Genomic DNA, 69,968 nt, shown 5'->3' on the forward strand with positions numbered 1-69,968 from the left:
AATATGGAGCCGTTCACACAGAGCATTTTTCCATTCCAATGCGCTATTTTCCATTGTTTTTCTATGTAAATACATGCTAGACGGATGTGTTTTTTTGCAGCATCTCGCGCATGACACTGCATTCTAAAAACGTGACGTAATAATTTGAGCAGCTGTTTTGAGCGTTTGATTTATAATGTGATCAATTTGAGCATTCGATTTTTCATTTTAATTTTGGTAGGAAAAAAACTTCCATACTAAAGTTCAAATCAGTTCAACTTTTTAAAAAAACGCATCTCGAGACCTTACATTTTCTCCCTATTCCACTGCCAGAGTTTGGCGTTTTTGAAAGCAAAAATGCATTCTATGAACGAGCTGAGACTGAATAATGGTTGCCTTGTGCACAGCTATGGCATATGACAGCGCTGCCCACAAGCCTATTGTCCTACATACGTTTATTTTTATCAGATCGTTTGTCTTTGGGTTGTTATTTTTCCTCAACAGATTTCTGCTTGTTTTAAATCAGGTACAGGTAAAGGTGGACTTCAAAGATTTTTTTTTATCCTGTTGTGCCTCCGTTGGCCATGATCAGCGATTAGTCGACGTCATGCTTAAAGCATCATGGAAGAGCGTTAGTCGACTAGTCGATTAGTCTGTGCAACCCCTACTTCAGAATAGTTACTCTATTTACTTTCATCTGAACACGTGTTCTCCTAGCCAAATTGTTGGACTTTTCCTCATAAATATAGAGTGGTTAAAGATACTGATTTTCATGGTTAAGCAAGCCTGCGAATGACAATTAACATTTCTACTATTGAAAGTAGCCTATACTATTAAGTTGGGGAAATTAATTATTTCCTAAGATTTCTAAATTCTTGAGGATGAATACAACTAGAGCAATTCGAACAGCAGTTACTGTTTAAACCATAAGTGTCTGTATTGTAACCATGATTAGTTGTATTAAGAAATATAGAACAAGTGTTATAAGCATAAAATTACATAAATCATTTTAAATGGACATGTGACTGAGTAAATCACAAGGAACTCTAAGATTTTAATAGTGAATAGAAAGCGTTTTTATATTTCATGTGAGTAATGTGGGTAAGGCTAAGGGAAAATAGCATTCAAGCATGTCAAGACAAAAAGCCTTGAGTGCCACATGCAATTTCCAACCTCAAAAAGCTCAATTAACCCATTTGTACTATTTTATGAAATCCTTGGAGAAATCCAACTGCAATTTTTTTTTACACTAAAAGAGATAAACGTCTAATAGAATAGTCTTTGACATGAAAATAAGTGTGTGTTGATGGGCCATAGAGTTTTAGTGGGATTGATAGATTACTTTCATTTTACACAGCAGTGAAGAGAATATCAGTAATGATTTGTTAAATATTTTTCCATTTCCCCCTTGATAATTATTAAAATATATAACAAAAATAAGCCCGTGCAATCAATGTCCACACTTACAATGTATCAGTGTCTTACTTCCCCCTAGTGGTCATTCAAAGCAAAAACAAACAGTGTGTATTGAGGATGAGATAAAAAAAAAAGAGTTTTTAACTCTACATTTAACATATTCATTTCGCCTGTTGATATACATATCAATATGATACACTCATATTACAAACCTTTTCAGGGAGACTTCCAAAAAAAGTAAACTAATATTTCATAAGGACAATATTTAGTCCTGTTGTATGTTTACAAGAAGAACGTTTTCTCCTCGTATAAATAGCTGATTGACATGGCGTGTGTGCACTCTTCCATACTTCACTTGAGGCTTGCTTTCAGATTTCTGTGTCACTTTTGATGCACTCTTGTCTTTCTCAGAGAGTTCGGATCTTTCCTGGGTATGTTTGGGGTCGGTTCTCCTACCGGTTCGGTCTCTGAGTTGAGATGAACTACTGTATGGGTCTGACTTTAAGAGGTTATCTCCTCCTTTCCTCTCAACCGCACTGAGGGCCACAGTCTCTTGAACTTTCAGTTTTTCAAATAGCTGTAATAGAAAATTAAATTAGATTTATTAACAATATAATTATATTGAAGAATATATATATATATAAAAAATACCAGCAAAAATATTAAATTCTTCAGTATAAACCAGTTTCTTTTTCTATTAACTAATATTTTTATCAAGATTTGATGTGGTTATTTGTACTATTTAGGTGTATATTAAAACATTCAAATGAATTACCCTTGTGACAGTAAGTGCTTTCTCATGATAAAGAGCTTGTCCCCAAAGAGGCTCCCTGTACGTTTCATCCACATCCACCATTGCCTGCCACCAAAAGAATCAGGAGGATAAAAAATAAATAAAAAAAAGGGACAAACATTTATTAGTAATGATAATAATAAGTAAAGATGCCTTAATACTTACCAGGTTCCAGAACTTATCGAATGCCACCACAAAGCCAGAACACACTCCCCGAAGCCCTTTAAAGGTCCGAATGTGAACTTTGACTCTGATTTTCTCCTGGACGCACCTATTGAGCTCTCCCAATGGACTGCCTTTATGCACTGCAAAGACAGACACAACCTAGTGAGCTAACCAGGGTTCCCACTCTTTCATGAACACCAGATTCAAGGACTTTTTAAAGCACCGTTTATTTTATATCAAGCACCTATCAAATTAACATCACATATGGAGCATCATAAAAGACCTCTTACAATACTTAACATTTTATCCTCCTATTGCATTTGCATCCATTTTAACCCGGAAGAGGCACAGAATCATTTGTACATTAATTTTGAAAATAAATTAAAACCGTTTGCAGCTTTCTTATCCCTAATGTTAACAATTATTCCATACTAGTTTTGGTTTTCATTTTTTATGAATCATTACTTGAGTAAAAACATTATAATAAAGAGAGAATATTATAAAAATACATTTTGCAATTGAGTGAAAAAAAAAAGTATTATCTTGATCGTAATTGTGGCTTAAAGTCAGAATATATACAATATATTATAGATATAAGCTTGCAATTCTGAGAAAAGAAAGTCAGAGAGATATAAATGAGCACTTCTGAGGAAAAAAAAATCAGAATTGCAATTTATATATCACAATTCTGACTTTATAAGACAATTGTGGCTTTATAATCACGCAATTTTTACTTTTTAAAGGGTTAGTTCACTCAAAAATGAAAATCCTGTCATCATCGTTTGTTCCAAACCTGTTTGAATTTCATTGTTCTGCAGAACACAAAGAAAGATCTGGACGAATGTCAGTAACCAAACAGATTTGACTAACAGTTACCATAGTAATTATTTTTCCTACTATGGTAGTCAATGGAGGGGCGATATCTGTTTGGTTCCAAAACAAATATACTAGGACTAAGAGGGGCGTGTTATAATTTTCACAAAATGTATTTGAAATTTAATTCAAGCACTTTCAAGGACCAATATTTGTTTTCAAGTACTTTCCAGGCCTTGAATTCATGTGTTTGAAATCCAAGTACTTTCAAGGCTCGTGGGAACCCTGGCTAACGTCACCTCACCTACACAGAACCGCCCTACAGTACTTTTTGTTGTGAACCCACAGTTCAGTGTTTGCTATCTTGTGACATATACAGTAAAGAGAGAAACATACGTGGCATTCTGGTAAGCACATTTTTGGCCGCTTTTCGCTGTCGAGGCGGTCGTTTGACTCCGCTTCCCTCTCCCTCCTCCTCCTCAACCGGGTTGTTCACCATGAGTTTCTTCAGCCTCTCTATCCTCTCCGGGTCTGCTTTACCTTTTTGTGCTTTTCGGAGTCTTTTCTCCACATTTTCGGGTTTCGCTCGGCCTCGACCGCCTTTCATAAAGCTCTCATATTCTGCGATGTTATTAAAACACTTGATATTGGGGTAAGGCAGTGGCACTTGTGGGGAATATAGAGCGAGTAAGGGGTCAAACTTATCCGAACTGATGTCCAACTTAGTTTTGATATCATCTTCGTCAGTCTCTGGTTTTTGGTCGGAAGTCTCGGTAGGGATTTGCTGGTCAGATGTTTGGGAAGGTGCTGAACATCGCCCACTTTCCGACTCTCTCTCACTCTCCTCCATTTTTGAATGAGCCGCAGACTGTGCGGAGAATCATGGGTAACTTTTCAGTGTGTGAAGCCACTGATGAAAACCAGCGATGACGTCAAATTTACCAGAGCCGCTGAAAAATTAGGCTACGTTTACTACTACTACTACTACTACTACTACTACTACTAAAGTAGGCTACGTTTACTAAAATAAATAATTAAATAATAATAAAAAAATAATAAAAAAGTAGGCTACGTTTACTAATAGGAAACATTACGTTGTTAGTAAAATGTTTTTACTATTGGTAAAAGGGTTATTATAGTTAAAACTAAAACCATTAAATACTTTAAATAGTTACTTTAAATAAAATAAACGTTACCATAAAATAAAACAATACAAAATATTAAACTAGTTTTATTTCAGCAAGTTGCCAAGTCAAAATTTGTCATTTTCATTTAGTTTACCTTTGTACTAAATAACTAAAACTGAAATAAAAATGAATAAAATATATAGACATTTTAAAAAAATGGTTACGTTTACTAAAATAATAATAATAATAATAAATAAATAAATAAATAAATAAGGTAGGCTACGTTTACTAATAGGAAACATTACGTTGTTAGTAAAATGTTTTTACTATTGGTAAAAGGGTTATTATAGTTAAAACTAAAACCATTAAATAATTTTGTTACTTTAAATAAAATAAAACAATAAAAATATTAAACTAGTTTTATTTCAGCAAGTTGCCAAGTCAAAATTTGTCATTTTCATTTAGTTTACCTATGTACTAAATAACTAAAACTGAAATAAAAATGAATAAAATATATAGACATGTAAAAAAACAAACATATAAAATAACTAATAAAATGACTAAAACTGTAACTGTAAATATAAAATTAAAAATTAATTCAAAATATGAATAGAAACTATAATAGAAATTTAATGAATCTAAAATAACTTTTATAAATAATAGAAAATAAAATTTCTGTTTAACAAATGACTAAATAGCTAAATTGAAGTTAATAGGCCTAATACTTATAATGATTTATTAATTGTTTTCATTATTTGTATTCTTAGTCCTATAATTTATTTAAATTTTATTTCTATTTCCTTGTCTATGTATGTACTCTGAGCTCCCACAACGAATGGCGAATAAAGCTCATCTGATTAATAGTAATAATAACAATAAAAAAAGATAATGTTAAACATCATGTTAATTTAACCTATGTTTTATTTTACATTACAAGTTTCTTTGCTGCTGCTTCCGCTTTCCTCTTCCTCCCCGTCAGTAGGTGGCAGAGCACACTTGTACATACAAACTGAACATACTACACGTAGAAGTGTGTGTTCGTGATGTATTGTCCTAAAGGAAAACATTTCCGTATCGCGTATACGTTTTAAAAATCCACACATTAGTCCTCACTTACAGAGAATCAATAAACCACTGGTTGCCCTCTTGGCTAGAAGATATTTTAAGGATATGTGGCACGCTTCCGATATTATGTTACGGTGCTTCGGAGAAGGTTTGCTTTACTAACCCATAATAGAAAGATGTGTGAAGAATACTCGAAGATAATGAATTAGTTTGTATTCAATCAGGATTGAAGTATATACATTTACTGGAATGGATTAGTGAGCAACTGGTGATGTCAAGAGAATGTCAGTGGATCAATAAAGCAAACATGATGGTGCTTCAAATGAGCAGATCTTAAAGTGGACGTGGGGATTTTGTCAGCACTCTGGACATCTCTGTAAGAAACACTTAATCTTAGCAAGAAGTAGATGCTAATATTGTGAATTATCATATTATTATAAATATAATTTATTGAAATATAGCCTGCACAAACTGTTTATTAACAATACAACACATCTTCTGGAGAATAACATTAATGAACACTATTTTTACTAGGTTGTCAGTAGAAATGGAGTTTCCAGGACATAGTCAGCAGCTCTTGGCCAGCCTGCGCTCTCAGCGTCTGCAAGGTTTCTTATGTGACTGCACTGTGCAGGTCGGCCAGACTCGTTTCGGAGCCCATCGTGCAGTTTTGGCCTCTTTCTCCCCTTTCTTCCATATGTTTTACTCAGATCAGTCAATGGGAAATACCAGCACAGTCAACGGAGGGCCACAGAGAGACACAGTCACTATTAATGGAGATATCGTGACCCCTCAAGCCTTCGGACTCCTTCTTGATTTCATGTATGAAGGAGTACTGCAATTAGCAACCCACCCCCCTCCTGAGGACGTGCTCGCTGCAGCCAGCTTCTTACATATGAATGATGTGGTGCGAGTTTGTAAGAGAAGACTTCAGGGTCGAGGATTGGCTGAGGCGGATAGCACAAGAGTAGAAGTCGGAGGAAATGAGTCTGCTAAACCTGGAGGGCCTGACGGCTCGCCTGGAGAAGACGTACCTGGTGCAGAAACAGGAAGAGATGGAGGACTAGCACATTGTCATCAGTCGAGTCAACAAATGTCACTTTATAGCGATACCAAGGCTGAAACACTAGCAGGGATGGCTAACCTCCTCACACAAAGCGTGGAGAGTTCAGAGATGGCGGACACTACCCAACCAGGAATGGACTCGCAACCAGCTGTTTCGAATTCTTGTGCAGGACCATCCACATATCATTCTTCACCTAGACCTGACAAAACAAGAATATCGGCACGGTCTGCTAGCCTTGAATCTGCTCTTTCAAGTCCGTGTAGTACGACAGAACTAATTCAGACAGAGACTCAACCTGTTGTAGCCACTGCCGTGGCTCTGAGCAGCGTGGACAACACCAGCCCTGCCCAAGAGCATGTTTTCATGCAGACTCAAACACTAAAACCCCAAGTTCAGAATAAAAGTACTGGAAATCCAGGGTCATCACAGGACATTCAGAGCCAAAATGAAAGGAGACATGAGAACACTTCGTCCAACACAAGTAGCATGCGAAATAAGCGTAAACCTTCGCGAAATTTTAGGGGAGGAAGTCTTTCGCGAAATTCAGGGGAGGAAAACGAAGAAAGCGTCGAAGTGAAAGTAGAGGCCATTGTGATTTCTGATGAAGAGTCTGAGGATCTAGATGAGACGGTGGACATGGATAATGGCCCAAGGATAAATGAAGATTTAGATGATGGGGATGATTATGATGACAGCAACCATGATGTCGAGGAGCTCACCGATACTCAATTTATACCGGCACACCCATTAATTCATCTTCCCCATCAAGAACCCCTTTCTTTCCCTCCTTCACCGCAAGGTCGAAATCCCTCTGCAAGCGAAAATGCCGGCTTGCAGTCGTCCCTTTTTCCTGCCAATTCCCAGCCAGAGCAACAGACCATGTACCTCGAGGATTTTCAGGACTCGCTTGGGAGTTACATGGAGGATGTGCCTACTTGTAACACTTGCGGAAAGACCTTTTCCTGTGCTTACACCCTGAGGAGACACGCCATTGTGCATACCAGGGAACGGCCGTATGAGTGCAGCTACTGTTACCGCAGTTACACACAGTCTGGAGACTTGTACAGGCACATCAGAAAGGCACATGATCACGGCCTGCCAGTCAAACGCAGCAGAGTTGAGTCAGATCCACCACCATCACCGCCCCCTCCTCATCCACCCCAAACGTAGCCATCGACAGTGGCACAATCTTCTTAACAGGTCATATAGAAAATTACTCAAAATCCTGCTTAAGGCTTTTGTAAATGTCACAAAATCATAAACTCTATACTCAAACGTCTATACATTTGTGGCTCATCCCTCAAAACAGCAAAAGCTTTGGAAGGGAATCCACTTGACTGCTTCCATGCCATATACAAACAGAACCAATATTACAAAAACAAGATTTTTGTTGTGAATTCACTAGTTATACATGTTCTTGATATTTTTAATGTTGCACAACCTGGTTTTAATATTCATTTGTAAAGTAAATTGTTTTTATAAAAAGATAAGTAAATTTGACTTGACTGAGAGTGGTTCCAGCACACAGGCCTAGTATATTGAAACCTTTTAATAGTTAATTGCCATTTAAAATGTTGTTTTTGGTACTGTTGATGTTATACAAAGAAATAAGCATTAAAGTGCCCCTATTATGCTTTTTCGAATATTACCTTTCAATTCCACTCTAACTTCCTGGTACATACTTATGTAACAATGTAAAATATTTTACATAATGCCAGCCTATGGTCTTAATTGGCTGCCCATGAACGACATCTATTCTGACTCGCCCTCAAACACTGTAGTAGCTGAGGTCTGGAAGAGTTTGGTTTGTGTTGGTGACACGTCGAAAAGACGCTGTTTAAACTTAAAATGGATGATGACTCGCACTGGAATTGATACAGAAAATCCGTCACCATTGTTCGTATCGCTGTATCAAGCGCTGAGGAAACCTCCAGAGCTAAAATTCAGATATGGTAATAAGCATTTCTGATACACACTGTAAGCGGTAAACCAATCACAACAGACTGGGCCGTCTGACCAATCAGAGTAAGCTTGCGGAAAGGAGGGGTTTAAAGAGACTGAATCTTCGAGCAAACCGTTTTCAGACCCTTTGAGAAATAAGTTGATGTACAATGTATATTATGAGAAAATTTAAGTGTTTTTTGAACTTGGATACATGTAAACCTGTTGTATGAGACCTTCGAAACAAAATTACAAACTGTTAAAATAGCATAATAGGGGCACTTTATGATCCATTAGAGCAGATAAATGACTATATCACTACAACAAAGAGTTTTGCCGTGTATGTGTTTTGTGCATTTTTGTGTGAGAATCAAAGATGGTGAAACATTTTTACAGGTACTATGAATTAAAACCAGCTTTCAGTGCTTTTGGGATCGGCCCATTTATTTGTTGTAAAATATGTTGAGAACTACATTACAATTCAAAGTTTGGGATCAGAAAAAAAATCTTTTCATTAAATTATTTTATTCATGATGGACACATTAAAATGCTCAAAAGTGACAGTAAAGACATTAATAATGTAACAAATTATTTCTATTTTAAATAAATTCTTTCCTTTTGAACTTTGTTCATTAAATAATCCTGAAAAAATGTATAATGTTTTCCACAAAAAACACAACTGTTTTCAACATTGATAGTAATACATTTTTCAATAATAAGCAGCAAATCAGCATATTAGAATAAATTCTGAAGGATCATGTGACACTGAAGACTGGAGTAATGGCTGCTGAATATTCAGCTTTGCTGTCACAGGAGTAAATTACATTTTAAAATAGAAATAGATTACTGTTTTTACTGTATTTTTGATCAATTAAATGCAGTCTTGGTGAGCAGAAACGTTAAAAAAAAATCTTACCGACCCCAAAATTTCGAACGGTATTGTATATCAAATCAAAACGTATCAGTTACTGATAAATAATGGACAAATATATGGCAAAAGTACAAGTTTGGACAAGGGAAAACAATAAAATAAGACTTTAATAGTTAGTCATATTAAATTGTGACATTCAAACTTCAATATCAGTTTGGTAAAAATGGTGCTCAATACCACAGCCCAGTGGGTTAGTTGTTCTGACTTCCAGAAAAAAACAATTTTCACATTTGTTTAACTGCAACAATATACTTAAGAAGCAGGTATCCACAATAAAACAATGTCCATTATTAGTTGTCTACTGGTCCGTGAATCTGCAGAAAGAGATATTGATTCTGAAGTTAATACTTAATTCAGTTGGGAGAAAATGTTTTTTAGTACATCAGATTCTAAATATGTAAATAAGTGGTTATCAAGAGCTACTCACCGCCTCTGCTAGCTGAGGCCATGCCATAGCCATTACAACTCCATCATCTGATGTGGGAGGCGTCTCCAAATTCCAGTATGTGAAATTATGGAACACTGAAGAAACTTTAACTATTCTGTCCTAAAAGAGAGAAAAAAAAAAAGAGAGAGTTAATATTGTTATTTAGAAATTCATATCTGTGAATTCCAAATAAATCTGCAGGTCAGGTCACCTCTTGATCAGACGCAGGCTTTTGGACCTCTTTCAGCACTAGTCCGGTGTATCCTTGTGGACAATTCAATTCCTGACCCTTCAGCCCCCGACCTCTGAATGACACAGTTGTTTCTGCAAAACACAATGTTATCATTATTGGGTGGAGAGCTTTAACGTGTTTTATTATTGAGTCATTCACTGGTATTTGACTAACCGTGTTTGCGCTCCTTCACAGTGGGATTAAAGTACTTGAAGACTTTAGCAGGTCCATCATGCTCTATTTCACAAGGTAACAGGTGGATCTGTGGTTTGTCAGCTTGTTTGAGGGAATCAAGCCGGATAGCTGTCACACAACTGTTTGCTGACATCTAGTAAAACAAGTTATGTTAGGCACAGGTGACTAGGATTGAACTTCCTTATATAAGAGAGACCAATCTATTGGCATCCAAGCCAATAGATTGGTGGCAATTGTTTTACAATGTACAACTTAGCTCACAATGAGTTTGAGAAACGCAGCTGGTTACAGTAAAACATTCATAAGTGGCTTTGTACATTTAAGAACAATAAAAACACACTTGCATACATTCGTCAGAAGAGACTTCAATTTATATAACGTTAATGTGTTAAATAAAACATTTATTTTATTATTGTAAGTTACCTAATATTTTACATTAGTTTAATTAACTGTTTTGTGTTTCATGCTTTGCTGAAATCCCTATTAAAAGCTGTTCAATGACAAGACGAGTGGCACCTTCCGTTATGCCTTTAACATTCCTATTTTGACTCATTTTTTTTCTTGAAATGGCAATACATTAAATGCCAGTGGAAGAACGATTACCTATTTATACATTTGTATTATTAAAAGAAGATTTGTAATATTTAGAGAATAGAGAATTAACGTTACAAAGTTGAATTTCAAAAAAAGATATTAGGTATCATACAATAAAATATCCTCAGATACAACGTTTGAAGAAAAAGCAGTGTATATCAATGTTATCTCTGTAAACTTATAAAATGGATATATAATTTCCTACATCTAGAACTTCTGAAGTAAATAACTTAACGTTACCTCGCTCGTTTTCTACACTGTTTATAAAGTGTCACATGGGAAAGCTGGGTTTACTGTGATTGGACGCGCTGTATTTCTTCGTCAACATGAGGATGTTTTTCGCGGTAAAATCCAAAGTATTCTGCCATCTACCGTTTCGCTGGTGTAAGATGATGAGCTTGGAAAAACAGTATTAATTAATAACTTTTACAAAAAGACAGTATTATTTCATAACTTTTAGAATTGCAATGCCCATGAAACACCCCGAGAGTAACATATATACACAACATAACTTTTTTACTAACCTCTGTTAAGTCACATCATATGCACTACAAGTGCAACACTCATAATGTTCCTACTAGGAACTCGCAACCAACTAGGAACGACATTTTTTGAAGGCGAATGTGTCTCCTTGATGTCTAGTATTTATCTTAGGTTAAATGCGGTTTTGATGGACCCTCTTTTTAGTTTAGTTGATAGTTACTTAGATAATAAATGTTGATGATTTTCTAATGCCTCATGTGGAAAATGGATGTAATTCCGTGTTTAAAAGTGCCGCAGCGTCATGCACAACTGTACAGGTAGGCTGCAAATAAATAGTTGGTTTTTATGGCATATTTTCCTTAACTAGCATTCTTGGTTTTCAAACATTAATGGTTTATACTGTAATTATCAAAATAAAGTGTTTCTTTATGCTTATATTGAAAAGTTCCATGAAACTACTATGTGAGTAAAATATAAGTGCCTGTCATTTTAAAACTAGTTATCTTGAATGGTTTTATACGTTTCTGTATCTATTTTGATATCTTGCTGATGTGTTAACATAAATTTTTCAGAAAATACCTACTGTCACAAGGTGTACTGGACCGCAAGTACTGTGCACAGAAACACTCAGATGAGACTGTAATCCTTCCAGTCGTAGCATCTGTTCTGGCACAGCTTGACCTGGTGGCACTAAAGGAACATGTTGCACAGGACAGCTTTTGTGAAATTGTTGATATCCAGGTAGGTAAGCACTTAAAAGAGATGTTTGCACCAAAGTCACTGAACATCTGAATGTCAGTATACCTGCTTTTTTTTTAGGCTCCTCCATTATCAAAGGAGAAAGTCAAATCTTTCCATAAGAGGCTTGCAGAGACCGCACAGTCCTTGCTGGTTTCTAAAGGGGAAACGTGGAGTGAGGATCTGGAGAGAGACATTCCTAGCCGATGGCAATGCCACGGAGATCTTGTACTGTTTAGTGAAGGCTGCTTCACTAATGCAATATGGAAAGAAATTGGTAGGTGATAATGAATCTCAGACCCTCTGTAGGTCCAGTTTTGTATGTAAAATAATTAGATTGTACATCCTTATAGTATATTTCATAGTAATTGACTAAAATGTCTGCTTACATGCAAAATATTTTCAAGTATGTTCTCACTTTTTATTTGTTTTAGGATCTGAATTCTGGACTGCAGTCGCCCTGACGCTGGGAGTCAAACGTTTAGCACAAATTAAAAAAATTTCCCATGATGGTTACCGCACACCTATAGTGACAATGCTTTTAGGAGACAGCAGCTATGTAACACACATCGATAACCACATTAGGTAACCCATAAGTTGCCATATTATAAGAAGAAATAAATCTCAGTTTATTAAACGAATATGAAAATAAATTAATCTGTCTGAAATTTCAGGTACGAGTTTGATGTCACCAAATGCATGTTCTCTTCTGGGAATATCACAGAGAAGCTCAGAATAGCCTCCTTTGACTGCATTGGAGAGACTGTGGTTGACTTATATGCAGGTAAAAGCAATGCAATGTGTTTACCATTTCAGAGTTGGAATGATTTTTATCACCCGACCATATTTTACTCCAATGTCCAGGGATTGGCTACTTCACTCTTCCATATCTGGTACATGCTAAGGCTGCGTATGTGCATGCCTGTGAATGGAACCCAGATGCAATAAAGGCTCTTCAAAGAAACCTACAGATCAACGGTGTGTCAGACCGCTGCACTATCCATCAAGGAGACAACAGACAGGTGAGGATAACAGCTTTTAGATACAAATGTGCTGATTGTCATTATCTTAAGTTCACCTACTAATATTTCAGATTTTATTATTTTTGTTGTGGGTTCATGGGTAACAGACAGCATATATTTTTCTGTTTATTTTCTGTCCATATCTGGAACTACAATAAATGCTGTTCCATGTATCTGGTCAGTTGAATAAATAAACATTTGCACATCCTTTTTAGCTTCCTTTGAGTGATCTTGCTGATCGTGTGAATTTGGGCCTCATACCAAGTTCAGAGGAGGGTTGGCCAGTGGCATGTCGTCTGCTAAAGAGAGGGACTGGAGGAATACTGCATATTCACCACAATGTCACAACACCTTTGCACCATAAACCACCTGAACATTCATCTGCTATAGATGTTAATAAAGGCTCTTCGAACCAGAGAGATATGCCAGTATGGACTGCCTGGGCTTCAGACACAGCCGGACGCATCTGTACACTCTTGTTAGACATCACTGGAAACGAATGGAAGACAAATATCAAGCATATTGAGCATGTCAAAACATACGCACCACATATCAGTCATGTAGTTCTGGACTTAGAATGTAAACCTCTCTGACAAACACATCTACTAATGTGTAAAGTTGTTTTTGTTTAGACCCTCTGTCTATAATTAGCTGGAGTCAATCTAACCCTCTGATTGATTTTTCCACATCTATTTGTTTTTTGATTGAAATGCAAAATGTTTTAAGTGTTTTGTAATCATTTTAAATAAATAATAATAAAAAAATATTAAAATCTGGTGACAGAGATTCATAATGTATCATCTAAGAACAACAACAATTATTTTACAAGACACCTTCAATGTTTATTTTATTTACTGATATATTAAATTTCCCCAATACCAACAAATTATTGTGTAATATACGCTACCTAGCAGTTTTGGGTCGGTAATATTTTTTTAAATGTTAAATTAAGTCTAAAAGGCTGCATTGGTTTTTACTGAATACAGTAAAAAATTGTGTGAAATGTTTTCTATTTTAATATATTGTTAAAATGTAATTTTTTTTTGGTGTGACGGCAAAGCTGAATTTACAGCAGCCATTACTCCAGTCTTCAGTGTCACTCCATACTTTGGAAATCATTTCTTAAAGGTGCTAAAGAGGATGTTTTGTTTTATACATTTTTGCAATAATACTTGAAACTGTCTTTACTAACTGATAAAAGACTATTTATTAGGTGCACTGAAAGGAATAATATTAATATACATCATCTCTGCACGAGGTAGGGTCTTAAAAACATCAGCCAATCGTTTACGCGATCATCACGTAAACAATTGGCCCTCTGGCTTGTCAATCACTGCCGTGACGTTCCTTGTGAGAGACGTGCGCGGATTGGCCCTCTGGCTTGTCAATCACTGCCACGACGTTCCTTGTGAGAGACGAGCGCGGCTGTGCGCTCCAGTAACTTTCCACACTCCACAGGCGCTGCATGCAATGTTTTTGTCAGGAGACAGGAGTAACAACTGCAGATTATGAGTTACCTGCAGTGAGTCCGACATAATGAATCCACTAACACAACACAGCGAATGCCGGTGGTAAACACTCGTGTTCCAAATACTCGTGCACGAGTTTTGGGAGGTGTTCCTTTGAAATGAGCTGTGAAGGAGGGGGGTTGTTCTTACGCATGCGCTCATTTCAAAAACTCAGTAACAGTCTTTGGTTTCTCAGTCGACGAAAAAATCCTCTCTATCACCTTTAAGTAACATTTCTTACTATTATCAGTGTATATAACGGTTGTGCTGATTTTTTTCCCCCCTGGAAACCGTGATACATTTTCTTCAGGATTCTTTGATTAATATAAAGTTCAAAGGAACAGGATTTAAATGTTTTGTAACATTATAAGTGTTATTTTATTAAGTGAGTAATGTCTGGTCCCTGATCAACCAATCACAATGAAGAGACAACCCCAAACTTAAAGGGTTAGTTCACTCAAAAATGAAATTTCTGCCATTAAAGGTGCTAAATAGGATGTTTTGTTTTATACATTTTTGCAATATTACTTGAAACTGTCTTTACTAACTGATAAAAGACTATTTATTAGGTGCACTGAAAGTAATAATATTAATATACATCATCTGTGCACGAGGTAGGGCCTTAAAAACATCAGCCAATCGTTTACGCGATCATCGCATAAACGATTGGCCCTCTGGCTTGTCAATCACTGCCGTGACGTTCCTTGTGAGAGACGAGCGCGGCTGCGCTCTCCATACTTTCCACACTCTACAGGCGCCGCATGCAACTGCAGATTATGAGTTACCTGCGGTGAGTCCGACATAATGAATCCACTAACACGACACAGCGAATGCCGGTGGTAAACACTCGTGTTCCAATACTCGTGCACGAATTTTGGGAGGCGTTCCTTTGAAATGAGCTGTGAAGGAGGGGGGCTGTTCTTACGCATGCGCTCATTTCAAAAACTCAGTAACAGTCTTTGGATTCTCAGTCGACGAAAAAATCCTCTCAATCACCTTTAAGTTCTCACCCTCTTGGACACAAATTAAAGGTCCCGTTCTTCGTGATCCCATGTTTCAAACTTTAGTTAGTGTGTAATGTTGTTGTTAGAGTATAAATAAAATCTGTAAAATTTTAAAGCTCAAAGTTCAATGCCAAGCGAGATATTTTATTTAACAGAAGTCGCCTACATCGAACGGCCAGTTTGGACTACATCCCTCTACTTCCTTCTTTAATGACGTCACTAAAACAGTTTTTTGACTAACCTCCGCCCACAGGAATACACAAGAGTTGCGTTTGTAGAGTGTGTTTGTCGCCATGTCGTCGAAACGCTGTTATTTTCATCCCGCAGTCCAATCACCGGGTCTGATTCCGGCTCAAATTGATAGGGTAAAATTAAAGACATGTTTACAATAACACTGAGCACATGCATCTCCACGTTATGGTAAGAGGCGTGACCTTTCCGGGCAAGGTTCACTAAGCTGCTGTCGAATCACAACACAGGAACCGCTGGCACAATCAGAACTCGTTACGTATTTCTGAAGGAGGGACTTCATAGAACAAGGAAGTCATCAGCCCGTTTTTATGACAGTGGAAACAGCGGTATACAGATAAGTAAATTATGTGAAAAATACTGTGTTTTTTTACACGCGAAACATGAACACATGTTATATTGCACACTATAAACACAATCAAAGCTTTAAAAAAACACGAAAAATGGGACCTTTAAGATATTTTTTATAGGCTATGATCAGAGGGTTTCTGAAGCACACATAGGCAGCAACGTCATTGCACCTTTTGAGGTCCAGAAAAGTAGTAAAGACATGGTTAAAATAGTCAACGTGACTACAGTGGTTCAGCCTTAATGTTATGAAGTTACGAGAATACATTTTGTGTGCAAAAACAAAACAAAAAAAGACTATTCAATAATTTCTTCTCTTCCCTGTCATTCTCCTACGTAGTTGCCGTAGTGAGTATTTTAACGATGTCTTTGATGCCTTTCTGGACCTCAAAAGGTGCACGTTGCTGCCTATGTGTGGTTCAGAAACCATCGGATTTCATCAAAAATATTCTTGTTGCATTGCTCATAGTGTTCTTTTCAAAATCTTCAATACGAATGAACATACTATATATTTTTAAACTCTAGATCATAAATACGGTTAAAATATGATGAATTTTATGTTGCTTCAGTCCTGGTGTCCATTGTAGTGGATATGAAAAAATCTACTAAAGAACTGAGCAAAAACTTGTTTTTTAGACTCATTTGTACATTGGAGAAGAGGAAATATCAAGTGGATAAAAATAGTTTTGCTCAGTGAAAAAAAAAAAATCAAGTCTGAAGCTGTTAAAATCTTAAAACACTGAAGAGCAAAAACCTCGTTCACAGGAATATGTGATTTTTGTGCATTTACTCTCTGAAGCAAACGCTGACGTCTGCGCGCATCGTGGACGCGCACCTGTTGCATGGTCAGTTTCTCTGACGCGCGGAGCAGCAGTGCAGTGCCTGAAAACTTTTGTTCCGGGACGACGTTTGTTTGGCAAAGCTGGAAGTTAGTGAGCTCGCACGGAGAAGGAAACGAGAGAAAAAGTGTGGGGAAATCCTGCGTATTGGTAAGTGGAAATTTGAAAGCACATTTGAAAAGATTTTGGTAGAGATGTTATGGGTCTATTTTATATTTATGTTTTATATGTACTACACTGTTTGTTTATATTCTACTCTAGAATAACGCTTCCCTATACAACGATGTGCTTTATTTACTCTTAACATTTGCATTTTATTTTCCTATTCGTTAGTCATAACAAATTACTGTTTAATATTGGGCTCTTTTTATATGTAATGTTGGATTATTCAGTTAAGTGAATTTAATGTTATTGTTTGTGGTCCATGTGTTAGAGCAGCACAAATCCTTCAGATGTTTATCAGTATAGCTGGAGGAAGTTTCCATTCATTGTGGTTCTCACTTTAATCCTATTTTTCTCAAATATTTAAAGAATGAGGAAAAAGTTTCCCTCAGAGGGTCATTTGTTTGGATACAGACCAACCCTGGTTAATTGAAGGTTATTGAATATTTGTTTTTTCCTTTCTCACACTTTTTCCACCAGTTGAGCTAAAAGGGCATTTACAAGGCTCTTGGGTGCTATCATGTAATAATCATAATAAGTACCTCATTTTAAAAAAAGGTTTGCTAAAGATCTCCACCCATGGTTGTGTGTCCTTAGAGGGTGGTAACACTTGTGATAAGCTGACTGCATGTTGTTTTCCTCTTTTCCTGATGACATTCCAGTGCTCTGCCCCTTTTCCCAGGGTCGGTTGGCCTTTAGTTATTTAATCTCAAACAACCTAAAATTTATTGATTTGCTGTCCATAATGTTACCAGTGACAAATCAAAACAAGGTTCTCATGCTCTTTGGCCATGTCTTCCTACCTATTTTTTCCAAGATAAATACATTTGCTTGGCTTTAAAATGATTTATTAATGTTTATATGCCTATGCTTGATTTATGTGGTAGATGCAGGGATAGGAATATATCTGCTTCCCTGTTGTGATATTGGCATTGCCAGCCATTGGTAACCAACTAATTTGAATGTTGAGCTGCATGTCACAGTGTGTCCTTGTGCTTGTTTAATTACTCATCTCCTGCAGGGAGGTGCTGCAGAGCCTCTGACATACTGACACTGACAGACACTGCATGAAGGCACTGAGAAAGGTCACTGTCTTTATTTGTCAGTTCTGCCCTGTGTTCAGGTCTCTACCCTTTTTACAAACAGCAGGGCTTCCTTTATTTGTGTAACTCTCTCATTATATATATATCTCCTTCTGTTCATCTCTGAGAAGCAAATGACCTATTCTTGGTTGAGTGAGCTTGTGTGCAACACTGGTATGTTACTCAGTAAATGGTTGTATGTGGTTTTACGAGTTTCTGTAATTTGCATTTGTGTCGACATATATTCTGTTGACTTAATGCATCCAGAGTCATTTGTTTGTTTTTTTTATTCCTTAGAAGCAGGGCTTGACTCTTGAGGATGGTGCAGAACATGGAGATCAACGTGTCCTTCCTGACCGACTCAGAGCAAGAATTCATACTAGAAGTCCTTCGGCGGGATGAGGAGCTCAGGCGCTTGGAGGAGCTCCGTGTGAAGTGAGTGTCACTGTTCCCTCATCGAGAATCAGCCCTGTTCTAGAAATGCAGACTAAAATAAAACAATTTATTTCTTTAATTTTTTTATTTTTATTTTTATTTTAATTTTCGTGTTTCAAAATATCCTATATAAAGTGCAAAAGTGCCCACCCACTTTTTTAGCTATGTTGGTTCCAGAAGTATTTCTTCCATTCATTTCTCCCATTGGGATTTTTTTTTTTTTTTTTTTTAAAACATTGTTAAAGCGTTTATAAGCTATGAACCAAGCCAACCAGCTAGGAGGTGAAACATAACATTACAAACTTTGATTTGAAGCAAAAAAGAGAAAGAACTACAATCCCATGAAGCATTGAGTACAACATAATCCAATTAAAAACGATGTAGAAATATAAAACTACTCATTTAAAAATGTTGATTATCTCTATAGAAACAGTGTATTTTAAAGGGTTAGTTCACCCAAAAATGAAAATAATGTCATTTATTACTCACCTCATGTCGTTCCACACCCGTAAGACCTTCGTTCATCTTCGGAACACAAATTAAGATATTTTTCATAAAATCCGATGGCTCAGTGAGGCCTGCATCTCCAGCAGATTCAAAGCTTCATGACGCAGTGTTTTTAGATCACCCATCACTAGATATTGTTGAATAAAGTCGTTACTTTGTTTTTTGGCGCACAATTTTGTCACTTTATAACATTAAGGTTGAACCACTGTAGTCACATGAACTGTTTTAAACATGTCTTTAGTAGCTTTCTGGGCAATGTAAGTGTTAATTGTCCTGTTGAGATGCAGGACTCACCGAGCCATCAGATTTTATGAAAAATATCTTAATTTGTGTTCCGAAGATGAACGAAGGTCTTACGGGTGTGGAACGACATGAGGGTGAGCAATTAATGACAGAATTTTCATTTTTGGGTGAACTAACCCTTTAAGCTGATTGCAAAATATACATATACATACTTAAGTATTTTGAGAGCGTAGGGAGATCAACTCCATTACGTCAAGGGAGTAGACGAAGCTAAAGAGCTCTTTTGGAGCAGTTTGCTTGTTTTTGCTCTCTGATTGGTGGAAATTTCTACAGCATTATGGGTAATGTAGTTTTTCACCACAAATTCTACTGTTAAACACAATCATGCAAAAAATGAGTTGAAATAATGCGGGCTGATGGCTTTAACAGAAGCAAATACCATCGGTTAACAACCTTGTAGATCACAGTAGGGCTGACTAAAAAGGTTTCTAAGTTATCATCAAAAAATCAATTTCGCTATGGAAAAAATGAATGGAGTTTTTACTTCCAGAACCTGACTGTTGAACTCTATTGACTGACTGACTACTTAATTAATTAATTAATTAATTAATTAATTATGCTACATTTGCAGCTCTGTTCTGCTTTAGTGTTGTTGTTTTTTTTTTAACCATTCAAAAGTTTTGGTTAGTAAGATTTTTTTAAAATAAATGAATACTTTTATTCAGCAAGGACACATTCAATTGATCAAAAGCGACAGTAAAGACTTTAACATCAACAAATATTTATATCTTAATACAGCTTAATTTTTATTTTTATTCAATGTGTACTGCTAGAAAATAAAATCACACAAATCAGAAATTGGACCCTATTTTGTGACCTATTCATGGAAAGGATGTTGGTCAAGCAAATAATTCTGGGGAATAAATAAATGTTAATTTTTGTACTCTTAGGAAGCTGAAAGCTGAGTTGCTTGAAATCAGAAGAAAGGGTGCGAAACGTGGCAGTGGGAAATACAGTGAACGCAGCTGTGGCCGCTGCCAAGAGCCCATGGGCCTTCTGACCCGCAACGGTAGCCAGTGCAGAGTATGCAAACATCAGGTTTGCAGAAAATGTCTATCAGTTCGACCCAACGGATCTTTGGTGTGCACAGTGTGTGCCAAAGAGATGTAAGTGTGTACCCCATGCCTCCCAGAAACCCTATCATTAAGAGGCACATTAGACTGGAAAATGAGGTCCTTGCTTAATGGAAAAGGTTAATGTTTAACAGAAACTCAACTTCAGGTTTTTTTTTTCCTTTTCTCTCAGAGATCTGAAGATGAGCACCGGAGACTGGTTCTATGATGAGAGGGTTAACCGCTTCTCTGCAGCTCCAGGACATGACTTAGTCCGAGTTTCCCTCAGGAAGAGGCCTCTGAGTGAGTACAGGAAGCAGATGCCTGACAGTCTGATAGAGCAATGTGAACCTACTCTCTCTGTTTTTATAAAGGGTGGAAAGTAGATTTTCTTTGTGTGTGTTCACGAAGAGGAAAGGAAAGAGGAATAATTCTCTGGTTTACTTTAGAGTATAATGGCTGGCAGTGTTTTAAGATTAATCATTATACACCACTTACTTCCCCATTTTGAAATGTACATCTGTCTGTTCTAGTTAAAAAGCATGAGACAGCTGGGGAAAAACTGTTAAACAGAGCTGACTTGAATTCCAGCCAAACTGTACCAGTGCCCAAACCAAGACTAAAGGACGTCGCACTAGCAAATAAGAGGTGTGTCGTCATCGGCACTATTTATGTACTCTCATGTTTCTGCTGATCAAACAGTGTAATGTTATTCAGTGAAATATTTACTATTTCATAAAAATATTTACTAATTTCCAATGAACTCTTAAGCAATTTTGTTATATTACTCTGGTCTGTTAAAGGTCACACAGACTATTTCAGTGTTAATTATTCATCCTTGTATCATTACAAACCTGTAAGCTGTTATTTTTTTTCTGAAACACTCACACACACGTTGGGTTTTCATGTTCTATAGACATAATGATTTTTATATTGTACAGTCCCAACCCTCACAGAAACCTTTTTGCATTTTTACATTTTCAAACATCACTTAGTATGATTTATAAGATGTTTTCCTCAGGGGCACCAAAAAATGTCTCCACAAGGTCAAGGATTTCAGATATTGCCATCTTTGTGGGGACATTTTGTCTCCTTAATGTAGGGATTACCTGAACCCCAAATAACAATATATTTTAGAGATACATCACAGAGACTGTCAAGCTCCAATAAGTGCAGTTTTCACTTAATGGTATTTGGTTACGAGACACACAAAAGCAAATGCATGTCATAATATTAACATCCAACCTGTCTGATTTGAGAACTTATCAGTTAATATATTGCATGAGTCATATGGACCACTTTTATGGTGCTTTTAGCATCCTTTTTGGAGCTTGACAGTTACCATGACCACAGAAAGGAAGAAATCTTTTTTTGTGTGTTCCACTGGAAAAATAAAAGCATATCAGTTTGTAATGATGTTAGGATGCGTAATTTAAAAAGTTTTTATTTGCAAGTGTACTTTTCCTCCAGCCTTTTGATGCCAGTATCACAGTGGTTTAAGTGTTTGAATGTGATTTATTAGGATACCAGCTCTGACAAGCATCTGTACTTGACCCTGTGTCTTTCTCTCAGCTCACCTCTTGAGGCTTGTGAGGGATTTGATATGCGAGAGCAGCAACATAGCGACACAGAATCAATAGAAAAAGCCAGTCTAGGCAGTATTCGCACTGAGACTGATTCTTCCCACAGTAGCCCCCAAATGCAGAGGTAAGATTTTAGTCAGAAATACAGAGATTCATGACTTGAATTGATTCATGAGTAGTGTGATGCAAGCCTCTGATTTGCTTCTAGAAAAGAGGAAGTGACAGCGAAGACTAGTCCCACAGGCTCTGCTATGTCCATTCTGACAGCCCCCACTAACAGTGAAAGCACCTCTACCACTGAGACAGTAAGTGTTTATTCATACTTTACCCTGTTTAGCCATGTATTTTCTCTGTTCTAATTCTGCTCATGTGTCACCTATTCCCTTGAATTTTCCACCATCATCCCGTCAAAAAAAGGCCTCATTAATTTATCAGATGAATGCCTGCTCTGACTCCTTGCGTGACGTGGATGGGCTTTTTAAGAAAAGTGTCAGAAGAGTGCACAAACTGTCAGGTAAAGTTATGGTTTGAGTATACGCTACTACACTTCAAGTGTCTGGGGTCTGTTTTTTAAGAATTAAATAATTTTATTCAATTCTGACAGTAAAGACTGCTGTTTTAAACTTTCTATAAATCAAACCTTAAAAAATATATCATGTTTTCCATAAAAATAAATAAATAAATAAATAAATAAAGCAGCACACCTGTTTTCAGCTGTGATCATGTTGATAATTTTACAGCAAATCAGTATATGATTTCTGATAGATCATGTGACACTGAAGACTGGCGCAATGCTTTGCCATCACAGGAATAAATTACATTATGGTTATTTTAAATTATAATATTTCACATGATTAGTTTTTGCTGTATTTTTGATCAAATAAATGCAGCCTTGGTGAGCATAAGAGACTTCTTTTAAAAACATTACAAAAACTTAGTGACCACAAACTTTTGAATGGTAGTGTACATACATCTCTTTCTTCACTCTGGGTTTTAAATGTGCAAACACTGTGTTCTCATAGATGTTAAGCCAGCCTCCACACTTGATTTGCGTGAAGATGGAACAGAAAGCGCTGCGCCGTCTATGGGAGACAGAAGCAAGTCAGTTCCTGGCCTTAATGCTGTGAGTTAATTAAGTTCAAACCATTTAAAATTTTTGCACTGTATTCTTCACACCTGCCGTCTAAAGCGACTTGATTGGAATTCCTGAATTGTTTTATCAGGAGGATGATGAGGAGGATGAAGATATTGATAACTTGGTGAATATACACAGGCAGAAATTTGGCGATAGCTTGGGAAGTCTTGGAGGCTCAAGGGTAATCCACCTTAATTTAAATATTATTTTAATTATTAATATTATTACATTTTAAATAAATTATTTTTAATAATTAAAATGCATTAATCCAGATAAAATGCAGTTTATTTATTCATTTATTTTTAATTTAAATTTATTTTATGTACAAACTACATACAATTAAAAATTAGACACTTGAATATGCTGTGCAGCTATTTTTTTTATATTCCACAGACCACTCTTGGCAGTATGATGAGTGTGTACAGTGAAGCAGGAGACTATGACCGTGTGGAAGTGACTGGAGATATTGTCTTCTCTCTCAGCTATGATGAGCCCAGCCAGAGCCTGTCTATTGTGATCCATGAATGTAAAGGACTTGCTTATGCTGATGCAGCAAAAAAGAAGTGCAACCCGTAAGTGGGCCTCCTCCACACAGCCTATGAAGTGATTTCCTAAGAGGGTCTCGGTTCTTTACTGCCTTCCCAGAATACTAATTTTCCACCCATGAATCATTCCGTTGGGTTTCCCCATTACAGAGGGAAAATCATTCAGTTCTGAAGTCTGCTAAACTCCCCCTTTCCACAGGTACGTCAAGGCTTACCTCCTCCCAGACAAGAGCAAGAAGAAAACCTCTATTAAAAATAACAACATCAACCCCAGTTTTAATGAAACACTGAAGGTATTGTTTCAGTTTCTGTGAGATAGTATTTAAAAAAGTATCGTTTTAAATACATTTATTTCCCAGTTCCACTAAACTCCTTAAAATAACTATAAATTTTTTTATGGCTTGGAACAAGAAATACTATCAGAATCTGATAACACTGAGTAACACTTAAGTCTATATGCTGTGCTTTAATGGCAGGTAATTACAACACTGCACATTAACATCTAGTTTCGAATGGGCTTGATATTGACACAGAAGATAAGTACACTTATCAGGGAGTCACAGTGAGACAAGTTTTTACGCTTGCCCCATTTTAATCTAGAGTAAACAACATGTGCAGTTCACACAAACAGATTAAACAAACTGGTTAAAGCTCCTACATGACAGCCTCTTACTTTTAAAAAACATTTCATCTTGACAAGCTGTCATGTGCTTGTTTGTGTTAGTATTCCATCAGCCGCACCCAGCTGATGACTCGCACACTACAACTCTCAGTTTGGCACTATGACCGTTTTGGCCGCAATGTCTTTCTGGGTGAGGTGGAGATACCACTGGATAGCCACGACATTGACTCTGCACTTAAAGAGTGTATGGCTCTTACAGGAAAGGTAATACACTTTTATGGTTGTTTTGATGCCACAGACATGTCACTGTACAAAAGCTGTTTTGTTTAGTATTACCCTTACATTTTTTCCTGCGTGTCTTCATAGGCAGCTGCCCATTTAGCATCATCTCCATTCGATCAATACAAAGGAGAGCTGGTGATTTCACTTAAGTATGTCACAGCAAACAAGACACAGACAGATGACTCTAATGGAAAAGGTGAGGGCAAACACAGTTAACATCTCTATTAAAAATCTTTAGCTAGTGTTACATAGTAAATTATGCCTCTCTTCTCCAAAAAAAGGGAAAAAGACCAAACCCGCAGATGGTGCTGAGCTGCATGTGTTGATCAAAGAGGCCAAAAATCTGACAGCCATGAAAGCTGGAGGCACATGTGATTCCTTTGTGAAAGGGTTTGCAAACATCTGTTTCATTACCTCTACCCACGATTTAAAAGGACCTTGTTTGTTTATTTTTTGCTAATAATTCTGCCCCTTAGGTATCTGCTGCCATCAAAGAGCAAGTCTTCCTCAAAGAAGAAGACTCCGGTAGTGAAGAAGACAAAAAACCCAAACTACAACCACACATTTGTGTACAACAATATGAGTCTGGAGCAGCTGAAAGACATGTGTCTGGAGCTCACTGTCTGGGACAGAGAGACACTGTCCAGTAACGACTTCCTGGGAGGAGTTCGTCTCAGCTTGGGAGCAGGTAGGAGAATATTCATATTCCTTTGAGTAGAAATCAATTCAGAAGCCTTTAAAAGGTTGGTTCACCCAAAAATGAAAATTCTGTCATTGATTACTCACCCTCATGTCGATCCAAACTCACAAGACCTTCGTTCATCTTCAGAACACAAATTAAGATATTTTTGATGAAATCTAAGAGCTCTCTGAGCAATTTAATTACCACAATCAAGGCCCAGAAAGGTACTAAAGACATCGTTAAAATAGTCCACGTGACTACAATGGTTCAACCTTAATTTAATGAAGCGATGAGAATACTTTTTGTGCACAAAAACAAAATGACTTTATTCAACAATTTCTTCTCTCTCCTGTCAGTCTCCTACACAGCTGACGTAGTGAACACAGTGCAGCGCTTCCGTGTTCTATGTCAGAACGCCGACTCGCACGCGTCATGCTGCTCATGTGTACAGCGTCGGCCAACACTGAGCCGGCATTTGTATGTAAACACAGAAACGCTGCACTGTGCTTACTGAGTCAACAGCGTAGGAGACTGACAAGGAAGAGAAGAGATTGTTGAATAAAGTTGTTATTTTTGTTTTGTTTTCACGGACAAAAAGTATTCTCGTCACTTCATACAATTAAGGTTGAACCACTGTAGTCATGTTAACTACACTGCGTTCCAAATTATTATGCAATTGACATATCAGTAAGATTTCAGTACAATAAACATTCAGATTTTAATTTTTCTAAGAAAATGTTTGTTTGTTTATTTATCCATGTCTTTTTAGATAACTGGTGTCAATCTCAGACAAAATAATTTGCCAGATCTATGGAAACCCTACTTAGAGGTTGTTCCACATTATTAAGCAAGTCACAGTTCTCATGTAATATGGGGAGGAAGAAAGATCTTTCTGAAGATGAAAAGCATGAAATGGTGCAATGTTGTGCAAAAGGCATGAAAACAACTAATATTGTGTGAAACTGAAGGGAGATTATCGAATTATCATAAGATTTGTGAGTGATTTAGAGCACGGCAGAACTCGGTCAGATAAAGGCTTATTAAGGAAAGTTCCTGTCAAAAAAATTTATTGTATTAAAAGGGCAGCTATAAAAAAAGCCAGTGTTGAGCAGCAAACAGGTATTTGAAGCTGCTGGTGTCTCTGGAGTCTCAAGAAGCTCTCCATGCAGGCTGGCAGTTGTGCGTAAAGATGCATTTCAGCCACTCCAAACCAAACCTCACAAAGAGAAACATTTACAGTGGGTGTAGAAATACATTTTCAAACAGTTTTATTGCTGTGGTGTTTTTTTGCAGCATGGGATAGTGCATAGTGCATTGTACAATAGTGCATTGTACTATGCACTATCCTCCTTTTTATACCATAGCTGAAAATGGCCAGTTATGAACTCCACATATCTTGCAAAATTCATTTTAATACCCTCCATCTCACTTCCCAGTATTCCAGCCCAAATAATCACCCACCAGTTCCTTGCTGACGTTGCAGTCTTGTTGGAACGTGGTGGCCATTGACCAACCATCCAGAAATCCATCCATTTAGACCATCCATTGTAGTACGGCATTAGTCAGTGAATAAAACTATTTAAAAATTAGTCTTCATGTATTTCTACACCCACTGTAAATGTTTCTCTTTGTGAGGTTTGGTTAGTGGTGTCTAAAATGCATCTTTAAGCACAACTGCCAGCCTGCACGGAGAGCTTCTCGAGACTCCAGAGACACCAGCAGCTTCAAATACCTGTTTGCTGCTCAACACTGGCTTTTTTTATAGCTGCCCTTTCAATACAATTCATTTTTTTGACAGGAACTTTCCTCAATAAGCCTTTATCTGACCGAGTTCTGCTGTGCTCTAAATCACTCACAAATCTTATGATAATTCGATAATCTCCATTCAGTTTCACATAATATTAGTTGTTTTCATGCCTTTTGCACAACATTGCACCATTTCATGCTTTTCATCTTCAGAAAGATCTTTCTTCCTCCCCATATTGCATGAGAACTGTGACTTGCTTAATAATGTGGAACAACCTCTAAGTAGGGTTTCCATAGATCTGGCAAATTACTTTGTCTGAGATTGATACCAGTTATCTGAAAAGACATGGATAAATAAACGAACAAACATTTTCTTAGAAAAACTAAAATCTGAATGTTTATTGTACAGAAATCTTACTGATTTGTCTCTTGCATAATAATTTGGAACGCAGTGTATTTTAACGATGTCTTTAGTACCTTTCTGGGCCTTGACAGTGTTAATTAAATTGCTGTCTATGGAGGAGTCAGAGAGCTCTCGGATTTCATCAAAAACATCTTCATTTGTGTTCCGAAGATGAATGAAGGTCTTACGGGTTTGGAACGACATAAGGGTGAGTAATTAATGAGATATATTATTTTTGGGTGAACGAGCTAACCCCTTAAGGCTGATTTATACTTCTGCGTTGGACCTACACCGGAGCCTCTGCGCCGCAGGCTATGCGTCTGTTTTCATTTATACTTCTGCACCATTGTCCGTCAATGTACGCGTTCATGTTGAGTATCAAGGCAAAAGCCGAAGAAGCAGCTTGTCATGTACGTTGTCAGAGAAGCTTACAAATAGAAACGGCAGAGAAGCGGCAAATAGGTAATGACTTTCTTTGCAGTTTGACATCATGTGTCCCCTGAAACAGTGCGTTTTTCACTCCTATGGAAGTTGAAAACGCTCGCTCTTCTATTTCTCAGCGCCAGTTTTTTAACCTGTGGGAGGGGTTCTAGCAGACCAATCACAGTGCTTGCGGTCCGCGTAGAATTGATACGTTGTTACATGTTTGAAGAGGTGCACGTCAGGCTACGTCGTAGGCTACGCGTGGTAGAAACAGCCTACAGAAGTATAAATCAGCCTTTAGCATTGATTACATTTTTGGATTCACCAACTGTGGATACAAAATTAAGAAGTGTCACTGTAAGACCATCCAGGTGTTTTGATTTTTTTATTGATATTAATAAAACATTTGATAACATATACACTGCCATAAAAAGTTAATGTTTTTGAAAGAAGGCTCTTATGCTCACTAAGGCTGCATTTGTTTGATACAGTACAGTAAAAACTTTCTGTTATAAATATATTTTACATCTGATTTTTGCACAGTGACTATCAAGGAGGGAAAGGAAGAGTGGATGGCAAACTCCACAGGGGAGGAGATCTTGCTGTGGAAAAAAATGATGCAGTACCCCGACTCTTGGGCAGAGGGCACTCTTCCACTGCGCTCATCCATGGGAAAGGCCAAGTAAGGACATGGAGCAATACACCCCCAAGCCATTATCAGGACAGAGGTTTACACATTCCACAACGCTTGTGTGTTTCTGTTGCAGCTGTGCATCCCAGTAATATTTTAAAGACTTTTTATGGTAATCAATCTTTTATATTTTAAACTTTTAAGGCAGTTCAAAAATAATGATGTGGAAATATGCAGTGTAGATATGTTAATTATATTTATTTCCTATAAATGTTGCAGCTGAATGTATTTTCATATTCAACATCATTTGAATGCTGTTCTTACATGTACACATGAACCTTTGGACACAGTAAATATTTTAGTTTGAATAACACTTTGGTTTTAAATGTGCACTTGATGTATGGTCTAAAACGATTCACATACTTAAACACAATACATTTTAATGACATACTGCTGATTTACTCCATCGTGAGCACCTTCGTTCTAGGAGCTACATAAAAGTACTAGCATTTAATAAATATTAAATATTTATAAGAATCCACATTGTGTGCTGTGCACTCAATTATAGATGGTTAAAATTATTTTTCCTCAGAATATGGGTATCTTTTGGAACCCCACTTGGCAGTTTTCCCACTTGCAGATTAAAACCGGTTCCGTACAAAATCACATTTCCAGCTGTGATTCTCCATTAATAATGCCTACAATATGTAGTTTCAAATGATTGTTTGTCTAGGAAACAGGCTCTGGGGGTGCATGCATCCTGATGACCTACCGCTATAAGGAAAACTCCCACCCACAACATCACCATGCCCCACGTAGATCTGGAGTTGATCAGACCGAGATCAGTCACAGAAGTCCTTGTTCAACTCCAGTCTCTCTCGCTCCTCCTCAGTGAGGAGGTACTCCTCTACATATGAGTAGAGCTCATCAGAGGTGGTGGGGTTAACAAAGCGCTCCCGATCCACACCGTATTCATCCAGCAGCACCATGGTGAAATATGCTGTAGAGATATGCAGTGCCTGTCTGCAGACAAAAAACATATGCAAACATTTATTTCCCACTTCTAGATTGGAAACATACATTCATAGTACAGTGCATCAGCAAAACAATTTCCTTCAGTATAGAGTCACTGTTGATGCGAATCATGTGGCTTTTATAAAAATAAGACCAGGTTTTGAATAGAAATTAGACTGCCCAATATGTCTCTGCTGGAATATAAAGTCAGCGTGAAATCCAGTTTGCACCCCATTTTACTTGAAAGAGGATATACAATGACAAAACATATAATGGAGTCTTGATTGTATGAACTGGCATAGTGAAAATTTGGCATTACATGAGGAATTATCATGTACATTTAAAAAAGTAAATTCTGACCCCCCTCTGGATTATTACCCCCCTGAGTCCCCAGTATACAGAGACAGGACACGCTGAAGATGGACGCAAAGAGAGGAGAGCACAGAAAATACTGTTCCAGGCCCAGCAAGTTCACTGATTGCGATGCTCAAAATATTGGAAGAAAAATATAAATACTGAATTGGGGGTGGGGGTGTGTATGAATGTATCTCTGAAGGGAACTCTGAAGAGAACAGTTTTGATGGTATTTTCTTTTCCTCTACCTCTGTATAATGCCTATTAATCTAAGTAGTGTTTATAAGCGCAGCACTGTATCGCTAACCAAGGAAACACTATATCGCTGCTGTTACATAAGCGCCACCTACTGACAGAGAGTGAATTTGCATTTTCATTCAGTCCATCTGCTGTTTTTGTTTTGTGCAGGTGTTTTATGTTGCATTTTCACAAATCTGAAATTCTAAATTAAATTATATAATCAAATTTAAATAAAAAACAACTGCTCATGTTACATGTGTGTAGCATCTTTGTTTAGATTGTGATTAAAATGCAGTGGTTGCCTCTAATTTCAAATGGCTATAGAGATTTTTTTGTGTAAAGACATTTTGGGCTAAATAAATAAACAACAAATGAATTTCCTTAAAAAAAAAAAAAAAATCGGAATCAACCATGAAAAATCATGATTGGTGTATCCCAAATTTCATGCTGACTTTGTGTTTTGTAAGTTAGTTAATAGTTAAATATAATGGTATTTAACATGTAACTACTGTAGATACATAGTGAGTTACCTAAGACCCTCTATGACCTCAGGCTCTAGACGTCGTTCTTTGATGCGCCCCACTGCACGAGGTAGAGTTCCCAACAGCTCAATCACTGTCACATGTCGCATATCCAGACCACACTCAGCCTTCTGTTTCAGAACATTTCCACAATCATATAGTTGTGCACTCTTATTTCCTGTGTATAATGTTTGTTATAGCAAAGGAAGTATCTATTTTACCTGCAGCATCATGTTCTGAAGCCTGTAGTTCTGGTTAGCATTATCTGGAGTAGATACAACAAGAAGCCTTCTCTTTTCATAAAACTGGTCGAGCAGAGCACCGGCAGACCTGACATCTGTTTTTATGTCCATTACTACAAGAAACAAGCAAACATTTCACATAACAATTAGAGAAAAATGCTTGAAAATCAAATATTTAATATGTAATATCAATCACTATATATATATATATATATATATGTATGTATGTATATATGTGTGTGTGTGTGTGTGTGTGTATATATATACAGTACAGTCCAAAAGTTTGGAACCACTAAGATTTTTAATGTTTTTAAAAGAAGTTTCGTCTGCTCACCAAGGCTACATTTATTTAATTAAAAATACAGTAAAAAACAGTCATATTGTGAAATATTATTACAATTTAAAATAACTGTGTACTATTTAAATATATTTGACAAAGTAATTTATTCCTGTGATGCAAAGCTGAATTTTCAGCATCGTTACTCCAGTCTTCAGTGTCACATGATCCTTCAGAAATCATTCTAATATGCTGATTTGCTGCTCAATAAACATTTATGATTATTTTCAATGTTGAAAACAGTTGTGTACTTTTTTTTTCAGGATTCCTTGATGAATAGAAAGTTCAAAAGAACAGCATTTATCTGAAATACAAAGCTTCTGTAGCATTATACACTACCGTTCAAAAGTTAGGGGTCAGTAAGAATTTTTATTTTTATTTTTTTGAAAAGAAATTAAAGAAATTAATACTTTTATTCAGCAAGGATGCATTAAATCAATCAAAAGTGGCAGTAAAGACATTTATAATGTTACAAAAGATTAGATTTCAGATAAACACTGTTCTTTTGAACTTTCTATTCATCAAATAATCCTGAAAAAAAATATTGTACACAAATATTTTGTACAATTGTACACATTAAATGTTTCTTGAGCAGCAGATCAGCATATTAGAATAATTTCTGAAGGATCATGTGACACTGAAGACTGGAGTAATGATGCTGAAAATTCAGCTTTGCATCACAGGAATAAATTACTTGTGAAATATATTCAAATAGAAAACAGTTATTTTAAATTGTAATAATATTTCACAATATTACTGTTTTTTACTGTATTTTTAATTAAATAAATGTAGCCTTGGTGAGCAGACAAAACTTCTTTTAAAAACATTACAAATCTTAGTGGTTCCAAACTTTTGGACTGTACTGTGTATATATATATATATATATATATATATATATATATATATATATATATATATATATATTAATATAACTATTTATAAATTATTTCTACACTACTGTTCAAATGTTTGGGGTCGGTAAGATGTTTTTAAAAAAAATAAATACAGTAATTTATGTATGTTCTATTTTAATATTTGAATTTATTTATGTATTACAATAAGAAACACATAAGATAAACCACATACTCACATACACACTGAGCAGCTTCATCAGACCAGCTGCGGTTGAGCTGACAAACACGTGTCAAAAAACCTGTCCTTTCAAAGCCAGGATCACAATGGTATTCACATATAGCCCCAAAATTATTGCCATCAGATGAGCATGTCAGGTAGCCATGCATAGGTGGCTTTAGCTTTGGACACCTTCTCACTGAGGGAAAGAAAATTTCAGTTTAGGGAATAAACCACTGTATAGTACAACGAAATTGTATCTCACTGGATCTAAAGAAGGACACTAAAACTTTTTTTTAGTCATATTTTAATAATATTGATTATAGTTAAAGGGATGGTTCACACAAAAATGAAAATTCTGTCATAATTTCTCATGACTTTTTCCTCTGTGGCATACACAATTTAGAAAAATATCTCAGTACTTTTTGCCCATGTAATGAAAGTCAGTGAGGTCCATTATTTTTGTTCCACAGAAATAAGAAAGTTATACAAGTTTGAAACAACATGAGGGTGATTAAGTGATGACACAATTTTTTATTTTTGAGTGAACCGTCCCTTTAACACCGTGAAACAAGTAAATTACAGTTCTGTGCTGGCTTTACCTTCAACATGCACAGTAAACTTGCAAGTCGCTGTGTTGCCAGCTTGGTCATAGGTTTTATATCGAATTACGTGTATTCCTTCTGGAAAGTCGGATCCAGACTGCAGTCCATTTCGCAAGACCCTGATGAGGTTTGACATGAAGGTAATTTATAAGTAGCCTTTTTACAGTAGAGGAAGTTGGATGGCTTTCATAATTTGTAATACACATACTGTAGTGCTCTGTCAGCGGTATCCTTAGCCACAGGACGTTCCCAAGAAACCATGGCAGTTAGTTTTCCTGGTTCTGCTACCTTCACTCTGGACAAAGGACATTTCAGTTTGGGAGGGTCATGATCTGAAACAATGCAATTTTTATTAAATATTTTATTAAATATTACAACGTCTTCTCTGAAATTGGCCTAGATAATGACATAAAGGCATCTGACAACTGAATACATTAGACTAGATTTCCAAATCCATGACTTTACTGTACCTGCACACGTCGGATCCGCACCGCTCCATTTTCCCTCTTCTTGGCACATACGGTAGCGATCTCCCTCAATCTGGTAGCCTTCATAGCAGGTATAGTCACACCTGGAGTCTACCACAAAACCACGGGTGCAACTGTACATACCGTGGTCAATCAGAGGCAGAACATGACAACGCACCTCTGAGAAATTCAGACATAATATAAACACACAGTTCAAGTAAGAAAAGATTTTGTTAAGTACTCTGCAGCAGCTGTTTAATACATGTTTTTTTCTGAATCAAAGGGTTAGTTTCTGTGGCACAATTATTATGACATCTTTTAACCCTGATGCGGTCTTCGCATAAGGGACTACACTCGTGGTCTTCGGGGTCTCTGGAGAACCTGGCAACAAAATGCAATTTTGTAACAATATAATAGATTTTTTAAAAACCAATGTAATTTTACTCTGTTTATTAATGTTTTTACTCAACATTTGTGCAGTTTTTGGAGGATTTGTGATATCTTTTAAATTTATATAAATAAATTAAAAAATATTTTTTAAATAGGTTTTTATGCAAAAGCAGCTTTTTATGTAAAATTCACTTTATGAAAGGCCCAGATTTCTAACTTTCATTCATGGGGATAACATGGATAATTTGACATGGTTTAGTGTGAGATTTTTGCCCATCTTTTGGAAAATGCAGTTATAAAAGTAAAAAAAACACCTATAATTTTTACCAGTAGATGGCTGCAGAGCTCCACTATTTGCTATGTGCTATTTGAATGACTAAAAGACGTCTTTTCACAATTTTGTTTCAGTTGGATTCATATCTAAATGTTATGAAATCACAATTATAACAATAAAAAATACTTTTTACTAAGTTTAGCATTTTTTGTACTGAAAATAAATCAGTTTTTCAATAATATCATCAATAATTTAATCCACAGAGACCCCACTTAGAAACTGGACAAAATCCATTCTCAAAATCAGAAACAACGCACAACACACACAGACAGAAATGAAGTGGCACACTTCCAAAAATGCAAAAAACATCCCCAATACAAAATGGACATGCTCACACACACACGCACGCACGCACACAAAAATAAAAATTATTTATTTTATTATTTTTATTATAAAATTATTATTGAAAAACTGATTTTGCCCTGCACAAAAAATGCTAAACTTTGACAAAGTAATTTTTATTGTTATAATTGTGATTTCATAACATTTAGATATGAATCCAACTGAAAAAAAACTTGTGCAAAGATGTCTTTCAGTCATTCAAATAGCACATAGCAAATAGTGGAGCTCTGCAGCCATCTACTGGTAAAAGTTATATTTTTTTTTACTTTTAAAACTGCATTTTTCAAAAGATGGGCAAAAATCTTACACTTAACCATGTCAAATTATCCATGTTATCCACATTAATGAAAGTTAGAAATCTGGGCCTTTTATAAAGTGAATTTTACATAAAAAAAAAAAAGCCTGTAATGTTCAAGCATAAAATTTCAAAAAATATTTTTTAATTTATTTATATAAATTTAAAAGAAATCACAAATCCTCCAAAAACTGCACAAATGTTGAGAAAAAACATTAAAATTACATTGGTTTTTTAAAAATATATTATATTGTTACAAAATTACATTTTGTTGTCCAGGGTCTCCAGAGACCCCGAAGACCACGAACGTAGCTTTTTTTTTTTACACTAACATAAAAACAAGATATCACTCCAATTTTTTTTTATTTGTAGATCTTAAAAGTGTTAACCACCGTACAAAGTGTCATGCCATTTGGACAAAGAGAACATTTTTTTTAATTTGAGCAAACATCATTTGCGGGTCAAAAAGACCCCGAAGACCGCACAAGGGTTAAGTATACTTACTTCGACAGACAGCGGTTCCAGACCAGCGGCGATTGGGCATGCACTGCACAGATGATCGCCCCAGCCGTTTATATCCTCGATCACAGGAGAGCAAACAGCGAGTTCCAAGCGTGCTTTGGTAGCTTCCGCCTCGAGGGGAAGAACAGGACACTTCCCCGTGGGATAGCTTAAGTGTATGGCACCACTGCGGATCTGATGGCAAAGGAGAAAAAAAAAAAGGTTTGCATTGTAGCATTTCGCATTAGTCATAATGTTTCATTTGTAAGTGTACTTACGTTTGTAGTCCAACTGAGGGGTGTAGTAAGTCTCGTCCTCATGCACAACTTCATTGGTGTCATGGTGAGACGCTGAGCCTGAGAACAAACGTAAAATAAAACCTGAAGTAAAACTGGATTTTGGACTTTTCAAATAGTCACCTTCCAGTCAAAACATTGGCCAGAACATCACAGCAGCAAATCAGCTGCATCATTAGTATCCTGTGGTCCCAGCGCTAGAGAAAAAGATCCCCCACCACCGCTGTTTTTGTTTCCATGCATCACAACCACCATCATCATTCTTTCCTCTCTCTCACACATGATTTTTTCCAGTTTCACATACATAAACCTTTTTAAAACTCTTTGAGAGAACTTTTTTAGTCTATAACTATGAGCGTTCCCTAAAAATAAAGTGTATTTTTAAAGGGAAAAGCTAAAATAAGATTGTTAAAGGGAATATAAAAAAGCAACCAATCTTCAATACTATACAGTATGTATCAACATCACATGAAATCTAGGACATTACTGTTTCAAGCAATGCCAAAAACATGTTTGCCAAAAGGTGCTGCTCTCTGCACACAGAAAACTGAAGATTCAGCCAATTCAGGGTTTCCAAGTCTATGTTTACTGGATTAGGACCTTTGAAAATCATTTTATAGAGATAGTTTAACTGGGAAGTTTCTATGACAGGGGCTCAGTGTAATTTTAGTACTTTAGTATTTATACAGTATTATAGTACTTCTTAATGTACTATATAAGTATTTATTAATGGCACTAAAAATTTTCGAGAGAATGATTCAGATTTTATTATATTCAGTGTAAACGGCAATTGGTAATGGATAATGTCTTTATAACAAGGTCACACCAGTTGAGGCTTGCGCAGCCTGTATCTGTGTGAGACTCTCATGGAGAAATCAAAACAAATGAATGCAAGCACATGCAAAGAAACTCACAGAAGCTTAAAATAAACTGCAGTAATTTGCTTCTGCTTCTACCCAGCTTCTGTGTTTCCTCTGCAGGGGAAAGATGGATTTTCTTGATAGTGATTCCATTTGATTTTATTAGTTGAATTTATTGATAAAATCTAAGAATTTGAAATGAAAGGTGACCAAAAAATATACTGATTTAAGTAAGTAAGAGCTGATAGAACAATGATAAGAATTTTGCTCCAGAATAATTTACATTTATATATATATACACACACACACACACACACACACACACACAAATCTAGACAAATCCGCAAAAAAAAAAAAAAAAAGAATTATGGACAAGTAACTTTTTTTATTGAGACAAATGAATGAATGATGAACAGGCTTAATGTTGTGCCCTGCCATGCATAAAAAAGTTTTAAAATTCCCACATATTTCCAGGTTATCCATGACTGTGAGAACCCTGCAAGAAGGTAGTAATTACCTTTTAAGCTTAATATTAATATTAAATTATTAAGTTTTCGACCTGAGACATGCCGGGATAGACTCCAGTACATAGGACAAGCAGGTATAGAAAATGGATGGATAATTATTGAGTTATGGTAGTATTCTTGCAACCAATAAGAACTCAATAAGTAGTTCAATGTACTCTCTCTGATCCCTATAAATCACCATTTTCTTCTACGTGGTAAAAACCACATGAGACATGTCTGAGCAAAAGAAAAACTGAATCTAACCCAGTTATGTATATGGAAAGAGGATAACAGTATGCAAAGATGTTGCCAGGCCTCGAGGGATATCATTTAAAATATCCATCCATCCAATTTCTAAACTGCTTGTCCTATGTTGGGTCGCCAGGATGCTGAAGCTTATCCCAGAGACTTGGCCATAGAGGAAACACCCTGGACAGATGGCCAGATTTTAAAGCTGCAGCTGTCTACAGTCTAAAAAGTTGTACCATACCAAGACTGTGACTCAACATTTGTCAATAAATGACTGCCTTACACTACCTGGAAAACATTATGTAGCGGTCCTCAAGGGAAACTTTCCAAATTGTGTAAGGAAAATGTTGTTCTCATTTTCGCAAACTATCTGGAACTGTGCAGAAAGCCAAACCACTTTACTCTTTTAATCACATAAAATACATAAATATGCTAACTCTGACAATACATATTTATGAGCAGGCCATTTGTTTTGGTAAATCAGTTCACTTGCATTGCAAATACATGGCAAGAATGTATTATTATTATTATTATTTTTTAGTATTTCTTGTTTTGTCCCCAAAGTGGGACAATTAACCCATAGGTGACAGTTAAAGTTCAGGTCAAATTAGGGCCCTGTCACAGATGGTGAGCTCACACTCAGTCATTTACTGGGTCACTGGGTTATAATTACAACTGCTTAGACAGTACATGGACATCATACATCAAATAGTGAACATGTTAATCATATGTTTCTGGCTTCATTAAACGCTTAATGGATGAAACAAAGCATGTTTATGTCTATGTTTTGTTAAAACTGCTCATTTGACCAAGTACGTCAAAATTTCTTCCACTCCTCTGGAGTCTGAATCATGATTCTGAATCATCCAAGAAAACTAGTGCGCAACTGAATGACAATGGAGCTTTGATAATCAATAGCCTGAGGGAAAACAAGCACGGCTAAAACACATAAATAAACAGACAACTTTTAAAAGTTATTTAGTTTGACAATTGAGCTTGCATACTACTATACAATTCGTTCCTAAAAGCTAAAATAAAACCTCAATTTCCCCACTATAAGACCTAGTTCGTAACGTCAATGCAAAGGTAAACAAAATCACAGTTGTTCTTCATTTAAACCCCATTGCTGCTTAACAAAATACATGTTGAGAAAGCCTAAGTTATGTACAAAAATAACTCTACATTGATAAATCCACTTATTCGATTATTGTTTCGTAAAGAAAGAGAAAATAAAGATCTCTTACCTTCAGTGGTATCACACAGAATCTGATAAATGATGCACAATTCAACAAAAAGAGTAATAAATTTGATCATTGCATTGGATGTCAGATGGAAATATGAATATAAATGTTAAAAGCAGATCTTTACTTGAGAAATATTCTGCTATTTCCAAAGTAATGGTTCGGATAACTAACTCTTGACAGAGTTTAGTCTCGAGCAGTGAATCCAACGCAGCCTTCAAGAGACTGTCGTATCTACTGTATCAGCACAAATTTCTTCCACTAGTCGGACTTGCAACTCTTCTGTGTGTGTGTTAAGCATTTGGACGGATGATGGCGCTGCTGTTCAATAATATTGTTTCTTGAGGTTGAAAACATTACCAGACAAATTAGGTTGGCTAAATGTTTGGTCATTTCATAATTGAAAAATGTGTTTTCTCCACGCTGTAGTTAGAAATGACAGAAAAAAAAAAAAAAAACATACCTCAGGGACGGTAAAATAAAGCAGTTCAAGTTTATAGGGTAAAATATATCGTTTTTATTGTGAGTAAACAAATAAAACGAGACCCTTGAACTGAGACAGTGGCATGTTGTGTCTGGTGTTTTTATGATCGAATTTAATAATTATTATAATTCATGGAGTTATTATTTACTAATTTCACGAAGTAGATACTTTTCAAACATCTTCATTACCTCAACATGCAGTCTCATACATACTCATCAGGCAGTAATCTCCTCTTCACACCTGAATCGGTTGAATAAGTGAACGAATTCTGTATTTAGAATAATCGAATTAATGAATAATAAAATGACTCGTGTCCTGCATACTTATATTTTTTGTAGTACAAATAATGTGAAATGTGAGTCATTAGTTGCGTGGAATGTGTCACAATTCTGTAAAGGCTGATGTCATATCTGCCTTTGAAGTAGAATTCTGGAACTGTTAAGTGTTCGATTTGGCACAATACTCTTAAGATACAGTCACTGGTCACCACCTACTGGCGTAACCAGTAGTGTAAACTCTCTCCCCACCACTAATCCACACAGGCTGACATTCTCTTCCAGTAAATGTCTGGAAATAACTTGTATAAAGTATTATAGACCCTGCTGTGCAATAGAAAGTCACGTGATGATATTTACACACGAAATTTTGGCTGAAAAAGGACTGCGATTGCAATATGAGGAGGGCTAGCTGTTGTGTGAACAGTATGCAGTGATATTATGTAAACACTTCTTGTTGGTGTTCCTCCCAGCAATTACATTTCACAACGTTGCTTTTTTTTTTTTTTTTTTTTTTTTTTTTTTTTTGCATTTATGTAACTAATGTTCAATGTGACAAATCTTAAAAAATGTTAGGCTGGGTAGGATTTATACATTTTAATGTGGGAATATTTAGCTGAAATTTAATTTCTTAACATAATCTTTGGTCAATAACATTGTATATGTTTAATATGCAGATATTGTACTGCTGCAAACCCCCTCTAATGTGACCAAAACATGACTTGAACATACATTTTTATCTTTAATTTGCCGTCTAAATGAAGGTTGAATCAGTTAATGCTTTAAAAGGGTATTTTATAAGAAATTAACTAAATATGTCTCTGTCGCTTTAATAGACGAATTACTCCCGATCCGCCTCTTCCATTTAAGGGCACATTTACTTTTCTCGGCCGAGAATAAGTCTTCCTGGTTTCATGAAAGAGTAGTCTGCCTTCCCCTTTAAATTGTATTTTGGACCAATATAAAAGTTGTGGTCATGGATTAAAATAACGAACACGGTTTATTGTGGAAGATTCATTTAGGAGGGAATCCTTATATTTCCGAAGCGTTTCAACGCATCAGGTAAGCGAACTCTCCATGTTAATCCGCCCTCCTTTTCTTAAGGAACTGGCAATGACAAGCCTCGCGTCTTGTTGGGTGAAAAACAGCTGTGTTCGAGCTACATACGCGTAAAGCATCAGCCTACAGACATAGCAGTGTATTAGGTATGTGGCATAATTTATCGACTCATTTTCAAGGCAACGATGAAAATGAAAAATCTAACATGCATAGTTAGATTCCAAGTTTGTCTCGTAAAACAGCAAATGCTGGAGCTGAGGTATTGCGGCTGTATCAATATGACGCGCACTCTACGCGATAATTACAGCTTCATACACATTCAACACTTCGAGCAGATATTTTAATGTCTCGTGTGTGGGTTTACATGAGTGTTTTTTCGTGATGTGTCATTGACATGGCGAAAATATTCACGACATGTCTCCATTTTAGACCGCAGAACCATTTGTCTTTTTAATTTCGGTTATCTGTTATGTACATGATTTACTTGTGTTGCGAATATGGCACATTCCTCGAATACGATACACTTGGGAGTCACTCGACTTCGACAAACATTCGAGGCACAAATGCCAGTTATTTCTTCTGTTTTTTGATACCTACTCGAAATTTGATAGACTGTTAAAAATGTAAATAAATATTTCAAATTGTATTCTCCTTTAAAATTGATTTTAAAATTGACCTGTCCCACTTCAGAGGTCTTGACCTTCTGACTAACAATCTAACATTTACTACTATGATGTGATGATCATGATATATCATGATTTTGACATGTCATGACATTGAATTAATGTTAGTAAAAACTTTAAAAACATAATTAAAAAAAGTAGTGAACTTATCCAGCTGTGTCCCACATTTTGTTTCAAAATTTTAATTCGACTAATAATAATAATAATAATAATAATAATAATAATAAATCTTATTTCATTTTCAGAATTTGCATAGAAGTTGCAGTGTTAGATTTGTGAGAAATATATGTCTATCAGTAACCACAATCCAGTATTTGAATCCAAACTAGCTAGACCCTTCTGAGCAATGAATTGACATATACATTTGTAGCCATTTTACGTAACTGCAAAAATGGCAAAGCCCATATGAAGTAAATGGAAAATAAAACAGCTTGAATAAAAGGTTAAGAATCTCCTAAGACTTGAATTAAAATACATTTCAGATGCGAAACCCACATGTGAATGTTATTATATGATTCTGAGGCACTACTTTATAGTAATTCAGTCTAGTTGCACTATAAACAGTGTTGATTTGGTCTTCGCACTTGGAACCATGCTTAAATGTGTGTCATTTTTATTTATTTATTCATTTCTACTTAGATTCATCTGCCGGTGTTAAAGCAGGATACCTGGCTGTGGAATGGCTTTGCTGACCTTGCACAGAACACCATCTATTTGCACGACACCGGTAAGTTGCATTTATTAAATGGTACAGAAGAAAATATGTGGGTTTTTTTGTGTGTGTGTCAATTCTCTACATGTTCTTTCACCCTACTCCCTCTCTCTCCATGTGTGTCCAGTTACTCTACACCTTTTTCTGTACACAAGTTTATGTGTAATAAGGAGGAATGTCTTCTTGGTAGCATTCCAAACGCTTCCCAGACTTTCTGTGAATCTGAATATAAAAATCCATTTCACGCTGTTCCAAAAAAGCCCCAGAATTATGAGGATTCTGCTAAAGAGCTAAAATGCCTGATAACTTTTATTGCTATTCTTGAGAGGTATTGGACAACGTCCATGAATCATTCTGTGTCTCTGTTGGTTGTGTGCTAGGCTTTCTTTGTATTTATTATATAACACAAGATTCCTTTTTCACTCATAACCCGAGCATACTATGTATCTTCTATAATACGCTATGTTCAGAGTATTTTGAGTAAAGTCTCACCGGAGCTTTAATCAACAACCTCATTGCTCCTCCACCCCCTCTCTTCTTTTTCTACTTGTCTCTGTCTGGACACGTCAGTCACATAACAGGTAATGTTACTGTCTCCTCTTTCATTCCATAGAAGCACTGATAACAGCCTCTTTGGTGTCCATCTCTCTGTCTTCTCACACTCTATCTGTTTCTCCCTTAATCGTCTTTAGTATGGGTTTCCTCAGTATTTTATCATACTCTCACTGCATTACAGTTGACAATTCCTTTGTCAAAACGCCTTGTCATTGTGTTTCCGGGTATCCTTTTTTCTATTTTTCCCCAGTCACTCATCTCAGAATGAGTTATGGGTGAGAAAAAAGGCTTAAAAGCCCTTACCAAGTGCAAGTTTTTATTTAGCTATTTGGGGAAATAGCACTCACTGAGTCAGATGATTCAGCGGAGTCAAACAGAATCTACTGGTGTCTGTTTGCAAGTGCATTACATAATCAATTCACCCACTACCCATTTTTAACATCACTGTTCTCTGGGTAAATCTTAGAGTTCCTTAACTTCAAGTTTAATCAGTGGTAATCCACTTAATTTTATTTTCAAGGATGAGGCTATCCCAAGACGAGGAAGACTTCAGAAAAGGTGAATGTTCCTGACACAGCTTTAATCATGCATGTGTATTATATTGTATTTCCTCTAGAAACGCGCAACTAATAAATTTTTCATTTCCGCACACCAGAGAAAGTTTCGCCCTGGTTAAGGGGGCAGTGCTCCTGGTGGAAGAGGGAGAGAGGGAGGGATTACAGGAAGAAACCATACCCCCTCTACTTGGTCCTAGGCAAGGAGGCCAAGCCTCTGACACTCAGCGCAGACATTTGCATGCAATGATTTCGTTACTACGACCAGAGGATACAGTCAAACTGGTTAGGATCCCCCAAACCACACTTGTTTTACTGCACTGCTTTTCAATGTTCAGGGTCTCCATGGACATGGAATACCTTGAAATATCAGAGGTTTTCAAAATTGTAATTTTGAGGCCTATAAAAGTGATGGGAATTGATATTCAATTCAATTCACATTTATTTGTATAGCGCTTTTCATGATACATATCGTTTTAAAGCAGTTGGCAAACAATGTAATAATTTATGCAGTTAATTTATAATCACTGTTAGCAGTTTAACTGAAGGTAGAAGCAATGAGCTCCTGGAAAAATGAATTGCATATTAATAATAATTAGGATATATAGAAATTTGGGAATGTGCATGTTGATCCAGATGATTGCGTCTTCTGAAGTCCTCGCAGGAGTTGGCGCCGTCTCTTAATAGGGAAAGAAAGTATTTAATAAAACATCCATATATGTATTTCTTTATATCATCAAACAGATATTGCTCTTTGTAAGCACAGTCTCTAAAAAATGATTTTTATAATCACAGAAGACTGGAAAAAATGGAAATTTGTTCATCAAAGGATGTAGAAATAATGCTACCTTATGCATTTACACTATTTATTGTCTGTTTCAGACTAAATTTATGGAAGTGGTTATGCTCACTGTCTGTATCTATTAGGCACTTTGTTTTTAGCATAATGTAAGGTCACCCGTTCTGCAATGTGGTTTCTGGAGACATTTCTGTTTGTTTCATCTTCTGATGTGAAGAAATGACAATAAACCACTTTGCTTTGACTTTCACAGTCAAACACAATACAATTTACTAAGTAAATCTGTTTATTAAAGAACAACATGTCTTAAATTGCCATGCAATAGGTGCTGTGCTTGAATTGTAATGATGGGGAAAAAAATATAATTTTAATTGCGTAATTTTAAAGTATTCAAATGAATCCATCTCAGACTTCTATGTCTCATTTAAAGACATTAACCCTGAATTTCTTTTTTTCCTTGCCTCAGGCTGTGCGTTTGGAGTCAGCGAGCCCAATCAGATTGAGATATTTGCTTATAGTAGGCACACTTGACAAAAAACAGGAGAGTCTACTACTTGGCATGGACTTTCCAGGCCCAAACAGGTAGGTTTATAAACATCTTTATGAACCATATTATTAAGTTATCATAAGTAGCTTTTACTTCATTAGAGGTAAATCCATAAATATTCAGTTGTATGTGTGACATGTTAAATATTTGTATATCTCAGATTTACAGCCTAAATACTGCTGTGTTTTTGATAACCTCAGTTCACAAACACAAATTAATCATGTAGGCTGTTCTGCTTTTTTCAAATGGTATTTAGAATTGCTGTTTTAAAGGGATAGTTAACACCAAAATGAAAATTGTCATCATATACTTGCCCTCATGACATTCCAAACCCGTATGGACAAAAACAGTAAGACATCAGAATGAGTAAATAATGACAGTTTTCATTTTGGGTGAATGATCCCATTAAATATAAACTGTTTTAGCAGATGTTTAGCAGATTGCACTATATTTCAGCAAGCTTGTCAAGACATGTTTCTCACTCATGTTTTTTTTAACTCTTCCTTAGTGATGAGTGCACTATTGGCCTTGTCTTGCCAATATGGAGTGACACACAGGTTTACCTAGATGGAGATGGGTAAGACCATGAGACTGAATCATTAACCTTAATCCTAACCCAAACATATGATAATAAAAGCATAACATGACATTTACTGTAAGGTATCTTAAAAGTTTAATTATAGAACTATGAAAGAGTATTCTTGAAATCATTATCTCATCATTAAAGTCAACTTTCACTTTTCATGTGGTTTGTAAAGTGAAAGGAGATCAAGGACAAAGACTTTGTTTCTTTAGAAAATTAGGAAACAGTCATCATCTCAGACATGTTATTGGAAATGTAAACAATATAAAATGTAAATAACATTTGAAATCAAATGGAAGTGTCTTCAATTTGACTGAAAAGAAAATCCACGTCATATTTTATCTACACTGTTCTGCAGAACTTTATACACTGTTAACGCCTCAACCTCAGAGTTCTGCTTTTTTGACAGTTTGTTTCACTCGTTCTCTTACAGAGGTTTCAGTGTGACATCTGCAGAAGTGACACGAATCTTTAAGCCTGTGTCCATTCAGACGATGTGGTAAGTTTTTTAAAGCAGGAAACGCTGAGGAAACAACCAGTTTCCTCAACTAACAAAGATACGCAATGTAACCTTGGTCTTGCAGCCTACACACACTTAAAACTTTGTTTTCGATTATAATGCTATTTTATTTCAATTTTTGTTCAATTGCTTTAACTGGTTTTCTTTTGGTTATTAGTCAGTCAACACCCTACCACCCTACTAAACGTGCGTGAAGACTCCTCTGTGACCGTTTTAAATGTGTTTGTGGTTTGCCAATTGCTTGTTCACAACTCTCTGTCCTGTATTACTGTCAATTTGCACTAGGTCAGTCTTGCAGGCGCTTCATGGCTGCTGTGAACGGGCCGTGCGTGGAGCTGTCATACCTGGCTGTGGGCTGGAGTGGGCAAGACATTACAGAAAAAATGTGGAATCTGACCAGCACTGCCTTAATGAATGGGGGGCTATGACTGGCCTGGAGTCAGTCAGGAAGGCCACTGTAGGAAGACCATCATCCAATCGGGAGTCAGTGGAGAGGGAGATCAAAACCCAGTTACGAGATATCATGAGAACTGAGGACTTGGAAAACATTACCTCAAAGCAGGTAAAATGAGTGTCTTTTCTCTGCCTTTGAAATAGTGTCCCACAATGTCACCGCGCTCTCCCCTCCAGTCACCTATAGACCACTTTTTATGATCCAATCAGTTCCTGATGGATAAAATCAACTTCCACCCTATATTTCACTTGTAAATGTCATATAACAGAAGGCAAATGGGTTGTAAACATTTTTTTTTTTTTTTTTTTTACTTTAAGATCTTGTGTATGTAAATGACATTGGTTAACCTATTGGTTAAACTCTTTGCATATTAATGCAACAATATTTACTTAACGGTCATCAGTTTATGGTCCAGTATTGCATTGTAACAGGCTATAAACCAAATCACATTGAAAAATGCAACATAGTAGGTAAGGCCTGTACCAAAGTCCCTTTCAAGGAAAGTCTGTTCACTTGGCAACACCTCTGGGCAGCTATTTCAGGCATCCAAGACCAAGTCCCATCTATTTGAATGTGGGAATCCTGAAATCTCATAAACTGCTTGGTGAACTCACAATTAAATAACATATTTCAAATCACCAACAAAATCTGGCATAAATGTTGTATCTTATGCTAAAATTGCGTTAAAGGCGCTAAAGAGGATCTTTTCGTCGACTGAGAAACCAAAGACTGTTAGTAGGGCTGGACGATTATGGCCTAAAATCAAAACCTCGATTAATTGAACATTTTACCTCGATTACGCTTAATGAACGATTATTTTATTTCTGATTTTTTTTTTTTTTTTTTTTGCCCTCATAGTTCACTGACAAGGTTTGTACTGTAAATAGCCTATGATTGACTATTAAGGTGGGATATTTTTTTTCCTGTTGAAAGAGTGATCTGACATCATAGCTCACTATCAGCAGTTATTTTATCTATGGTTTGTAACATTTCTTACAGGTTTCTGCTCGTTGTAAATCAGATAAAGATAAATTAGCACAGTACCAGTAGTGATTGCGTGTGTGAATTAGTCATACCGTCTCTCTATTAATTGTGAAGCTGTGGGTTGTAAATATTTCCTTCAAAAGTAGAAAAAATAGATGCTATAACTTTTGAGTTTCTAAGCTATTTTAGTGATAAATCACAGGACAGCGCTGACAACAAGTTTCTGCGTTCCTCTGTGTGCGCGCGACCTTCGCGTTTTGCGCAGCTGTTTGTATGAGTGTTCATGCCACATGCAGCTGCGCGAGCGCGGCATAGATATATGTATATATCTATGCGAGCGCGGTAGCTCGATATAATAATACACATCCGATCGTCTAATCGCTTGAATGTCCAAACCATAAAACAAATACAACTGACAAAGTTTAGTCAAGACGCAAGGCTCACCGCTCGCGCGCCATCACTATGTGTTGAACCGGCGTTCACCTCCGTGTTTTGCTTTTATGCCACTGACTGGACTGGGCGGAGTCACGTGGCTACACACGCAGTTATGTTTTTAAAGGTCCCGTTCTTCGTGATCCCATGTTTCAAACTTTAGTTAGTGTGTAATGTTGTTGTTAGAGTATAAATAAAATCTGTAAAATTTTAAAGCTCAAAGTTCAATGCCAAGCGAGATATTTTATTTAACAGAAGTCGCCTACATCGAACCAGTGCCCAAGGAAGTCGACCGGAAGTTGAAGTCGGCCGCGTGCTGCCATCTTGTAGCAGAACTTCACTTGCGTTAGCATCCCCATTGACTCCCATTCATTTTGGCTTCACTTTGACAGTGAATAACTTTACATCTGAGGCGTTTAAAGAATCCATTTGTCCATTATTTATTTCCAAAGATACACGACAATGTATAAAGGGCTCCATTACCTTCTATGTTACATTATGGCCCCGTAGAAACAGTTTTTGTAAAAATAGGCTAACGATTGCGTCATAACCACTCGACTCTCTGTCGCACAGTACAGAAATTACCGTATAGACATGAGGAGAAGCTCGCAGACAGTCGGGGAGATTATCTTAATATGGCGTACTGGCGTTACATTTTAAAATACTATACAAACTAATTAATCAGAATACTTACTCCTGCTCACTCACGCCAAAGAACTCCCCGCTCAAGCTCGCCGTCTCTGCAAGATTAACGATGGCAGTTTGCACGCACAGCTACTAGAAGATTTACATCTGTCAGACAGGTTGCTGACGTCATCAAGCCTAGTGTGAGTCTGCGCGTCAGAAACGGAAGTGCTAAAAATCGCTAAAAATGGGCTTCACTTGACTCAATTGAGTTCCAATGGGGTCGCTGTGTCCATTTCTTTTACTGTCTATGCATCGAACGGCCAGTTTGGACTACATCCCTCTACTTCCTTCTTTAATGACGTCACTAAAACAGCTTTTTGACTAACCTCCGCCCGCAGGAATACACAAGAGTTGCGTTTGTAGAGTGTGTTTGTCGCCATGTCGTCGAAACGCTGTTATTTTCATCCCGCAGTCCAATCACCGGGTCTGATTCCGGCTCAAATTGATAGGGTAAAATTAAAGACATGTTTACAATAACACTGAGCGCGTGCATCTCCACGTTATGGTAAGAGGCGTGACTTTTCCGGGCAAGATGCGCTAAGCTGCTGTCGAATCACAACACAGGAACCGCTGGCACAATCAGAACTCGTCACGTATTTCTGAAGGAGGGACTTCATAGAACAAGGAAGTCATCAGCCCGTTTTTATGACCGTGGAAACAGCGGTATACAGATAAGTAAATTATGTGAAAAAATGTTTTTTTTTACACGCGAAACATGAACACATGTTATATTGCACACTATAAACACAATCAAAGCTTCAAAAAAACACAAAAAACGGGACCTTTAAGGGGGAAGTATTAACAGGATTAAAAAACCGAAATAACTGACATGGGAAAATTACGTCGGTTAGAGGTTCTGAATTTCGGTTTCGATTACTTTTCGATTAATCGTCCAGCCCTAACTGTTAGTGAGTTTTTGAAATGAGCGCATGCGTAAGAACAACCCCCCCTCCTTCACAGCTCATTTCGAGGGAACGCCTCCCAAAACTCGTGCACGAGTATTGGAACACGAGTGTTTACCACCGGCATTCGCTGTGTCGTGTTAGTGGATTCATTATGTCAGACTCACCGCAGGTAACTCATAATCTGCAGTTGTTACTCCTGTCTCCTGACAAAAACATTGCATGCGGCGCCTGTGGAAAGTTACTGGAGAGCGCAGCCGCACACGTCTCGCACAAGGAACGTCATGGCAGTGATTGACAAGCCAGAGGGCCTCGTGCACAGATGATGTATATTAATATTATTCCTTTCAATGCACCTAATAAATAGTCTTTTATCAGTTAGTAAAGACAGTTTCAAGTAATATTGCAAAAATGTATAAAACAAAACATCCTCTTTAGCACCTTTGAAAAAGCTTATTTTCAGGCTAGACAAGCCAATGTGCATGTGCGACCTAAGTGCGAGTCTCAGGTTTCTATGGGAATCGGAGCTTCTAAGGGCAGCTACAGTGATGCAATGACTTTATCAATCAGTAATTGGCTCTTTTACTTAGAAGGCGGCACATATTCTGCCATATTGCCTGTTGCAGTTTCTCACATCCAGTATTAATAGGAGTGAACTGCTTTCAATATCTATAGTCTTTGCCTGTACTGAAATGATCAGAGACGGGGGTAAAATACTACGTTACAAACAAGACGATTTCTGAATGAGACTTTTTTTATTTTTTATTTTTAAGCTTATTTTCAGAAAGTGGATTGAGTGGCCTCTTTAACGTTGTTCAAAGTACACTACTGTTCAAAACTTTTAAAGTCGTCTTTTCTTTTAAGTCTCTCATGCTTACCAAGGCTGCATTTATTTGACCATAAGTATAGTAAAAACAATAATATTGTGAAATATTATTAAAATTTAAAATAATATTTTTTTAAATGTCATTTATTCCTGTGATGGCAAAAGCTGAATTTTCAGCTTCCATTACTCCAGTATTCAGTGTCCCATGATCCTTCAGAAATCATTCTTTTCTTTTTTTTTTTTTTTCCTTTTTTTTTCTTTGCTAAAGGAACATTTCTAATTATCAGTGCTGAAAACAGTTATGCTGCTTAATGTTTGTGTGCAAACTAATACATTTTTTTTCGGGATTCATTGAATACATTTTAATGGGTGCTGAATAAAAGTATTAATTTCTTTCAAACAGACAAAAGCAATCTTACCGGCACCAAACATTTGAACTAGTGTAAGTCTGAAGACATACCTTTTAAAGACTCTCTTATTCAAGGTTAATGTGCCTGGGCTTGTTGTCTCACCCAGAGAATCTTTGTGGTATGAACATGTAACATTCAGGCATTTAGCTTGATTTGATGTTTGAAAGCATTGTATATCATGTGACTTGGCTTTTTAATGTCATTTATAACCCAAACCCATGATCTTGGTGTTGCTAGCGCCCAACACTAGCAGATGAACTACAGGCACTTTTTCTGTGTTTTGTAGGTGCGAACAGCCTTGGAGTCCAGAATAGGCAAAGACATGAAGGACTACAAGGAGTATATTGACAACGAGATGATGGTCACGATGGCACAGATGGACAAACCTTCCAGAATCTTGGACTACCTTTACTTGGTTAGTAATGACATTTGTTTTCTGTCAAATCCACTATATTGCTGAAAAATATACTGTTATTTATTTGTCTTTTTTTCCCCCAAAAGGGTTCAGAATGGAATGCTGCCAACTTTGAAGAATTACACAAGAACAAGTATACAGATTAAATTTAATCATGATTAAAATACTTCAAGATAATTTAAATTTAATATTTTAATTAAATACTGATTGAATTATTATATTTGTACTAATTATTTTAGTTATTCTATTAAATTAAGATTTTTCTACAGCAGATGAATAAAATACCTTTTTGGTTTTTGGTAGTGTGGGCTACATCCTGAATGTTACCATGGAGATTGACAACTTTTTCCCAGAATGCTTCACCTATATGAATATTAGAGTTTACGATGTGGAGGCGACCGACCTACTCTCACACTGGAACAACACATACATGTTCATCAATGATGCAAGGTGCTCAACACACACACACTCTCACACATTCGCTTTTTCTTCATTTTGGTTTATGATTGGCATGCATTTTGTTTTTTTCTATGTTTAGACCTCCTACCCTGATCATTCTCTTAAAATACATTGCTTTATATTTAGACACACAGTTTGTCTTTGTGCACTCATCTCTCTCATGCTAATATATATGTCATTGTTTCATACTGATGATGATACAGGAAGAGTGGACAGGCCGTACTGGTGCATTGTAAGATGGGCGTCTCTCGCTCTGCCTCCACAGTAATCGCTTTCCTCATGAAGCAGCAGGGCTGGACATTTGACGAATCCCTCAACCACGTGAGAGAAAGACGGCCTATAGTGCAGCCCAACGAAGGTTTCGTCAAACAGCTGCATACGTATAGTGGCATCCTCAATGCCAGGTGACTTATGCTCTCATAATGGTGCTGTACTGCATTCATACAAACAAGCATTCACATAGAAATACAGACACTTTCCCACTTGTGTAGTATCTCTATGGATGTTCAGGTACAGACAAGTCAAGTCAAGTCTGGTTTGTCATTCAACCGTGTGTACATGAGGGAACTGAATAATGCAGATAACACACACTTACACTCATCTCAAACAGTAATCGCTATGTAAGTTTGAGGACTTAAAAGAAGTCTCTCATGCTCACCAATTTTATTTGATCAAAAATACAGTAAAAACAGTAATATTGTGAAATATTATAATTTAAAATAAGTTTAACAAATTTATGTTATTTATTCCTGTAATTGCAAAAATTTTCAGCATCCATTACTGTAGTCTTCAGTGTCACATGATAAGATTGTAAATGCCTTTACTGTCACTTTTAATCATTTAATGCGTTCCTGTGTAATTATTATTATTATAATTCCAAACATTTCAATGTGCCTCACAGTAAACAGCGCCACAGTGCCCTCTGGAGGCGAAAATCCAAGCCAGAGGTCCGTCAGCCGTCTGTCCACAATGAAACGGCCACAGGGAGTGAACATGAACAGAAAGAGGGAGAAGAGGAAGATTCAGAGAGCCCAGAAGAAGAGGAAAGCAGTGATGATGAGGGAACAGATGTAAGGGGATATATCATATAACACTCACTTTGATGCTTTTCAGGATCTCTTTAGTTTCCAAATCGGTTTAACCAGAAGTATGTTTATTTCTATGCTTGTGGCATTCTTAGGTCTTTGATGAGCAGTTGGATGAGAGCGTTCCTGATACGCATGGGGCAGAGACAGCCACATCCAACCCACTTATTACTGTACAAGAAAGTGATAAGGTTAGACCAGACAGAGGCCGACCAGTAAATTTATTACGCTTGACCATTTTAAAGGGTTAGTTCACCCAAAAATGAGAATTCTGTCGTTAACTACTCACCCTCATGTCGTTCCACACCCGTAAAACCTTTGTTCACCTTCAGAACGCAAATTATGATATTTTTTGATGAAATCCCAGAGGTATATGACATGTCCATAGACAGCAATTTAACCAACTTTCAAGGTCCAGAAAGGTACTGAAGACCCCGTTAAAACAGTCGACATGACTACAGCAGTTCAACCTTAATGTTATGAAGTGACAAAAATGCAAAAACAAAAACAAACAAAAAGACTTTATTCAACAGTATCTTCTCTTCTGTGTCATTCTCATGCTGTTTACGTTCAGCTCTTCCAGGATCTACGTCAGAACGGCGACTCATTATTTACCGGCTCCTGTGTCAGCATCACACGCATGTGTCGTGCTGCTCACGTGAACAGCATTGTTCGATACTGAGCCGGTGTTCTGATGTAGAACCTGGAAGCGCTGAACGTAAACAGCATATGACAATGACACAGAAGAGAAGATGTTGAATAAAGTCATTATTTTTGTTTTGTTTTTGCACACAAAAAGTATTCTTGTCACTTTATAAAATTAAGTTTGAACCACTGTAGTCACGTCGACTGTTTTAATGATGTCTTGGATGGATGAGTCGGAGAACTCTTGGATTTCATCAAAAATATCTTAATTTGTGTTCCGAAGATAAACTAAAGGTCATACGGGTTTGGAACAACATGAGGGTGAGTAATAAATGACAGAATTTACATTGGGTGAACTAACCCTTTAAAAAAGGCTATTAAATGTCTATGTGGTTTTATTTACTATTACAAATAATAGTTTGTGTTTTAAGGAAGCACTTTTTTTTTTTTTTTTTTTTTTTTAAATGTCTGCAACACTTTTATTTCCCAGGTGTCATCCAGCCCCAGCAGAAGTGGCAGGATGGATTTGTTTTCTCTTATGCAGTCTATTCAGCTTGACGATGAAGACAGAGACAGGATCGATAAAGAGGTAAGAGGAAAAGGTCTGGATTGGAATGCAAGATTTATTGATAAATATGTGTGATAAAAATCAAGCCAAATCACATGCAAGCAATCATTAACTGAAGAATTCCTGTTTGTCAGAGACTTTCTCCTGCGCAACGGAGGAGGAGTCATGGAAGAAGGGGCTTGACTTATCAGAGAACACATGTTGATGTTTCCCCTGAACCAAGCAGCAGGCAGTCACAGAACACACACCAGGATGAAGCCGGTCTCTGATGCGCTTAAAAAGGGTTCGTTTTACGAAATATGGAGAGGCAGGAATAAAAAAAAGCAAAAAGGTGAGGAAAAAGAATACAAATAGTGATGCTAATATAAAGGACACTCTTGCACACAAGTCTTATCCTTCTGATTGTATCATTCCAAGTTCTTTGAGGACTCAGAACGAATCTGTTCATATAGTTGCTGTATTTTTAGGTAATTTCATTTGAAGGCAAACATACACACAAGCACATGATTACAGATTAATGGTTAGCTTACTAATTTTCCCTCACCTGTCCATCTAGCACAAAATTTCAAAACTGTAGTCAGTTTCAGTTGGATTGTTGAAAAATATTTACAATGGCTGGTTTCTGTCAGCCACGCTTTATCAAGTAAGTATTGATAAAGGAACTGTTGTCACGTTGTGCCTTTAGATATCTCTGTATCCTTTGCACCTTCATACTGAGCCATACAATTCAGTTTACTTCACTAATTTTAAGATGGTATTATAGACTGAGTGGAGATTTTATGTTTTTTTTTTTTTTTTCTTTTGGCTGTTATTCTTATACAGAAACAATCCTCTCTTATAGCATTGTTTCATGTTGTTCTTAATAAATGAATAAGAGTGTGATCTCACTCATTTTAGTCCTATGCAATAATCTACTTTATAGCTGTTTCCTCTCATTGAATGTGAACATTTTACAGTATATTGCCTCTGAAGATCAGTTGGTGAAAAAGTGTTGAGAAAGCAATCAAGGATTGAATGTTTTAGTATTCCCATGTACACTACCGTTCAAATGTTTGGGTCGGTAAGATTTTTTATTTTTTTTTAAGAAATTAGTACTTTTTATTCAGCAAGGATGCATTAAATTGCTTTAAAGTGACACTGAATTTTTTTTTTTTTTTTTTTTTTTTTTTTTTTTTAACTCTATAAAAATGTTTTCCAAGGTTTCCATAATAATATTAAGCAGCACAACTTGTTTTCAACATTGATAATAATAATAATAAATGTTTCTTGAGCATCCAATCAGCATATAGAATGATTTCTGAAGGATCATGTGACACTGACGTCTGGAGTAATGATTGAACTTTGCCATCACAGGATTACATTATATTTTAAAACAATTTTATTTTAAGCATTACTATAGCTCATAATATTATTACTCAATATTACTGTTTTTATTGTATTTTTAATCAAATAACTGCAGGCTTGGTAAGAGACTTCATTCAGAAACATTGTAAAAATCTTACTGACCCCAAGCTTTCGAACCGTAGTGTACTTACTAGACAGATGTTTCTATTCATGCTATAATCATAAAAGTGTCAGGCAGATGCGTTTATAAAACTTGGAGCTATTTTCCACGTCTTTTTCAATAAACAGATGCTGTCTAATAATTGTTTTTAACCTGTACAGTATGTGGGAAACAACCTGAGAAGCAACCTGAATATTTTCCTAAAAAAAAAAAAAAAAATGTATGTGCCACACTTATTTAACCTGTTTCAGTCATTTTGCATGATGGTTCAGTGCCTTTAGTTATAGAGGTGGACCGGAATAACTACGTTTGTTGATTTTAATATTCATGCAGTTAAAATTAACACAACTTACTCCTACATAATACACGTGTCTTTAGCTATAAGGGTGGTTGATTTGTGTCTTTGCATGATGTCTCATAACTGTATGCATGCTGTTTGTACTGTATGTAAGCCTGTCTTTGTGAAGCATGAGTCCTGTATGTATAAAGTATATATACAATCTGCTGTAAAACAATTGTTCCAATGTGTATACAGTCATTGCACAAAGTGCCAATGTTGTGAAACCAAAGTTGTTGTGGAATGTTCTTCGTATCCAGACATCACTGGTTTTCCACAAGAATGTCTTAAATTATGTATTAGTTATAGATGATGGTTCACAGCCTTCAAAGTGCTGATTTTCCTCACTTAATGTAAAATGTGCCATGCCTTGTCAACTTCAAAAGTGAGGATATATTTTATTATAATGTAACTCAGTTTCATTGTTGGTATCAGATGGCGTTAAATGTTGTCAAAGTTGCTTTTTTTTTTTCTTCTTCCTATTTATGACTTAAACATGTATCTTTTTAATTTGAAATACAAGGTTGTCTGCCCTTTAAAAATTAAAATGAGTTCATAATGGGAGCTTGAGAAACATCTAATGGACAATCTCATTGTTTTTGCATCACTTTGAGTGTTTCAAATTGTTAGATATTTCTATTCTTCATATTGCTACTGTAAAAGTATAAACTACTGCTTTATTACTGGAAATTACTATGATTGAAACAATATTTTTTTGTTATTTGGCCTAATGAACAGGACATACATTGCATCCAGGCAAGGATCTAGCTAGTACAACTGTATCAATTTTGAAATATGACAAATAATTAACTGTTTGTCAAATGTAATGCAGAGTTATATTGACGCATTATTTTAAAATATGTAATTTAGTGCTCACTAAGGCCGCAATTTAAAATAACCATTTTCTATTTTAATATATTTAAAAATGTAACATTCCTGTGATGGCAAAGCTGAATTTTCAGCATCATTGCTCCCATCTTCAGTGTCACATGATCCTTCAGAAATCATTATGATATGCTGATTTGCTGCTCAAGAAACATTTCTTATCAACGTTGAAAACAGTTACGCTGCTTAATAATTTTGTGGAAATCGTGATTTTATGAAGAATAAAAAAGTGATGCTTTTTGTCCCATTATAAGTGGCTTCAATTTAATGCATTCTTGCTGACTAGAAAAAAGATTTCTTTCTCAAATCTTACTGACCCCAAATTTCTGCTCAGTAGTGTACACAAATGACACTACCAAACAGTTTTTCATTCTTTTTCTTGCCTAAATTACATTTGAAAACTTAAAATATATTTATAAGGTTATTAAAATGCAACTGAATAATTAACTTTTAAATCAAACTGAAAACCAATAGTATCTTTTGGGTTGAGCACCTTTCTGTAATCGACTCAGTGAACACACAGTTTGAAAGATGAGAATATTTATATTTACAGACAAAGTCATTATTCAAGAGAGTAATAACAACAACAACAAAATCCTGCTATTTAAATGAATTTTCGCCTTGGTTCACTAAGCACAACGCCACCCTCCTTCATGGCCGTCCAAAACGTCTGATTCTGCAGTGGAAGAAATGGCATGAATTAGTCTACGCACTTACATCAGTACCTGGCCATCAATGTATAATATTTGAAATCTCTAAAAAGCTGAAATTCATTCAATGACTCACGGCCTCCGAGCGAAACTTCCACGGTATCTCTCGATAAACAATCCGCGTGATGCCTGCTTCACGACACCGCTGAGCAAGCACCTCACCTACGGCCCGGCAAGCCGCTACAGACCGCGTGGAGCACAGCTCGCGCTTCAATGCCCACTCCTTCGTGGAGCAAGACAGCACAGGAACTATTGAGTCACTTGAGAACACCTCAGCTGTGATGTGATGCTGTGTGCGCCTGAACACCAGCCTGAGGATGGAAAGGCAGAAGTTCAATATACATGTACAACTATGTTTCTGGAAGGTGCTATTAGGATGCTGTTAGTAGGGCTGTGCTCAGCAAAACTTTATTGTAAATGTTTTTCTATTCCTTTAAACTACTTCAAACAACTGGAATGCATACAAACCTGTGATAAAACTGTCTAGAGGGCCACACTGTAGCCCAGCCTCGATCCTTGACTGCAAGGGCCATCTGTTCCAGGTTTCTTGGGTTTCGGTTGACAAATGTTTTATTGATGGCTTCATTATCACTAACCACTGGTTCTGGCTCAGGTGCCGCCTGACTGTATTTCCGAGCTGGTGGAAAGAGACCCATCATGAACTTTTTTTTTAAAAATTTTATGTAAAACTACAGAAATCCTTTGAGAGGTTCCAGCCATTTGATATTACTTCCCCCCTTCTATTTCTAAGTCAATCAAATATGTGATACAGAAGCTTTTGATCCAAAATGGGGTGTTCTGAGAAAAAACAACACAAACGATACTCCTTTTTGAGAACAGATTGTGCATCTCCAAATTGACTGCCATTCTGTCGCTTGTATAACATAGTTTAACACAGACATGCAGCAGAGAGTAAAATACTTTTTGAAGTGTCTAGTTATATAGTTACTTACATGATTGACAATGAATCCACGCCGCTGAAGCCGCAGATCTTTGACATTGACCTAACAGCGTGCGAACACTACGGCAGACATCACTGAACAAAGCCATTTGACAGCTGTAAAAAATACCTTCAATTCTGATGACAAACTATAGTTGTTTCTGTTTAAACGGATGTAGCATGACCCTTCGTTTTTTATTAAAAGAATTTGACCACTCTCTAGTGCGCAGCCATTTTGATGTCACACGAAAAACGTTCCGTGTTTCCGGGGAAAACTTTGGGCTTCACATGAGTTCCGCTTAGAAATCCTTAAAATGAATGAAAATAATGATGAAAACATTGCTTTTAATTATTTTATATAAGAAGGAAAGTTAATGTATTATAATGAATCGTTATTTAGTGTCCTAAACCACAATTTATTAAAAATGGTAGGACATTGCGATATTATCATGCTGTCCACGAGATGGCACTAGTACACTTCATCCTGGAAAAGCGTCTACCATGCTATCATGTTTTTTTTGGTCATGTATTATGGTAATGTCATGGTATTCTTGTCTTGGAGTACTGGTTGGCTTGGCGTATGTTAAACATACATGTTAAATATGTGTCATGTCTTTGACATAGAAAATTAAGTTTAAGTCAAGGTTTAGTAGGCTAACACGTCTGCTCATTTAATAAATAATAAAATATTCATTAATTTTGATTATTAGTAAATTTGTGAATCAACATAGCCTACTCTTACACCTGTTTGTGAAGTTCATTTAAAGCATGTCTTATTGTTCAGTTGAAACAGTATTTTTCCCGCTCTCAATCTCCAGGATAGCCCACTCCTACATTTTCAGGCAGTGGTGGGCTCACCCCTGGACATTAAGGGATTTTCTGCATGGGTTGCCATTTTAATTTGGACAATTTGTTTGTGCTGCACTTTTAGCATGCTGTAAAGAGGCTGTGCCCCTAGATAAAATAAATGGCTCTCTTGCCAATTGAACAAGAATGCTCCTGTAACCCAAATTCTTGCTCTCAGCAAGAGCTACTAATGTTGAGCACTTGACCCATATTCTCCTTCAGACCATTAGAAACCTTTTTGGAGAGAGGGGTATGCGCAGGTGTGCAAATCGTGACTTTACACTCTCCTTTTAAATTGTTTTTCCCTCCACCTTTGAAAAAAAAAAAAGTTTAATTAAAATGCATTCCCTTTACACATTCCAACAGAGATTCTTAATGAAAGAATATTCCTCTGTCCCATATAAATTCAACAGGGATATCCATCCGACAGGACCAAAGACAAATCACTTTACTATTGTACATTTGAAGCAAAATAAGATAACTATTGCAATAATGCTGAGAGCCTCAAGTGGAAATACAAGAATAGAATGAAACATTCCTGCATTCCAGGTCAGTAACCTGGACGTGATGTGTGTATATGTATCCATATCCAGAAGGCTACTCATTCACACAAGCACAAACATCGTCTGCTACCTGCTCCACTGCTTCATATTGACAGAACTAAAACTGAAAATCAATGGACTCATTAGTTACAAAAATGTCAAGGTTGGTGCAGGAAAGGAAAAATTGTTGAATGCAAAAGAAAACTTTCATGTGTTTTTGAGCAAAATTGAAAGCAACAGAACATATATTATTATATCCCCGCTAGAAATTTTACGTTCCCAGAATATTCTCAGAATGTTCCCACTGGTGTTAAGGATGTTGCCTAGTAACGTTCCCAGTATGTTCAGAGATGGTCACAATGTGGAGTTCTTTTAAGGTTTGGGGGACGTTATTTGGTTGACCTTCACAGAACATTCAGGATGTTCTCTGAACGTTTAGGGAACCACTTTATTTGGAAATGTTCTCAGAACGTCCCTGCTTGCTCTTATCAAAAAAATTGAATTGAAAAATAAATGTCTTACAAAAAGCTCTTTACAGGTAATTTCTGGATTAATATTATGAAACTTTTTCTTTAAAATGCAAATTTCTTGCAGTAAGTCATTAGTTGACAACAGAACATGCATGAGCTAATGTGGTTACTGTATCACTGCATCAGCAACTACACAGTTACTGCCTTTAAATAAAGTAACATGCAGTAAAACATCAGTGTTTTTAGGATCATCACTGACTGAAGCACAGGCTTTACTCTTCAGCACAATGGTAACCTCACAAAACTCAAATAACAGAAACAAAACATTACACACTAACAGATCTCTCTAGATCTCTGCATCTTCACTTATTACAAACCACTCTGGCTTTGTTTCTTTCATACAAATCTTCTTAATGAGGTGTTGATGTTTTATCAATATTTATAAATGTCACCGTTACAGAGGTAAGCGCTTGCTTTAGTTGTGCTCCCGACCCTTGATGTTTTAACTTTACTTTTTCTCCAGTTGTTGTAACTGTGTTTCTAAAGGACATTTATTTAAAAAAAAAAAAAAAAAAAGTCTGATCAAATGAATTTGGTTGCTCATTGTTGATGTTTTTATCATATTACCTTATTCACTGATCTCAGAATACCACATTCATTTCATGTTGTTTTAGTCCTATAATACATTAAATCATGTCTGATTTTAGAAGTTGTATTATTATGTAGATATTATTCACACAACATCATGTAGATTCATACAGACATTGAGATTCTGCATATGATCCTCAACAATGGTGACAAAATTTTCAGATAAACAGATCAACTCTGAGCATCACAAAACAAGCTGCTAAAGTCACAAAAAAGATTTGTGTTTATTGTCACCATTGTCGAGGATCATACGCTGATTCATGATGTCTGTTTGAGTCTGAAAGACACTGCTCAAAACTCTGTCTGAAAAAAACTAACCATTAAGTAATGTAAAACTAACATATAATACACATAGTTTAAACTCTGGTGTTGATCAGTGAATCACCAGCACTAAACAACCCAACTTATCTGATCAGAATTTCTCTTGCAATTTTTGCTATAACAAGCGTGATTTAGAAACACAGTTGAAGCAGCCAGAGAAAATCTAATGTTAAAATGGCAAGAATCAAGAGCCCATCTAAAGAGCCCTCCATAACGGTGACTTCAAACTTTTTCTTATTTTCTTTAAAACACACACGTAGTAGGCGACGTTCTTGTGACCTTGCGCAACATTGCCTAAAAGTTCTCTAAAGTGATAAAAATTCAGAAACTTTACAGAACATTTGGGACATAAATCGTCCTCTTTTGGTAGTGAAAGTGCTGCAGTTTAAGGTTCCTAAAGGCCAATTCACACCGCACCGACAACAGCCAACAAACGCCAACAAACTCGTCTGTTGGAGTTTGTTGGATCGGTGTGAAACCCCTGTTGGCGTCTGTTGGCGTTTGTTGGCGTTGGTCGGAGTGGGTTTTCACCCGACTGAACATGTTTAATCGGCGTTTGTCGGGTCGTGGAATGTCTGCGCGGTGTGAACAGTTTTTCAACAAACGGCAACAAACTCTGTCGTAATCTGACCTGGTTCGTAGCCAGGCCAGCCAGACTTGTCTCATCATGACGATGAGACAAGTCCCCAGCAAAGACAGCTGTTTGATCACGCCCGCGCCTCACGCACACACAACAAAGTACTGGAAACGTGACATCGCAGCTTGTTCGTTATAAAAAATAAAATACAGTTAAAAAAATAAAAATATACAAAAGGTGCAATAGTCCATAGTGCAATCCGTGCCATTCAGCAAGAGCAGCTGCTCCACTTCACCGAAAGAGAGAGGTAACGTTAACCACTATGAGAGCAACGCAGGTTTACCTTCAGTTTCGTTTTTAATAATTCGTTTTGGCTTGTTTAGCTACATGGTTGTATATGCTTATGGGTCTCGTTAATAAAAAGGGTCGCGCTAAAAAAAAGTTTAAAAACCGGTGTATAGCCTACCAACCAATAGGTTGCGATCAGAACGATGGCTACAGCGCTTCGGATTTCAGGTTAGTATTTTTGTTTTGCCTCAATACTTTAATACAATGAAAATATATATGATACTATATTATTAATTTAATAAACTTGCCTGACAATATTGTTAACATGGTTGTGGAATTTTCCCAGTCAGACGTCACTCGTTTGTTGGTGTTTGTTGGGGCGGTGTGAACATGACAGTTTTTTCTCATAGAATTCTAAATCCAACGGCCAACTTGTTCGTTGGCGTTTGTTGGTGTTTGTCGGTGCGGTGTGAATTGGCCTTTATATGACTTTAGGGGGACGTTCTATTTTGGTTATTTTATGGTCGCGCGAGAACGTTACAAAGAGGACATTTGGGATGTTAGTAGAACATCCTATAGTAATAGTCCCCTAAACATTCACAGAACGTCCTGAATGTTCCTTGAAGGTCCACCAAATAACGTCCCCCAACCCTTAAAAGAACTCCACATCGTGACCGTCTCTAAATGTTCTGGGAATGTTACTAGACAACGTCCTTAATACCAGTGGATGTTTTGAGAATGTTCTGAGAACGTAAAATTTCTAGCGGGGTAACCTATGACCTAGTAACGTTCCCAGAACGTTCAGAGACGGTCACAATGTGGAGTTCTTTTAAGGGTTGGGGGACGTTATTTGGTGGACCTTAAGGATGTTCTGGGAATGTTTAGGGGACTATTACTATAGGACGTTCTGATAACTTCCCAAATGTCCTCTTTGTAACGTTCTCGCACGACCATAAAATAACCAAAGTAGAACGTCCCCCTAAACTCATATCGGGAACGTTATTAAATGACCAACAGAGGACCATGTGGGAACGTTCAGTTAATGTCCAAAATGTCCTCTTTGTAACATTCTTTTTTTTACCTTAAAATAACCAAAATGGAACGTCCCCCTAAAGTCATATAAGGAACCTTGAACTGCAGCACTTTAATTACCAAAAGAGGACGTTTTAGGAACGTCCCGAATGTTCTGAAATTTCATCACCTTTAAGGAACTTTTAGGGAACGTTTCGCAAGGTCCTGAGAACTTCGCTTTCTACGTGGGTATTTTAAAATGTTAAAATTGTTAACAAAAACATACCTTAGACTTCATGAGGAATATCATGAGGAAGTTGGTAAGATTTTTTAATGTTTAATAAGTCTCTTATGTTCATGATGGCTGTATTTATTTTATCAAAATACAGTAAAAACATATAGTGTGAATTATAGTTTAAACACATTTTTCAGCAGTCTGCAGTGTCACATGATCCTTCATAAATCATTCTAATATGCTTAAATCATTTTTTTTTAACTAAAAATGTTTTGTAATGATGAAAATAACATCATATTTGATTGATATACTTTAACTTTCAAAACCCATTCACACCCCTGTCCCTGTACAAAAAAGACCTTTTTTGAAAATAAGCTTGTAAAAACATCTGAACTTCCACAATTTATTTTTATTTTTTTATGTTAGATGAATGCATCAACATGACCACCTATGTCAATGATGATGATCAGAAAACTGGCTTGCTCAGTCACTGTGACATACAAACTCCTCTCCTCACCACTATAGGAGAAAAAAACAATAATAAAATTATGTATGATATAACCCCTTTAAATAGATACATTTACATAAGACAAGTTTAGTTCATTCCTAAACTGCTCAGTGCTCTCTGTGACTCCTCACACACTCAAATAGATGCACAGACAAATTTTTATGTGAACTCCAGAGGTCATTTGTGAGAACTACAGTACATGTCTGATTATTTCAAACACTTCACCACTCATCTTCATCACCTTTCTTCTTCATCATGACTATATCTGATGAGCACTCAAACTGATTGACAGTTCTCCCTATGAAAACACATGCCTATCTTGATATAAATCAACTTCAGTCAGTATAAGGAAGAATGAAATAAATAGCACAGTTTTTCACAACAAGGTCATTTACCACACTTGCAAGTGCAATCAGTGTGCCTTAAATGCCATTCATTATACATGAATAACATTATAAAATTTGCGGTGAACCAAGGTCTTGTAATGTTTTCTTGTTAAAGTGTTCAGCATTTCATGTTTACAGTGAAAGAACGAGTGAGACCGAGGAGAGACTTGAATAGGCTGCTGCAAAACAGAAGTAACACTTGTCTGGAATGTGTTGGAGATGTGTTGCTATGCAACAGGGATTCCACAATGGTTACCCAGACATGGTTTGACTGTGTAGATGATGGTGTGGGTGAAGAAAAAAAGTGACACAGCCTCCCACATCACCACACACACCTCAGTTTTGTTTGAAATGTCAGAGCGCACACCTACACACACAAAACACAGAGTCACTTCAGGAAAAATATGATTCATATTCTGCTTACAACTGCTGAAAACATGATGTTTTAAAAAATGGAGGTTAACTGCGTATTCACCCATCAACAACATGCACATACAAATACACTCCGAAACCTTTCATACAATGTTTCATACAAAGGCCCTACCGTAAGAATGTTGATAATAAGAGGTGTTCAATGATCAATAACAACCCTTAAAAGACCCCATTCAACTGAATCTTGTGAACGTTCCAGCAACGCCCCTGTGATCAATAAATGAACAATAAAGCACAGTTTCACCCATGTCCTCTAAGTGGCAGTATGTCTCACTGAGTGCCTTAGAGTTATAATATTTTCATTCATTTAAGGTCTAGACCACCTGTTTGAGGATTTCTTTCTCACGTTTGAACAAAGCTGTGAGGTTTTCCTTACACTATTTAAGTTTAGAAACTTAAACAGCCTATAGAAATCGGCTACAAATAAGATTTAGGGACAAAAGAGGGAGTTTTAAATAGATTTCCTCTTCTAGAAAGCAGTTAGAATTTAGATGCAATTGTCCCTTGAGTGTGAACTACTGATCAGTGGGGTGAACTCATATTTAAAACTAATAATAATAATAATAATAATGATAAAATCCAGCACTTTCCAATTATCTCCTCTCCCATTAATTATAACATAATGGATTGCAATGATAATGTTGTGTTTGTAAGTGAATTATATTGTGAGTACTATTTTGAAGTGTTGTGTAATGATGTAGCGCAGTGTTTCCCAACCTGGGGGTCGCGACCCCCACTAGGGGTGGCTAAAGTTTTACGAGGGGTCGCCAAGCTCACTGTAGTTTTAGTGAGGAAACAGTTACCAGTTTGACAATAAACCACGATGCAATTTCCGATGGTTAGTATTAGTTAGTATTACTAGAGTTCTGTGGGAAATTATATGACTTAAAGTATGAATGAATTCTATGAATGTATCTCTGAAGGGAACTGAATGCCTTAACAAAAATCTTTTTGATGGTATTTTCTTTTCATCGTCCCTCTGTGTAACCGGGAAAACAGCTCTATTTCTGCTGTTTTCGTTAAGGATTTTGAATGTTAAATAGGGGTCTCCTGGAAAAAAGGTTGGGAACCACTGGCCTTTACCGGGCTGTAGGTGTGCTGGATGATTATGGACATACAGGAGAGTTCTTGGAACATTAGAATATCATTAGGGGAATGTTAGTATAACATTAGAATAACGTTATAGGAATGTTAGAATAACGTTAGGGGAACGTTAGAATAATGTTGGAATAATGTTAGAGGTACATTAAAATAACGTTGTAATAACGTTAGGAGAACATTAGAATAATGTTAGAGGAACATTAAAATAATGTTAGAATAACTTAAGGCAAATGTTATAAACAATAAATAAAAACAAGATGGTTTGTAATACTGATTATAATCCTCCATACTTCCATTTTCCATACCTCTTATAATATACTGGGTCGGGTGTGCTGGATGATTAGTGACGTACAGCGGAGTAATGATATCGGAGTAAAGATAACATATGTGGAATGTTAAAATAAAGTTAAAATAATGTTAGAATAACGTTAGGGGAACATCAGAATAATGTTAGAATAACATTAGGGGAACGTTTGAATAACGTTAGAATAACATTAGGGGAACATTAAAATAACGCTTAAAATAAATAATATTAACGGAACTTTAAAATGATGTTAGAATAACGTTAAAATAACATAAGGGGAATGTTAAAATAATGTCAAAATAATGTTATAATAATGTTAGGGGAACGTTAAAATAACGTTAAAATAATGTTAGAATTACATTAAGGGAAGGTTAAAATAACAGGGGAACGTTAGAATAACGTTAAGGGAACATTAAAATAACATTGGGGAATGTTAAAATAACATTAAAATAATGTTAGAATAATGTTAGAATTACATTATAGGAATGTTAGAATAAGATTAGGGGAATGTTATAATAACGTTAGGGGAATGTTATAATAACGTTATAATAATGTTAGAGTAACGTTAGGGGAATATTAGAATAACATTAGGAGGACGTTAGAATCACGTTAAATGAACATTAAAGTAACATTAGGGGAAAGTTAAAATAATGTTAGAATAATGTTCGAATAGGGAATGTTAAAATAATGTTAGAATAACTTTAGGGGAATGTTAAAATAACATTAGGGGAATGTTAAAATAATGTTAAAATAATGTTAGAATAACGTTAGAATTACGTTATAGGAACGTTAGAATAACATTAGAATTATGTTATAGGAACTTTAGAATAACGTTAAGGGGACGTTAAAATAACATTAGGGGAATGTTAAAATAATGTTCGAATATAGCCTGGATGGCAGCCGAACTTAGCCCCGCCCACAACATTTTGAGGTCGGGGAGTTCGGTCTGGACTTGATCCGTAGAGGAGTAATTATGCCCGAACAGAAACTGTTCGGACCAATCACATTGTCAGGGCGATGATTGACAGATTATCACCAGAAACGTAATCAGCCACGTCATCAAAGAGCGCTTGGGGAGTTTGATTGACAAGCGATCTAACCAATCAGAACGCCGCATCCACTATTTTGTCCGACAAAGCAGTCAGGAGTTAGATTAACATCGGTGGAGTTAAACTTGAAAAATTGTGCATATTGACGTCTTTCCGCGTTTGAAACAACATTCATTCTCATGTTCATTCACGTTTATTTGATGCTATAAATGGACTAGTAGGAAGAGATGATCAGTTCACGAGCCTCTTGAGCTGAGGCGCTACAGCAATCTGTCACGATCATGGTCACAACACATTAAAGAGCCACAAAACGGTTTTTATTAACTACACAGTTTGAAAGCTGGGGCTCTGTTTAATATCATAAGTAACCTGTCCTGTCTTGTCTGTCGACGTGTTGTCAGTTTCCGCTTTGCTCCGCGATGTATTTTCCACTCTGTGTGTCGTGACAGCGCCACGGCTTGTCGGACAAAACAACAGTAACTAAGGGGGGCAAGTCTTGCAAAAGGTCAATTAGTTTACAACAATGATGGCTGTTGTTGAAGAACTGAAATGTGTAGATTCCGCCATCGCGTCCGTTATAGAAGATATCGACAGCGCATTAATTTTAAAAGAGGAACAGAGGACCGCGATCAAGGCATTTGTCGATGGGAAAGATGTCTTTGCCGTCCTTCCTACGGGATTCGGCAAAAGTTTGATTTATCAGCTGGCCCCGATGGTCGCTAAGAAGAGTTCTGTTGACAACTATAAGTGCGTTCCATTCGACCGTAAGTGGACTGCGAAGTGGACTTCACAGGGTATTTCGCCATCTTAAGTGAGATTCCATTCCGAAGGGAGCGAACATGTCCCGTTTGAAGGGCACTGCGAACGGCATAGGGAATAAGGGAACATCGATACATCACTTCACAGGAAGTAGAGAGGTAAAATCTCCCAACTGTCATTGCGCACCGCGTCACCAGACAGAACTACGATGGAGCAGAGTATGGAGTCAAATTAATGCCTTAAAGTTTTGCACAAAAATAAAGTTTTGCAAAACAAAAAAAAAGAATTGAGCAATAAAAAAATGTTTTGCAAACAAAAATAAAGAATTGCAAAGGAAAAATAAAGTATTGAGCAGAAAAAAATAAGTTTTGCAAACAAAAATAATAAATTGCAAAATAAAATAACGTAGTGCAAAAATAAAAATATAATCAATTACAAAACTCAATGACAGCTGTAATCCTATTTTATCTTTGCCACATATTTTTCATGCTCAAACCTACTAAATCATTTGCAACGCTCATTTTATTCTGCGTTTCAGTCAAGCGTGCGCTCACAATACTGGTTTTCTTTTGCGCTGCACTTTTCTGTGCGGTTCCCTTTATGGCACTGGTTTGACGTGGGGGTGGAGTCAAGAAACGGGGGCACGCCCCGCGAAACACGTCATCGGCAGGAGACGCAGATCGGAACAGAACAGATCAAGCCCTGCATCCCAATGTGCATACTATCCACCCTATCCGCCCTAAATAGTATTGAATATTACTAGTGTCACATACTATTTAGGATGGATAGTATGCACATTGAGACGCAGGCAAGCATAGAGACAGAGCGCATTTATTATAATCTGAAAACCACGCCCACCGGGGGAAAAACAATCCAACCGTCTCCAGGCTGCCTTCTTGTCTTTTCTGACTCATTAAAAAAAACAGAACAATGCCTAAAAGGTGCTGTGTGACAAGGCGTACAGCTAACAAGCTAAAAAACCCAGAAATAAGTTTTTATAAGCTGTCGACCCCAAAAAACAAATGTTTAAGGACACAAAAGTGGATACAGGCAGTGAGACAGAGCGCAACGGGTCATATTACTATAAGAAATGCATTGGAGGGGGTCGTAATCGGCGACAACATATGCTAAACAAACCAACAAAAACAAACCATTCATTATTTTTAACCATGTCAAAGAATTATTTCACCTGTCGCCGATTACGTTCCCCTCCAATGCATTTCGCGGAGGCGTGCCCCCGTTTCTTGACTCCACCCCCACGTCAAACCAGTGCCATAAAGAGATCCGCACAGAAAAGTGCAGCGCAAAAAAAACCGGTATCGTGAGCGCACGCTTGACTGAAATGCAGAATAAAATGAGCGTTGCAAATGATTTAGTAGGTTTGAGCATGAAAAATATGTGGCAAAGATAAAATAGGATTACAGCTGTCATTGATTTTTGTAATTGATTATATTTTTATTTTTGCACTACTTTATTTTATTTTGCAAATTATTATTTTTGTTTGCAAAACTTATTTTTTTCCGCTCAATACTTTATTTTTCCTTTGCAATTCTTTATTTTTGTTTGCAAAACATTTTTTTATTGCTCAATTCTTTTTTTTGTTTTGCAAAACTTTATTTTTGTGCAAAACTTTAAGGCATTAATTTGACTCCATAGCAGAGCCGTTGAAAGAGTTATTAAATGGCTCTCCGATGGAGGAATTTACGTAACTTATGCGTTTTGAGTATTCGTACCTTTTGTTATTCTTATACGAACGAAAGTATTAATGGTTATAGCTATGAGTGTTACATTTGCATATTTTATTGTATAGGCATGACAAAGTAAAAGTGTTGAAAAGCAGCTGAGGCTCTGTCATTTTTTATTTTACTTTATTTACCTCAGAAGTGTTTACTATGCGGCTGCGCGTGGAAAAGAAAGTGCACGAGATGAGACCCAGACCATGGATTAAGATACATTTACAGTTAACCAAATGATAATTTATTTTCATGTGGCATGACAGTTACAGCTTCAAATCTGTTAAGAGTCAATTTTAAATTCGAAAGTAAATTATAATATATATTTATTTATGTTACGTTATATCATAATCTGCGCGACACCGTCGTGACTGTCTTTGATGACGTTTGCAGTGCGTTCCGAATGAGCGATTATTGCCAGCGAAGTCCACTTCAACGGATATACCGTGCTGAGGGAGTAGGGAGCAGTGAACACTGCGTAGGGACCCTGTCGAATGGAACGCAGCTTATGCGTCGCTCAACATACGTCACTTACTCTGTAGCTCTGATTGGTTGTAGGTCTATCCAATTGAGGTCTTTCCTGGATCGGTTGAAATACGCCCCCATAATCAAAGCCCAATGGAGCAGTATCAGACTCATATTCGAACTAGAATTGAGTATGACCACGTCAGGCTAGTTCGAATAGGGAATGTTAGAATAACTTTAGGGGAATGTTAAAATAATATTAGGGGAATGTTAAAATAACGTTAGGGGAACGTTAGAATAATGTTAAGGGAATGATATCAGAGTAAAGATAACATATGGGGAATGTTAAAATAACGTTAAAATAATGTTACAATAACGTTAGGTGAACGTTAGAATAACGTTAATGGAATGTTAAAATAACATTAGGGGAACATTAAAATAATGTTAGAATAACATTAGGGGAATGTTAAAATAACATTAGGGGAATGTTAAAATAATGTTAGAATAACGTTAGGTGAACGTTAGAATAACGTTAATGGAATGTTAAAATAACATTAGGGGAACATTAAAATAATGTTAGAATAACATTAGGGGAATGTTAAAATAACGTTAGGGGAACGTTAGAATAATGTTAGAATAACGTTATAATAATAACATTCTAATAATGTTAGAATAACTTTAGGGGAATGTTAAAATAATATTAGGGGAATGTTAAAATAACGTTAGGGGAACGTTAGAATAATGTTACGGGAATGTTAAAATAATATTAGGGGAATATTATAATGTTAGAATAATATTAGAATAACATTAGAATAACGTTAAGGGAACATTAAAATAACATTAGGGGAATGTTAAAATAACATTAAAATAATGTTAGAATAACGTT

The 69,968-nt window shown here is 36.5% G+C and overlaps 8 protein-coding genes across 11 annotated transcripts; 4 read left to right on the plus strand and 4 right to left on the minus strand.

Moving 5' to 3' along the window:
- Positions 1-1,354: 1,354 nt before the first annotated feature.
- On the minus strand, positions 1,355-4,071 carry lsm11 (LSM11, U7 small nuclear RNA associated). The gene is made up of 4 exons (XM_048175727.1): positions 3,563-4,071; positions 2,354-2,493; positions 2,171-2,254; positions 1,355-1,972 (listed from the first exon to the last, which is right to left on the minus strand). Exons 1-4 carry the CDS (start codon positions 4,014-4,016, stop codon positions 1,661-1,663), a joined length of 990 nt encoding a protein of 329 aa, XP_048031684.1. The 5' UTR covers positions 4,017-4,071; the 3' UTR covers positions 1,355-1,660.
- A 1,213-nt stretch (positions 4,072-5,284) lies between these two features.
- zbtb3 (zinc finger and BTB domain containing 3) lies at positions 5,285-8,799 on the plus strand. Its single transcript, XM_048176653.1, has 2 exons — positions 5,285-5,734; positions 5,893-8,799. Exon 2 carries the CDS (start codon positions 5,906-5,908, stop codon positions 7,592-7,594), a length of 1,689 nt encoding a protein of 562 aa, XP_048032610.1. The 5' UTR covers positions 5,285-5,734; positions 5,893-5,905; the 3' UTR covers positions 7,595-8,799.
- Positions 8,800-9,385: 586 nt separating this feature from the next.
- On the minus strand, positions 9,386-11,370 carry rnaseh2c (ribonuclease H2, subunit C). 2 transcript variants are annotated; one of them, XM_048176840.1, is made up of 6 exons: positions 11,269-11,370; positions 10,985-11,141; positions 10,130-10,283; positions 9,935-10,047; positions 9,724-9,843; positions 9,386-9,610 (listed from the first exon to the last, which is right to left on the minus strand). In XM_048176840.1, the coding sequence occupies exons 3-6, from the start codon at positions 10,281-10,283 to the stop codon at positions 9,587-9,589; spliced, it is 411 nt and encodes a 136-aa protein (XP_048032797.1). In that variant the 5' UTR covers positions 10,985-11,141; positions 11,269-11,370; the 3' UTR covers positions 9,386-9,586. The 2 variants fall into 2 exon arrangements, with proteins under 2 accessions (XP_048032797.1, XP_048032798.1); XM_048176841.1 differs by lacking the exons at positions 10,985-11,141; positions 11,269-11,370 and adding an exon at positions 10,857-10,979.
- On the plus strand, positions 11,336-13,764 carry trmt12 (tRNA methyltransferase 12 homolog). The gene is made up of 7 exons (XM_048176839.1): positions 11,336-11,544; positions 11,800-11,968; positions 12,047-12,242; positions 12,400-12,550; positions 12,640-12,749; positions 12,830-12,987; positions 13,203-13,764. Exons 1-7 carry the CDS (start codon positions 11,483-11,485, stop codon positions 13,578-13,580), a joined length of 1,224 nt encoding a protein of 407 aa, XP_048032796.1. The 5' UTR covers positions 11,336-11,482; the 3' UTR covers positions 13,581-13,764.
- Positions 13,765-16,879: 3,115 nt separating this feature from the next.
- On the plus strand, positions 16,880-29,069 carry sytl4 (synaptotagmin-like 4). Its single transcript, XM_048176268.1, has 17 exons — positions 16,880-17,085; positions 18,477-18,614; positions 20,315-20,530; positions 20,670-20,779; positions 21,010-21,124; positions 22,049-22,183; positions 22,268-22,364; positions 22,477-22,573; positions 23,082-23,182; positions 23,283-23,375; positions 23,588-23,766; positions 23,939-24,032; positions 24,464-24,625; positions 24,728-24,839; positions 24,925-25,033; positions 25,120-25,331; positions 28,441-29,069. Exons 2-17 carry the CDS (start codon positions 18,499-18,501, stop codon positions 28,581-28,583), a joined length of 2,091 nt encoding a protein of 696 aa, XP_048032225.1. The 5' UTR covers positions 16,880-17,085; positions 18,477-18,498; the 3' UTR covers positions 28,584-29,069.
- A 140-nt stretch (positions 29,070-29,209) lies between these two features.
- Positions 29,210-38,644, minus strand: srpx2 (sushi-repeat containing protein X-linked 2). The gene is made up of 10 exons (XM_048176270.1): positions 38,397-38,644; positions 35,520-35,597; positions 35,245-35,436; positions 33,383-33,559; positions 33,121-33,244; positions 32,910-33,031; positions 32,327-32,506; positions 30,879-31,012; positions 30,667-30,788; positions 29,210-29,551 (listed from the first exon to the last, which is right to left on the minus strand). Exons 1-10 carry the CDS (start codon positions 38,464-38,466, stop codon positions 29,371-29,373), a joined length of 1,380 nt encoding a protein of 459 aa, XP_048032227.1. The 5' UTR covers positions 38,467-38,644; the 3' UTR covers positions 29,210-29,370.
- Positions 38,645-40,021: 1,377 nt separating this feature from the next.
- Positions 40,022-54,180, plus strand: si:ch211-203d1.3 (protein phosphatase Slingshot homolog 3). Of its 3 annotated transcripts, none has more exons than XM_048176507.1 (16): positions 40,022-40,214; positions 41,534-41,621; positions 42,682-42,719; positions 42,817-43,000; positions 43,981-44,096; positions 44,570-44,638; positions 45,078-45,143; positions 45,450-45,726; positions 50,146-50,274; positions 50,361-50,407; positions 50,578-50,724; positions 50,937-51,137; positions 51,635-51,803; positions 51,914-52,009; positions 52,954-53,052; positions 53,166-54,180. In XM_048176507.1, the coding sequence occupies exons 2-16, from the start codon at positions 41,574-41,576 to the stop codon at positions 53,298-53,300; spliced, it is 1,821 nt and encodes a 606-aa protein (XP_048032464.1). In that variant the 5' UTR covers positions 40,022-40,214; positions 41,534-41,573; the 3' UTR covers positions 53,301-54,180. The 3 variants fall into 3 exon arrangements, with proteins under 3 accessions (XP_048032464.1, XP_048032465.1, XP_048032463.1); XM_048176508.1 differs by lacking the exon at positions 40,022-40,214 and adding an exon at positions 40,224-40,357; XM_048176506.1 differs by lacking the exons at positions 40,022-40,214; positions 41,534-41,621 and adding an exon at positions 41,992-42,385 and having other exon boundaries at positions 42,654-42,719.
- Positions 54,181-56,280: 2,100 nt separating this feature from the next.
- mrpl18 (mitochondrial ribosomal protein L18) lies at positions 56,281-57,671 on the minus strand. Its single transcript, XM_048176754.1, has 4 exons — positions 57,421-57,671; positions 56,936-57,104; positions 56,544-56,778; positions 56,281-56,433 (listed from the first exon to the last, which is right to left on the minus strand). The coding sequence occupies exons 1-4, from the start codon at positions 57,515-57,517 to the stop codon at positions 56,362-56,364; spliced, it is 573 nt and encodes a 190-aa protein (XP_048032711.1). The 5' UTR covers positions 57,518-57,671; the 3' UTR covers positions 56,281-56,361.
- Between the last annotated feature and the right edge of the window lie 12,297 nt (positions 57,672-69,968).

The sequence above is a fragment of the Megalobrama amblycephala genome, linkage group LG23 (genome assembly GCF_018812025.1).
Source record: "Megalobrama amblycephala isolate DHTTF-2021 linkage group LG23, ASM1881202v1, whole genome shotgun sequence".
NCBI classification, from domain to species: domain Eukaryota; kingdom Metazoa; phylum Chordata; class Actinopteri; order Cypriniformes; family Xenocyprididae; genus Megalobrama; species Megalobrama amblycephala.

Bases quoted from the DNA above. Each gene is read 5' to 3' on its own strand.
- zbtb3 (XM_048176653.1), top strand. From the start codon at position 5,906: ATGGAGTTTCCAGGACATAGTCAGCAGCTCTTGGCCAGCCTGCGCTCT.
- trmt12 (XM_048176839.1), top strand. From the start codon at position 11,483: ATGTGGAAAATGGATGTAATTCCGTGTTTAAAAGTGCCGCAGCGTCAT. The intron at 12,243-12,399 runs GTAGGTGATAAT...TATTTGTTTTAG, and splicing joins TGCAATATGGAAAGAAATTG to GATCTGAATTCTGGACTGCA. The intron at 12,988-13,202 runs GTGAGGATAACA...CATCCTTTTTAG, and splicing joins ATCAAGGAGACAACAGACAG to CTTCCTTTGAGTGATCTTGC.
- lsm11 (XM_048175727.1), bottom strand. From the start codon at position 4,016: ATGGAGGAGAGTGAGAGAGAGTCGGAAAGTGGGCGATGTTCAGCACCT. The intron at 2,494-3,562 runs GTATGTTTCTCT...CTGTCTTTGCAG, and splicing joins TGTGCTTACCAGAATGCCAC to TGCATAAAGGCAGTCCATTG. The intron at 1,973-2,170 runs GTAATTCATTTG...TTTCTATTACAG, and splicing joins AAGCACTTACTGTCACAAGG to CTATTTGAAAAACTGAAAGT.
- sytl4 (XM_048176268.1), top strand. From the start codon at position 18,499: ATGGTGCAGAACATGGAGATCAACGTGTCCTTCCTGACCGACTCAGAG. The intron at 21,125-22,048 runs GTGTGTCGTCAT...TCTTTCTCTCAG, and splicing joins GTCGCACTAGCAAATAAGAG to CTCACCTCTTGAGGCTTGTG. The intron at 24,840-24,924 runs GTGAGGGCAAAC...CTCCAAAAAAAG, and splicing joins AGATGACTCTAATGGAAAAG to GGAAAAAGACCAAACCCGCA.
- si:ch211-203d1.3 (XM_048176506.1), top strand. From the start codon at position 42,300: ATGGGTTTCCTCAGTATTTTATCATACTCTCACTGCATTACAGTTGAC. The intron at 44,097-44,569 runs GTAGGTTTATAA...ACTCTTCCTTAG, and splicing joins GACTTTCCAGGCCCAAACAG to TGATGAGTGCACTATTGGCC. The intron at 51,804-51,913 runs GTAAGGGGATAT...TGGCATTCTTAG, and splicing joins GTGATGATGAGGGAACAGAT to GTCTTTGATGAGCAGTTGGA.
- mrpl18 (XM_048176754.1), bottom strand. From the start codon at position 57,517: ATGGCTTTGTTCAGTGATGTCTGCCGTAGTGTTCGCACGCTGTTAGGT. The intron at 57,105-57,420 runs GTAAGTAACTAT...TCTTTCCACCAG, and splicing joins GTGGATTCATTGTCAATCAT to CTCGGAAATACAGTCAGGCG. The intron at 56,434-56,543 runs GTGAGTCATTGA...CTTCCACTGCAG, and splicing joins GGAAGTTTCGCTCGGAGGCC to AATCAGACGTTTTGGACGGC.
- rnaseh2c (XM_048176840.1), bottom strand. From the start codon at position 10,283: ATGTCAGCAAACAGTTGTGTGACAGCTATCCGGCTTGATTCCCTCAAA. The intron at 10,048-10,129 runs GTTAGTCAAATA...TGTGTTTTGCAG, and splicing joins TGTGAAGGAGCGCAAACACG to AAACAACTGTGTCATTCAGA. The intron at 9,611-9,723 runs GTGAGTAGCTCT...CTCTTTCTGCAG, and splicing joins GGCCTCAGCTAGCAGAGGCG to ATTCACGGACCAGTAGACAA.
- srpx2 (XM_048176270.1), bottom strand. From the start codon at position 38,466: ATGATCAAATTTATTACTCTTTTTGTTGAATTGTGCATCATTTATCAG. The intron at 35,437-35,519 runs GTAAGTACACTT...CTTTGCCATCAG, and splicing joins CCCTCAGTTGGACTACAAAC to ATCCGCAGTGGTGCCATACA. The intron at 32,507-32,909 runs GTAAAGCCAGCA...TCTTTCCCTCAG, and splicing joins GTTTACTGTGCATGTTGAAG to TGAGAAGGTGTCCAAAGCTA.